At 43.6% G+C, this 72,089-nt stretch overlaps 1 protein-coding gene across 3 annotated transcripts; it reads left to right on the top strand.

Annotated features, from left to right (window-relative positions):
- Positions 1–12,740: 12,740 nt before the first annotated feature.
- LOC147466082 (zinc finger protein ZOP1-like) lies at positions 12,741–69,954 on the top strand. Of its 3 annotated transcripts, none has more exons than XM_086523769.1 (4): positions 12,741–12,868; positions 67,681–67,881; positions 69,099–69,189; positions 69,287–69,954. In XM_086523769.1, exons 1-4 carry the CDS (start codon positions 12,860–12,862, stop codon positions 69,526–69,528), a joined length of 543 nt encoding a protein of 180 aa, XP_086379895.1. In that variant the 5' UTR covers positions 12,741–12,859; the 3' UTR covers positions 69,529–69,954. The 3 variants fall into 3 exon arrangements, with proteins under 3 accessions (XP_086379895.1, XP_086379891.1, XP_086379889.1); XM_086523765.1 differs by lacking the exon at positions 12,741–12,868 and adding an exon at positions 46,346–46,426; XM_086523763.1 differs by lacking the exon at positions 12,741–12,868 and having other exon boundaries at positions 67,609–67,881.
- Positions 69,955–72,089: the final 2,135 nt, after the last annotated feature.

Raw genomic sequence — 72,089 nt, 5'->3', positions numbered from 1 at the left:
AAATTTCATCATTTTTGTACCAAAGCCTATTGTCACAATGTATATCAAGCCCATGAGGTCCAAATCAAGAAAAAGTTTCTATCCACTATAGCTAGGAGAAAATAATATTTTTTTCTTGATCTTGCATGAATGGAAATTTTTCAAGTTTTGTGCACTTTGCATGAATCATATAGTCACAAAAGTGCAAAGATAGCCAGAGAATTAGCAAGCTAAACGGATGCATAGAGGCACGGAAAAAGCAAGAATAGCTTTGAGAATTTGCTAAAAATGCTATTGTGATGTGATTGTTATACATGAGATATGCTAAACAACACAGAAGGAATGCCCAAGAAGTGGAGCCATGAGCAATAATGTGGAGCAATTGCCGACCTTCACTTTCCTCAAGGGGATAGAGAAAGCTTGGTAGAAGACTCCTTAATTCCAAACCTTGACTCATATTAGGGACGACATGAAGTAGGAGGGGGGAAGTGTTGGAAGATTCCAACAACAGATGCGTGCTTTAGAAAAGAAGATGCTCAAGAGGTTTTTTGAGCCCTTGTAACAAAAAGTGAATGTAATTTTCCCACCAGAAAACCATTAGATCTTTGTTCACTTTTTATTTCTGTGGAATCTAGGGTTATGAGTTTCCAAGCTGTATCATAAGTTAGACAAGTTTCCCAAATAGGTCACTTATTTTTGAAGTAGCTTTAGCCTTTGTACATATAAGACCCTTAGCCAGGGTATAAAAGGCAACTTTGTAAGGTTTTGAAGACAATTCTATTATCGTAAATAAACAGATAAGGTTTGTTTGTACATCGTGAGCACTCTCTTGTGTCAAGACTTCATCTCTTTGCACCACACCGCATGGTTACCGTATTGACAAGCCGAGAGCACCAGCATGTTAGCCTCAAGGAGCTCTACATGTCAACATCTACATTGAAAGAGTTTTGCAAGATTCGAGCATCAACTTTCACAATCTTCCAGGTGACATATCTCATTATCCGAGTGTTATTTTCAGATTTCATTGATTGCATCAGATTCCCAACGGTTAGGAGCACACAGTAGGTGTGTCCGACATCAAATTCGGCGACCTACAATTTTTCCTACACCTAGTTTTAGCATGTAAATAATGTAAAGATAGGTCCCTTGGATGCAATCTTTCTACATTCTCCAATGTCAAATCATAAAGAATGGGCATAGCTACCTTACCTAGGCAAAATTGAGGAATGTGTTTTATATGTAGCCCAACCCCAAGAGTGTGCAAAACAAGCTGTCCATAGCAAAGTTGGATGAGATTGCACATGCAAATTGGGATGCCTTGTCCATTTGGTCTCTTAGGATTTTTAGAGGGAAAATTTACCAAAATCCCTTGAAATTTGTGGAAATTGCCAAAACACCTCCTTAATTTTCAAACATTTCCAAATACCCTTGTCCTAAATTTTGATGGGCTATGAGAGAAGACATCACTAATTCCCCTAGAGTTGGCATTTATTTTTTCTCAACTTCTACGTGTTGTTCTCACTGTGTAAGAAAATGCCAAAGATTTCTCCAAAGCGCCTTGTCCACACATAGCTAGATCTAGTGTCATGCCAGGGGCCAAGTTTGAAGTCGGCTTGGGGTTTGCCTCTTGCCTATATATTGGCAAGAGGCTGGGAGGAGAGATTGAGTTTAGTACCCCTTGCCTCATATTGGTATCAGAACATTGTCTCTCTAGACTTGCATGTCTTGCATGGTCATGCAAAGGGTGGGGAGACGAAGCAAAGTTGGGCTTATTCTACGCATGAGTCATCCCCTACACACACACGAGGTGGAAGGAGGACATGCACCAAATTGTGTGTTTTCTCTCTCTGTGGGCTTGCACTGGCTTGCTACTCATTTTTCATCACTAGACAAAGGCCCATTTCTCCACGAACTGTGAGATCTCTCTCTTGCTCAGTCGACGTTGCCTACTACTACTTGATGCCATGGCCATGCTTGGGAGTTTTTTCCACACAAGGGCGCCCAAAGCCACCACGTCTTGGCCCTAGGATTTAATTTAAAAAAGCATCAGAGGGTGCCCACGGGCCTTCCCCACCAACCTTTCTCCTACCTTCGGCTACAAAGTCGGAGAACAAATGGGTAGGAGTAGCTTAAGATGAGCATAGAAGAGAGAAATTTCAGCAACTTTTATCGTACAAGCTCTCTAAAATCTCCAAAAAAATTGGAATTTTTTAAGAATCTCAACACATATTTTTAATAATATTGATACGACGAGCATTGACGATATCTACAACGAGCTCAGTTATGAGCTGGCAGGAAAGCACAAAGGCGATGGCAACTCGCATCCAGGATTTTGTGAGCGGATTGGACATGGTCTTTTTCAACGACATCAACAATTATCTCCAATTTACCAAATAAATTAGCAAAGCTAATTAATTGCGACTACAGTGGTTCCTAGGAGGTTTCAAATTGTTATCAATCGGCGACACTTTCTCACATACTTCTTTTCTCTTGCTAGCACATCACAATGCAATAAAGATATGATGAATATATTCCTGAGTGAATGGGATGGGATTCACAATCTTAGACGCACTCCAGATACAATCAAGGCACTGCAAACAAGTTTGACACTAGAAAGCAAGTCCTACAAATGGTGGATGTCTCTTAAGGGAAAAAGGGCCTTGTACCACAATCATGGGTAGCCTTCCAGGATGTGTTCATAAAATATGTTTTGCCCACCAATGAAAAGGACAAAAATTGGTCTACATGGGATAAGTGCTCTATGCATCCACATAAGAAATTGTTGAAGTATATCTCGCACTATCGTGATGTCATTCTCAAACTGGAAGGTTTTGATGACTTCCAGCAAGTACGTGGGTTTATATGTGGGTTGACACCAAAGCTTATGAAGCATGTCAAAACCTAAGATCCCAAGACACTTGAGGAGGTTATAGTGCAAGCGCATATACATGACAATCCCGATGAGAACGCATTGCATAACTCTCACGTACCTGACACTGCACATGGAAATGCACGCATACAACATGGGCACAACAAAAGAGTTTCCCCAGACTCAGCTTCCATCATTACAAGGTAGCAATGATGAACGGACATGATGTCGAGGTGTGGGATACTCAAGTGAAAGATGTACCACTAGAGATTCAAGGATACCACAAATCCTTGAATTTTCAAGTCATGAATATGGATCGGGCATATGTGGTCCTTAGTCCGGAGTGGTTACATAGTCTAGGATCATCACTCAAACAAAGCTCAACACAATAGTTTGATGTTCAAATCCAATGGTGTGCACGTGCTGCTATTGGGAGATAAGGATGTGCCTTCCTCGTCACTCTTTTGTACAACCAAGCTTTTGAAGCTCTCTTCTCAAGATGAAATAGAAGAACTCTTTTTGTGTTACTCCATGTGTCATTTTCTTTCAAATGTTGATAATGTTTTGAATGAAAATTACTCAACGCCGTATGCTTCTCTCTCTTCTCTTCCAACTATGGCTACTACTCTCTGTCGTGAAGAAGAAAATGTTGCTAATAAGTTGAAAGATTTATTAATAGAATAAAAGGTGTATTCCTAGACAATCTATCACCAGGGTTACTGCCAACACGGGCTATGCAACATGGCATAGATGTGGTTGCAAGTAGTAAACTCGTAAGTAAACCACCCTACAAAATGAGCCATTTTGAGACTGCTTAGATGGAACGTCAGCTTGTTGACTATCTCAGTAGAGGGTATCCAGCCCAGTTCTTTGCCATGGGCCTCTCCCATCTTATTGGCAAAGAAAAAAGATAGTAGCATGTGCATGTGCATAGACTATCGGGGATTAAATGCGGTTACTACTAAGAACAAATACCCGTTACCGAGAGGGGATCAGTTATTTGATAAGCTCACCCATGCTCACATTTTTGGGAAGATTGATTTAAGATCAAGGTATCATCAAGTACACATTAGGCTTGCGGATATACCCAATATTGCATTCTGACATGGTTTGAACACTATGAGTTTTTGGTTATGCCCTTTGGGTTAACCAATGAGTTCGTAACTTTCATGACGCTTATGAACAATGTCTTGAAACCATATTTGGGCAAGTTTTTTAATTTTTTTCTCGATAACATTCTAGTGTATAGTGCCTTTGAGGAAGATTACTTGCAACATCTTAAGTAGGTGTTTGAATTGTTGGGAGAAAATGAGTTATATGCCAAGGAATCAAAGTGTGATCTTCTCAAGGAGGAAATTCATTACTTAGGACATGCTATTTCAGCTGATGGGCTACACATGGATCAATCCAAAGTGGATGCCATTTGGAGGTGGCCTTCTCCGAGAAACCTTGAAGAGTTAAATATTTTCTTGGAATATGCAGATTTTATCGAAGTTTTGTTAAAAACTATGCTCATATTGTTGTTCGAATGACGGACCGACTGAAGATCAAGGGGAAAACCTTTTAGTGGGGCGAGTCTCAACAACAAAGTTTTGACGCTCTCAAGGACGCATTAGCTACATCTCTTATTCTAGTTGTTGTGGATCCTTTGAAGCCATTTGTTTTAGAAATGGATGCCAGTAATCGTGCTATTGGAGCAGTCCTTCTGCAGAAGAAAAAGGCCAATTGCATTTGAAAGAAAAAATCTTGATTATGCTCTGTAGAATTATTTTGCTTACAAAAGGAAACTCTATGCAATAGTGTTGGCTTTGAAGACATGGCGGCATTATTTGTATGGGGCTTAGTTTGAGATTGTGTTTGACCATGAATCATAAACCGGTTTGCATAACAAATTGATTTGAACAGTTGAAAGGCCAGGTGGACTGAGATTCTTCAAGAGTATGATGGAAAGCTCCAGTATCGTGAAGGATGATACAATGTGGTAGCTAATGCTCTTAGTCGAATGCCTAAAGATCAACTCTCTTCTCTTTACCGAACTTCAAAGAAAATGTGAGCATGACGAGGTATACTTCAAAGTGTGGAGCCATGTTGAAATGAAGGATCCTTCTCTAAGTTGTATTTATACGTCCGTATAACAAAAATTGTATGTATAATTTGTTATTATACGTTGTATACCCGTATTATACACATATATTTGAATAAAATATATTTCGATCACAACATATTTCGATCGAAATATCTTTTGGTTTATAAAAAAAGGCGTCGCGACAGTGACATCCAGGATAGAGAGAGAGAGAGAGAGAGAGAGAGAGAGAGAGAGAGAGAGAGCAAGTAGTCAGGTAATCACTTCTGCTTCTTTTTTATGTTTTTTTCTCTGACGATGTATTTGCTAGCACTATAGTTGTGGAGCTTTGCTCGCACCTCAATGTTAGTTTGCAGGTTAGTGGCTCTCTTTGACTGTGTTGACCCCCGTGTCACACTGCAAAGAGAGAGAGTTTAGACACCCATCCTTGGCTGTGTTGATCCTCGTGACACACTGCAAGGGGGGTTTAGACTTAGGCTTTGTCCTTGACTGCTGTTGACCTTCGTGTTGCACTGCAGGGAGTAGCTTAGGATGTGATTAGATTTTCCATCTCTGGTTGTTGTTGACCACCGAGTCGCACTGCAGGGAGGGATTAGCTATCTTACATCCTTTCTTCCTAGTTGTTGCTGACCACTGTGTTGCACTGCAAGAAGATTGGGTTTAATAGATTCTTCGTCTCTGTCTGTTTGCTGACCACCGTGTCGCACTACAAGGAGGGGTTTAGGATTTTTAAATCCTTCGTTCTTGGTTGTTGTTGACCATCGCATCGCATTGAAAGAAGATTAGATTTAATAGATTCTTTGTCTCTGTCTGTTGCTGACTATCATGTCGCATTGCAGGGAGGGGGTTAGGGTTTTCAAATCCTTCGTTCTTGGCTGTTGCTGACCATCGCGTCGCACCACAAGAAGATTGGATTTAATAGATTCCTCGTCTCTTGTTTTTGTTGACCACCGTGTCGCATTGCAAGGAGGGGTTTAGGGTTTTTAAATTTTTCATTCTTGGCTGTTGCTGACCATCATGTCGCACTGCAGAAAGATTGGATTTAATAGATTCTTTGTCTCTGGTTGTTGCTGACCACCGTGTTGCACTGCAGGGAGGGGTAAGGTATCTTACATGCTTCGCTCCTGGCTGTTGCTGACCATCACGTCGCATTGCACGTTGATTGGATTTAATAAATTTCTCGTCTCTACCTATTGCTGACCACCGTGTTGCACTGTAGAGAGGGGCTAGGTATTTTTAATCCTTCTTCCCTGACTGTTGCTCCTGATTACCACGTTGCTTTGCATGCTTAATTTTATTTTCTTCATGTATTTTCAGGCTTCAATCATGGTAGAGACAAAGTTAACACGTCACCATCGCAAAATCATTCTTGATGCTCTAGTTTTATCTCTCTATGGAGCTTCAGATGATCGTTTGCGTCGGGCATTTGATCCACTACAGGCAAAGTTCGATGATTTCATGATTGAACTTGTGGAGTAGTGCTAGTTGAAACTGTGCAGTGCATTCCTTGTTTCATTTGACCCAGCTGTGCGCACTAATGGAGTAATGCACAACACAGTAAATCAATTATTGGGCCAAGTCACTAGAAGCTTTGAGAGTATAGTTCATCCAGAAATCAAAGCCAAACCTGGAATCAAAGAGCAAATGCAGCTTGTGGCACATCTACATTCAGAATTGAAGAGCAAGGATAAGGTTAAAGGCTCTTCTAAACGTCCTAGGACAGAAGAGGATGTGCCTCCTCCTTCAGGTACCGAGCCCTTAGCTATACACCTGGATGATACTACATGTCCTCCTGTCCTACACTTACTTGGGGATCATTCTATCTTTCACCTGCAAGCACCCCAATTAGGTGAAGGACGTTTTGCAAATGTGAAACAAGTTTCAGTGGCCCATCCTCTCTTCAAAGATCGTGTCTATGTAGCAAAGATCTACAAGGACTACATAGGGAGCAAGTTGACTTCACAAACAGTTCTAGATGAAGCAACTGTTACTACTGTTTAGCATCGTGGCATGATATTGCCGTGTGCTCTTGTTCGTTATAGCAAAAGGCCCATGTTGATCATCAAGCTTTGGAATGGAGGTCACCTTGAGCAGTGGATTGATGCATGCCATCGTGATTGAAGCAAGCCCGCAATCAGAGAGTTTCAACACACATCTGGAACTGTACAACAATTCATAGATAATATTTTTCCGATCTGCAACGCTCTTCTATAGACAATGAAATTTGTGCATAGTCGCGACTTCATTCACAACGATCTACACACTAGAAATATTCTACTACGTTTTGGCTCTTCTGTAGACAATGAAATTTGTGCATAGTCACGACTTCATTCACAACGATCTACACACTAGAAATATTCTACTACGTTTTGGCAAGCCAGGAGTGCATGTTGGGATCACGGACTGGGGACAAAGTACACCATCAAACACTTTGGCAACATTTTCCAAGCTGCCAAATTTCAACCCTCAAACTAGAGCTCAATTCGAGCGAGATTATCCATGGATTGCCCCTGAAAATATCAGCATGAATCCTCCTCCTTTCACCAAAGCATCTCATATATAGTCTCTCATATATTCTTAAACGCTTGATTGCGTGTATTCTAGAGCCCTCTGAGGTTCTCAAGGGCGAATTTTTACGAAATGTAAACAAACATCTTGCCAGTGGAAAATTCTCCAAACCCTTAGATAGGACTAAAATATGGGATTTAAGCCTTTGTTTGAATGGAGCCCATAATGTTGGCTATCATGTTGTAACCGAATTTGGCTTGAGGCCCGTTGATGATTAAATCAGTAACAATAAGCCATTAATGGTGTGCAATGTGTGGTGATATTTCAAACTAGATCTTTGATCATATTTTCAATTAAGTCTTTAAAGTTCTTCAAATTAGGGTTTTTAAGTATTTCGAGTTGGATCACCAAAATCCTTTGAACCATCTCTCTTTTCTAAGTGTTAAGGCTTCCCTCATTAAAGTTTATTGTTTTGAATTTCAGATATGGAAGATATCGCTCCCGACCAGAATGCACAGAAGCATAATGATCCTTTGCTTAATCACGCATTGGCACAACAAATTTACAAAGAGGAAGAGATTCGGGTGGCTCAAGGAGATCTTAGTGCTTTGGTTGCGTCCCAACAGGATGAATCAAAACTTCAAGGGGAGCCACTGAATTACAGGCAATGCAGACAACTAAGCCCAAATCATTTTGTACGCAATACATTATTTTGAGTTAGTGGAAATGCTAAGGCTTCCGCTCCCTTAAAAGTTTCAGATTTGCAACACACTGTCCTCGTGAGAAATATCCTTTCAAGATTTATCCAAGTGTACAGATCGCCACCAAATAATAATCAAGTGGCAATTTACTTTTGTGCAACAATGCTATTGTTATTATGTATTGTGGCTCAAAGTAGATTGGAATGACTTTCGAAGTGCAAGAGGTGTCGGCAAAGGACGCCCGATCGAGAAGATTTATGCACGGGAAGCCAATCAAGAAGACCCTCCTTGCAAAAGAGGTTACACATAATTGCCCGAAGAAACCGCAGTCAATGAGCAGCTTGCAGCCCAAGGCGTGGATTTGGCAAGTCAAGGAGATACCCCAGCTATGTTGCACGCTCGTATAGTAGAGATAGAAAGAAAGTTGGCATGGTACAAGGCAAGATGTGGGCCTGTAATCGAAGAAGAGATAGGCAATGCGAGTCCAAGCGATTCATTCGGCAATTCAAAACTTTGCGTATCTGATCTTTAGAGGATCCAGTCCATGATCTAAATTAAATCTCCCAAACAATAATGAGCTCTTTTTGTATCTTAAATCTCAAGATTTGTAACTAAAACCTCTTTTTGATATGTAAATCTCTATTTGTTGGAACAAATGAACATGTCAAATGTTGTTGCAATTGTGTAAATTTTATTCTCTCTCCCTCCTTCTTTCCGACAATGATAGAAAGAAGATGGAGAGAAAGAGAGACAATGAGAGAGAGAGAGAGAGAGAGAGAGAGAGAGAGAGAGAGAGAGAGAGAGAGAGAGAGAGAGAGAGATTGTGAAGCTAAACTCCACACAGATTTTGCATAACAAAATTAATTGAGAATATAGTACAAACTTTATAGCTCATGCGTCCCCTCAATCACAAGCACCATGTCATTAATTTCTGTGACATCTGAGCATTCCGGATCAATATCATCCGGGTTCCATTCCTTTTTATCATTGGAGTTGAGATCATTTGCAATTGCTTCGTGTGTTTGAAAGCATTTGAAACTTTCTTCAATGGCACGTGTGGCTAACTTTGTTGGCTTATGCATAAGTCGCATGTTACAAAATACATACACCAAGTCTGCAACTTGTTTATGACTTAATCGATTTTGTTTTTTAGTATGCACAAAAGCAAATGAAGACCAATTTCTTTCACAACTACCACTTGAGGTGACAACAGACAATACTCTCACAGCCACATGTTGAAGTTCTACTTTTTCTCCACCAAACTGGTGCGCTCATCGTCTTGATAGCATCTATATGCCAAGGATCCTCAAACATTCCTTCTCTGCTAGTATAGGCCATCTTCTGTGTGTTATGCCACATGTCCATCCACATTGCCTAATAGTTGGGCACACACTTTCTTGAAATCACTGATCACTTCATTGTTTGAAGATTGATTGTGCATTTGGAACTTGGGATCTAAGACAAAACATGCTCCATGTAAAGGAGTATATAGCTGCTCCCATCGTCTTTTGACAAACGATATCATCATGGCTTTCTCTTTTCCTGCGTAAGATGTATGCAAGAGGCTTCATGTATGTACCACTAAACCCGTCCAAAGATAGAGGCTTATTTGTCCACTAATCGTATCAAATGAGTGAAGGGTTCTGTGAGACAGTAAGAATTTTGTCTATATTTCTCCAAAAAATAGGAGAGTTTACAAGCTGATAGCATTTGGAAATAGCAGGTTCATACTTGGGATATTTATCAAGCCAAATGTCCCATCTTCTATCTACCACTGTTTTAACAAGGACTGCTTTAACCTATTGTAGTGTAGAGAGAACGTAATATGCTATCGCAAAACGGGTCACATAAAAAATCTGTAAATTTTTCGTTGGGGACTTTGTTCTAAATAAAGCGTAAGAAAATGAATGCTCTCTTATAAACTTCACCAACTGGTTTGCATCTAGAAGAGTTTGCTTAATAGAGGAACTTTTCCAAAGTCCTTTAAGAGCATATTCAAAGTGTGAGCAGCACATGGAACCCATGTAATCTCTGGATACTTTGCTTAAATATCTTTTCAGCTGCTTTGTAGTTAGATGCATTATCTGTGACAATGGCTGTCACATTTTTAGGTCCCCGTGCAATTCTGATCGAATGCTCATATACAACAACAATATATCCACTAGTTTTCTCTTTCAGGGACGTGTCGATCGCTTCAAGAAAGATGGATCCTCTTGGACAAATCAACATCACATTAACCAATGGTTTCTTCTGACAATTTGTCCAACCATCTAAAGCGATTGTGCATACATACTGTGGCACATAATTAAGAGTTGTGCACTTTAAAATAATCTATGATGTACTTTTCATTTTATCTAAATATTATGTACGCATCTTATTATAATCAAGTACCTCAAAACCCTTCTTTGCTGTGCTCATTAAAGCATCTTTGAAGATAGGATTTTGAATGATATTAAAAGGAATTCCACATGCAACAAATGCTTGCGTCTACTTAAGATGGAGTTCAAGCAGCCATTGTTTATCAAATGCCTGATGCAAAGTAGAACCACTTAGTGCAGGTTCTCCTTCAGTCCATGCTTTACTTCGGCTTATGTTAACAGAGCTTGCAATAGGATTAGAGCTACAAGCCCCAACAAAGGATGAATGATACCCTCCTTGATTATAAGTAGGACTTGAGGGAGGGTTTTGATCATTCTCGAGTGTCATCTCCATGTCCCTAGCCATAGATGAAGCCATCATTTTGGGACCACCCTTTTTTTTGCCCTCAAGATGTGCTCTCTTTGCCCTAAGCGCCCACTTATGAATTTTTTCTCGGGGGGTTTTTGCAAGTTGTCACGTTTCCAGGAATTTTGAACACACATTCTTTTATCATGTGAGCATTTTCGCTAAAATTATGGCCACAGATCTTACACCTCAACTTTGATGTAGTCTTTCCACTGACCAATTCACCTACGTAGTTCCACTCATATCCTTTCACCATCTTCTTGAGATCTGCAAACTCAAACAACACTACTTACTAAAAACACATCTAAAATTGAACTCTCATACCATTTACATTATTTATTCGCCATCGTTTTCAAAAAAGCATAAATTTTCAACCTCTTTAAATTTTAAATACCAAAAATATATATATTTTTAAACATGATCTTTCACTCTATACCGAATCATGATAAAAATCGCTTAATCTATCTCAATAACTGTCAAGTGTGAGTAAACTCTACACAAAGCAAGATATCTTTAAAAATCCTATCTAAATTACCTCCAAGTGTGAGTGTAACTCCACACATGGAAAGCAATCAAAATTCACTACTTATCTAAATCTCTTCTAGGTGTGAGAATACCTCTACACGAAGCAAGATATTATTATTTAATCTATGTAAATTGTCTGCAGTGTGAGTATTACTCTACACATGACAAACAATCATTAGATAAATTTAACCTAAGTCAGTTCCAGGTGTGAACATAGTTCAATACACAACAAGTAACTCCTAACTTTAACTATCTAACTTAAGTTACTTTTAAGTGTGAACATAGTTTAACACAAAGCAAATACCTGCCGACTTTTTAAGAGCATGCAACGATGCACACACAACAACTAGAGAAAGTTATGAATGGGGAGGAAGGGCATGTCTTGGCGTGAGAAAGGACGGGGCGGTGCAATAATGGTGAGCGGGGTAGCAACAACAAGCCTCAACTTTCGCTTGATTCTAATTTATTCTTTTTGACAATAGAGATTTTTTTAAAAAAAGTCTATTATACAAAAACTTTCACATATGAGCTCACAGTTAGAGAGAATCAACAAATAATGTACCACTCCATCTCAAGAGCCCACGATACCATCTATAATCCTAGTCCTATCATCTTCAATTAAGAGCGAACCAGTATGTGCCCACGATTTTTGAAAATACATATTTCAAGAAAATCTGTTGTAGATTCTTTAGGGAGGTTGTTTTTAGTGAAACGTTTAAAGCGGTTGTTTGTTGTATGTACTCTCGAGAAAGAAAAACGCATGCAAACGGCCAAGGGTCTCTGTGTGTGCGCGTGCGCGCGTACGCGTGAGGCCTCAAAAGGCTCTCTCTCTATGCGCGCGAGGCCTTAGAAGTCTCTCTCTCTCTCTCTCTTTGTGCGCGTGGCCTCAAAAGTCTCTCTCTCTCTCTCTCTCTCTCTCTCTCTCTCTCTCTCTCTCTGCGCGAGGCCTCAGAAGGCTGTCTCTCTGTGCGAGGTCTGACAAGGATGTGGGAAGGATAGGTCGCGGGCAATGTTGTGGAGAGGAGGGCGGGTAGGGGGGAAAGTGGGGAATCTCAACGCTAATGAATTTATTTTAAGAGCTACCAGTCCTCCTATGAAGATTTGCAAAAAGGAACTCATGAAGGGGTATTTTGGGAATTTACGAGAATTTAGGCATTTGGGAAGTTTTGACAGCTATTTGGGGAATATTTTGAATTATGAGGGAATTTCTACAAATATTTAATGTACTAGTGTGGCCGGTGGCCTTCGGGCCGCCTCTCTTTCTCGCTCTCCCCCCCTCACTCATATAAACTGTAACTCACCGAGATGCAACAAACTTTGACACGTGGCACTCGAAAAGCAGTCTCCTTAATATATATAGTATATTTTGGCAATTTCCCGTCTGTCTCGAGTTGGAAAAGTTCTTTGAGATTGTTCCTACGTTCTTCTCTTCTTCTTCTGCGTCCTTTCGGTCCTTGTGCGCTCGCAACCATGACGGAGGTAAGCTCATTACTCGCATCAGCTACTAAGAACGTAAAACCGAAGCAGAATTTTAATGTTGTCTCAGAGCACAGGGTAGGTGCATACATAAGTTTCTTGATAAATGTTGGTTAACGCAACGCAGTACACACAAGAGATTCTCGGTTGGGTCGTTTCAAACCTCGCCATGGAAACTTAACCTGTTCTAATTTTTCAAGGTTTTTTGTGACCACAAAGAGATGTTGCAAACCTCTGTCTGTAGAACCTGGCCATTCCGTAAGATTTCCTGTTTTATGCACACACAAACATATGAGATGAGGGCAACTTAAGAGTCGTCAGCTCACACACAAGGGGCGAGGGTTGGTCAATAGCATCACGTATGCTTCATTTATCGTAGGAAGAACTGGGTCATTGAAAATGATCTTTTAAAAGAAAATGTCAGGGAGTTGGTTGATGCTCATAGTATGGTATGCCCTTGGACAATATGATATGACTCATGAGTAGGGAAGTTGTGGCTATTTTTTGTGCTAAGCATGATGAAGTTTCTGATTTTTTACACTTTATCTGGACAAGTAGTACCTGTAAATGAGTTATTAAATATTCAAGGAGATCATGTTATAAACATTCTTGGTGTCCTGGTTGGTCTTTAGTGACGGATTCTTGTCTCATATCCTTGTTTCTGTGTGAGTGTAAAGCTCAACAATAAGCATATGTTTATTGCAATTTTTTCTCTTGTCCTTGTTCTCAAGAATTGAAAACTTCTTAGAAAATAAAAATGTTACCAATTTTGATAAATAAAGCAGTTTCTGATCCAAGTTTATTGGCTTTTCATATTATAAACGATTGTGTGCTCCAATTCTATTAGCTGTTTTGGTTCCACATAGCCCGTGCATTGCTGCTAGAAATGGTTGGACCCATTTCTCTTCTTAGTGTTGGATGCTTTGTTTCTGTCTCACTTGGTACATAACAACTTCTTCTCTTGATTGGTTTGGTGCTTTGGTGTTGGTTTTCACAAGAATTGCGGTTTCTTGTATGTGGTCGTGGCACTGAGTAGTTGGTGAGGCTTTGAGCTTCCTATACCTCATGTTCAATGGCTTCATTTCATCGTTTGGAATGTGTATTGCTAGAGTTTTCCCTCTTAGTTAAATTGTAGAGATTTCCCCCAAATGTCTTGTGATTTGCTTTTGGGAGTTTTGCCAGTATTATGAATGGGTGGAAATCACTTTTTTGAAGAGGAAAGGGTGCTAAGCAAGTTATAGGAAGGAGAGTAGGGTCACTACTTGCGACAGTGAGTTACAAGGCAAGGAGAGAGGGACACACAGTGTAATCGGCAAGCCATTGGCAAGGCGGTGAATCAACAACAAACACACGTCGGAACTTAAGAACCGATAACACTCGAACTTTAAAACAATTGAAGTCGAGACACTGTAGAGCGTATTTGTCACGAGGATGTGGCAGCTGTTAACTATGTCACGAGGACGTGGCAACTATTAACCTTAGTTGTTGGTTTCTTTCCAATGATTTTTGTTTTATTTTTGAGACCCTCTTTTTGAAGTAGCAAACGGTCAGACATTGTATGGCCAATGTGAACGGTAGTTTCCGGGAAGTGGTCGGCACTGGAATTCGTAAGAGGATGTCTAGGCTCAGAGCAAGATCATGTTGGTCCCCCCGTCGCACTTAGCAAGTTGGTGGATACTAGGAAGTGAACTCAATAAAGGCATAAAGTCAAGGTGGGATCACCAACACAAAGTATCCAACAGTTGGGTCACATTGCACTTTTGGATGCGGTCCCAATGAGAATAGATGGTCAGATGACTAGTGGGAGCCCAACGGAAGCATCTCCTAAAAATTAGGGAACTGCTATTTTGGGCCGTGAAATGTGTTCGCGTCATTACCTTCGGTATGACCAGGGGAACACTTTACAACTCTACCGCGAAGTCAACTGGGCAACCAGTCAGGAGATTTTTAGGCGGCAACCCCGAAACGGGCAAAAGCTTGTCATTGCGCCAAGTGGCAGATTTTCATGCACTTGGCCCATTCAGAAAAAAGGGCGCTGAATTTCTAGCTGGAGGTCTCATTTTGGTTTTTGTCACTGGTTAAGAGCTATGGAGTGCTTTCTTTCCCTCTCACGTACAATGTGGTGCTAGGAGTGATGCCGTGCATGCTATACACTACTCTCTCTCTCCCCCCTACGTGCAGTTATGTGATGCCCCACAAGAGGGCTCTTCATTTGACTGATGTATAGCTGTGTGGTTTCATGCTTTTGTGCTGAGGCAAGAGCCTCCTTGAGCAAGAACAGGGGTAGCTAGCTGCTACTCCAAAGCAAGCACAACTGAGGGTCATAACCTCATCGTATAGGTGCGAATTCAGCGCTGTGTATGTGCTGTAATTTGACTGTTTTTCAGCCATACGGATGCCAAAACCCTTGGGAATCGTGCCCCACTAGCAGAGGACAGCTAGGGGACTGTTTGGGGCTGAAAACAGGGCAAAACCCAGTAAATACAGCGTGCTGAATTTACTGTTTTTGGGCAGGAATCAAAGGGTATACGCCAGTAGAAGTGAGTTCTAGCAGGGAAATTGGTTTCGCGCAAGTTTTGGGGTTGTTATGCTACTGAAATTTGGCCAAAACAGATGGTATCTAGCTGGATACAGGTGAAGCATTCCCAGGACTCTTCTTTGTAATTTACCCTCCTAAAGAATAAAGAAATACCGAAAGGGGCGCCAATTTTGGGGCCTACAAGTTGTCGGCGTATGCTCGGAGCATTCTAGCTTATGAGCCGTGTGTGTGCGTAAGTGTTAATTCTCGTCGTAGGTTTTCTTTGCACGTTCTCTGTGTGTGTGTCTAAAGTAAAGAATTTCGGGTGAAAGCCAACGCCTATCGTCCCATGGGCCCGTTTCAAGGTTCCGTTGCCGGGACATCAATCACTTTTTCCTCAAAGAGTGAGCCTCGATTGTTTTGGGTAAAGACCTAGAGTATAGGAACGCGGGATTACACTATGGCCAACAAAGGGAAGGGCATTATGGAAGAGGGTTCCTCTTTAAAGGACATACAAGAAATCCCTATGGTCTTCGAGATTGGCGAGAGCTCACGGCTACGTCAGTCTGTACCTCTTGTCAATGTGAATGTCCCTTCAGTAGTACAGGGCTTTATGACTGGGCAACTTGAGGATGATGCGTTCAGGACCCAGTTAGTTGCCGCGGTGAATGTCTTTTCGCAACTGTTGCAGAATCCAAGGTTTATGGAGTTCTTGCTAGCGTCACCAGTGCAACAACAAAATAGGCAACCTACACCGCGTACAGAGCTTGTTGAGGCTCAAGCCCAGGTACTTCATGCGACTCAGTAGGACAGGGAACACTCGCATGTTGCGGAGTCAGGGGCTCCAAAACAGATTCCTCCCGTGCTTGAACAGGTGGCGAGAACGCCTATTCCACAGGTTATGCCAGTTCAGTCCGCCACCTTTCAGAGCCCGCATGCTGTCTTGAATGGACAGGAAACTGGATACCAAGCCATGCACCCAGTTTTTCCACCACCCACGGTACATCCTGGGTATTTTGGGGGTGGATCAATGTTCCAAAGTATGGCTGGGTATGTGCCTGGACAGGAACAGTGTTTGGGGGTATGCAAGGCATGATGCCAAACCCCATGTATGGTAGTATCTGTATGGTAGTATCGGCATGCAGCAAGGTTTTCAATGCAACCAGGGCTGGAGTTTGGGGTGTCACAGGGTCATTTTGGCATGGCTGGTTTTTCTGGACAGCAGCCAGATATCGCACCTCTGACGCAAAATGTGAATGTCCAAGATGTGCCGATCATACCTACTACAGTGCTCATGTTGCAGACCATTCCTTATGACAACTTGGGGGCACTGGAGAAGCCGAAAGCTTACAAAGAAGGTGGTGCAGCTGTAAAGTTCAGTACTTTTAGTGGCTTTGAGGATAAAGCAAAGGCTTTCACTTTCCTCCAGCAGTTTGATACAGCTTATGCAGGAGGGAATTTTACAAAGGCCTCTAACGTAAGGAAAGCTGCCACTTTCTTAAAGGATAATATGCTTACATGGTGGACGACATTGTTAATGCAAGGACAGGCACCCGCCACTTGGGTTTACTTCAAGTAAATGTTTGCATCTGCTTGGCTGTCAAATGAAGGTGAAGCCGACGTCTTGACAGATTGGCACCAGCTTACTTCGGCTACATGCAAGAGCTTGCTGGAGTATAATCGGAGGTTTTGTAAAGCGCTATTCTCAGTGATCTCCTACAGATTTGTGCCATTGACAGAGCAGATAGAGAAGTACTGTTGTGGGCTGCCTAAAGGGCTTCGTGGTTACTGTACCAAGAATAGAGTGGCTACCCTCACTCAGCTTATGGAAGTTGCGAACACTTGTCTTGCCTTGTTGAAAGGAGAGGACAGTGGGTTTCCGGAGCAACGAGAAAGGAGGGCAGCAAAAGAAAAATTTAGCGAAGAAGCCCTTTGTGAAAATGGCTCTTGAAGCGTCACAGCGGTCAGAAAAGGCCACCAAGGACAAGGATTCAGCCGAGACTTCTGGAGCGCAGGCAAAGAAACAAAAAAGGAAGCCTTTTGTGCGCAAGTCGCTCGAGGAAAAGAAGCTCCTAATGGCTGAAAATAAATGCTTTATATGCGAGCAGCCTGGTCACTTTGCTACCAATTGTCCACAAAGGAAAAGACCAACTAACTCAGAGGATAAAGAAGACCAGAAAGGCAAGAAGCCTAAACCCATGGCAGGTTTGGTGCCAGATATGGTGGGTGATAGGCCCAATACAGATGCCAGTGAGTTATGCAGGGCATGGGGTAAAGTTAGGGATCATACGACACTCATCTTCTTTGATCCAGGTGTCAAAGCCAACTTTATCTCACCAGAGTTAGCTATGAAGCTAGGCATCAGAGCTGAAGAGATGGGGTACACAGCACAAGCAGGGTTGGCATGTCCTTGCCACTCAGAGTGTGTTACTCCCATTATTGGAAAGCTTTGTCTGCATATTCAGTCATATGTGGACACAGTTCTATATCATGCCATTGGAAGGGTGCGATGCGCTACTTGGGATTCCGTGGATGTTGAGAGTGCATGGCGTGCTGGATGTCTTCGGCAAGACGATCACCCTTCAGCATAGGGGCAAAACTCATGTTTTGGATGTAAAGCTCAAAGGGGAGTCTGTCCCTATTGTATCTGCTTATGCTATCACTTCTATAATAAAGAATCATCTTTCTGTGTACTTGATTTTTGCACGTGATGTCTCAGATAGTGATCAGTCAAATGTATCTATGTTAGATAAAGAAAGGTCAGCATTTTTGCAAAAGTTTAGTGACTGTTTTTCTGATTCATTACCATCGCAATTGCCGCTTGAGAGACCTGAGGACCATCGGATAGATTTGGTGCCAGGGTGTAGCCCACCAAATAGACCTCCCTACAGGGTTAGTGCGGCGCAGCAGAAAGAGATTATGGGCCAGGTTGAGGAGTTATTAGAGAAGGAGCTGATTCAGCCTAGTTCTTCACCCTTTTGCTCCCCAGTGCTCCTAGTGCAGAAGAAGGATGGCTCATGGCTGTCACAAAAATACAGAAGCGAAAACTGATTGTTAAATGCAATTTATATACTCAAGAGACTTTGGAGAGAAAGAGAGAAAGCTTGACACATCATTGGGGACCAGAAGATGGGCTGGTCCCCCCCCATAAAGAGAGTATCTTTATTACTAAGGGAGAATTCTTTACAAGCACAGGAACGGGGCGAAAGTCCGTCCTCTATTCTTTCTTGTCTTTCTTCTTCTTCTGACTGAGAGAGTAGAAGAACTGCTCTCCTGACTACCAAGAGGATCTTTCCTCTTCTGTGAGATTTTGGGAAGCTCTCGTAGATGATATCTTCCACAAAACTCATTGGAAGCTCTCAAAAACGAGAGTCTATCTTCCGCTAACTATGTTTCTTCGGACATAATCATTCCTGCAGTCAACCCACGAAGGAAACATGCAAAACACACGCACACACGCTTGCTGTAATTTTTTGCACATAACCAGAAATTGTTACCTGAGCGCGTTCCAATGCCGAAACGGAGGTCCTTTTTGCGACGAAAACGCTCCAAACTGTGTGTGTGTGTATAGTAGGTAGAGGAATAGTTTCCTACTAAAGCTTTGCTGAAATTCACCCTAATACAGGTGATTAGGGGCTGAAAACAGAGAATTTGCAGCAGCTAGTAGAGAGAGAAAAAGAGTTTTCTACTACTTTACGCGATGAAACTTCTCCCACAGCTGCCTATGACCATGAGAGGCCTTGTTCTAGGTGATGGGTGCACAGAGGCTCCACATACACCACAAGGTGCTGCTCACAAGCTTCAATGGAGAGCTTCACTGCGTAGAGGACGTTCAACTTAGGGGAGGTAGTGCACTGCCAACCTGGCAAGAGGGGGAGGGGCTGCTCTCTTATAGCCTCCCAGAAGAGGGGGCGCTAGCATGAAGAGAGGGAGTGAGAGAGAGAGATAGAGATTGCATGGGAAAGTGTGCCAAGTGGCACACTTACTTTAAAATTTAAAAACCATTCAACTTTTGACTTTAAAAATCCTATGCTAGTTAATGAAATGTGCAATTAAGTGCACAACTGCACACATAGATGCAACCAATTAAATTGTTAGCTTCTCCCCAGCGCAATGCCGTATCGACACTGCTCTGGCATTACCTGTTCGCACTTGTCCGGCCATTTGGTCCTGCGCAAATCATTTAAGAATACTTTAACTAACTTATCCTAAGGCCGTAAAATAATCAGGCCTTAGGGTTATTATTCTAAGGACCCCATCTCATTCCTGTGCTTGCACTAGCGCGCATAATTTTCTGAGCCTGAAATCTGAGGCTACTATCTACCCCTTCATTGAAGACCCGATTTCCCAATCGCTACGGCTTCATGGTATTTTCTGCTAGGGTCTCCCTGAGGTGCACTGGCCCAAACTTGGACGCACATGAGGCCCCAGAACTGCTAAATCTATTCTGATGTGCACACAACTAATTAGATAATTCTTTTCTCGTAAATAAATTAATTATTTACAAAGTCTGACTTAGTTATATCCCTCTTGGTTCTAGACAATTGACCTCAACTGTAGAGTGTCAACATAAATGTGCAAGATGTCTGGGTAGTCCTTAAGATCGGACTCAGTCATCCACTTTGCATCTAAAGGAGTGTAATTCTTGAACTCGACTAAATACTTTCGATGTAGACTCCCCGACTTGAGTTGTCTCTCCGAGTGGTGTATTATCTGTTCAGGTTGAAGGATTTCCTCAGTCTCTTTGACTTCTGGAGGATCTTCTTGTACTGGCGCCACTGGAGGAGGTCCAACATATGGTCGGAGGAGATTGACATGAAAAGCATTATGGATGCGCCAATGAGAAGGCAAATCCAATCTGAAAGTCACGTCATTGACTTTATCTGTAATTTTGAAAGGGCCGTAAAATCTATGGGAAAGTTTGACAACTTTCCCTTTGCCGACCTGCTTTTTCAATCTAGCTTTCTCAAACTGAAGCAGGACATATTGTCCTTTTTCTAGATTGAGATTCCTTCTGTGCTTGTCTGCTTTTCTCTTCTGTTGCTCTTGAGTACGAAGAATCGCTTGCTTTACTTGTTGATGGGCAATATCAATATTGCGCACAAATTCATCTGCGGCGAAGATGTTTTCTTTGGTAACCATAATAGGAAGTAAGAGTGGCTTCCCATAAATAATTTCGAAGGGAGCTTTACCAGTTGAGGAATGTATGGTATTATTATACGCAAACTCAACGATTGGTAAGTACTGTTCCCATTCGGATTGTCGTTCCGAAACATAGCACTTGAGGAGATCTAAAACAGTGGCATTAGCGATTTCGCTTTGACCATCTATTTGAGGATGATAAGCTGATGAAAAGTCAAGCTTAGTTCCCAAGTTTTCAAACAATGCCTGCCAAAATAGACTAGTCATGCGGGGATCTCTATCGTTGACAATAGTCTTTGGCAATCCATGGTGTTTAAAAATCTGAGCTAGAAATATTCTAGCCATTTGATCAGCTTTGATCGTCTTCTTTACGGGAAGAAAATGTGCTTGCTTACTGAATCTGTCTACTATAGTCCAGATTGCATCATTTCCATTCTTGGATCGAGGAAGATCCGTAATAAAATCCATGGCAATACTTTCCCATGGCGTGTTAGGCACAGGGAGCGGCTGAAGCTTGCCATAAACTTTATGTCTGTCATATTTTACTTTTTGGCAGACTAAACACTCACATAGATGTTTTTCAATGTCCGCACGGAGTGTTGGCCAAAAGAAATACCTTTCGAGGGCACTAGTGGTGGAAGCAATTCCCCGATGCCCGACATAAGGAGAATTATGTGCTTCATCCATCACCTTTTGTCGTAAGGGCTGAGCTATGCATATTGCTTGTTGACGATAGAGTGTATTATCCCTGATGGAATAAGGTGGCTTTGAGTGACCAGCTTGAAGATCTGCCCAAATTGTGGCGAAGTCTGGATCTTGAGGATACATCTCGCTTAGAGATTCTAGTTCCTCATGATAAATTGTTGTTAGTGCATTGATCTTTGGACGCCTGGAGAGAGCATCTGCAACTGCATTCTTCGTTCCAGAAGTATGTAAAATCTGAAAATGGAACATTGAAAGAAAGTTGGCCCATCTCATCTGCTTTTCTGATAACTTTCTCTGTGTGAGAAAGTAGCGAAGACTTTGATGATCTGTCTTGATAATAAAATCAGCTCCTAATAGATAATGTTTCCAAATGGAAAGAGCATGAATTACTGCCATTAGCTCTTTATCGTATATGGAGACATGCAACTCTGCATCTTTAAGGCGCCGACTTTCATAGGCTATCGCGTGACCCTCTTGGTTCAAAACTGCTCCTACACAATCTCCAGATGCATCGCAGTATACCTCGAAAGGTTTGCGAAGATCAGGGACGGTGAGAAAAGGTCCGTGACTGAGTAGATACTTAAGCTTTTCGAAAGCTTGTTTTTGTCCAGACTCCCAATGGAATGGAATCCGCTTCTTTGTCAGGTCATGGAGGGGACCTGCTATCGCGGCAAAAGCTCGAATGAAACGCCGATAATAGGAACAGAAGCCAAGGAAACTTCGTACATCATGTACTGTAGTTGGCGTAGGCCATTCTACAACTGCTTGAATCTTATCAGGGTCCATTCTCACCTGATTGTGAGATACTATATGGCCCAAATAGTGGATTTCTTTTAGAAAGAACTCACTCTTCTTAGCATTCACAAATAATTTGTGTTTGCGTAATTCTTCAAACACTAAGGCGAGATGCTTATAGTGTTCGTCTTCCGTCTCTGAGAAGATTAAGACGTCATCAAAGAAAACGCCTGTGAAGCTTCTATATGAGTGGAAGATTCTATCCATCATTTTGTTGAATGTGGCTGGTGTATTAGTGAGTCCAAAAGGCATCACTAAGAATTCATACAACCCGAAGGTTGCTCTAAATGAAGTCTTATGCACATCCTGAGGAGCTATGCGGATTTGATGATAACCGCTCTTCAAGTCTATACGACTAAAAACACTTGCTCCTTGTAACTTGTCAAGAATGTCGTCAATCCGAGGGATTGGAAATCAATTCTTGATTGTGATCTTGTTTAGAGATCTATAATCTATGCACGTGCGGAATGTGCCATCCTTTTTCTGTACTAGCAAGACATGTGAACAATATGGAGAAGTACTAGGCCTTATTAAGCCCTTCTCCAAAAGTTCGTTAACCTGCTTGAGAATTTCGTCTTGCTGCATTAGACTAACTCTATAAGGGGGCTGATTTGGAGGAGAACTTCCTGGGATCAAATCAATTGTATGATCCTCGGGTCGCGAAGGTGGGAGTTCATTTGGAAGTTCATCTGCAAAACAATCTTTATAACTTTCTAATAACTTAAGTCTTTTTTGCTCTGAAGAGGAAGAAAGTTGTGAAACAGACACATCTCTCTCTCTTGCAAAAATCAAGTACGCTGAAACACACTTTTTCATTTCTTTCTTGATGGCAATGTGATTGGCGATAGGAATACGCCAATCACCTGCATCTGCAAGTACAAGATACTCCTTTCCTTTATGAGCAAAAGATAAGGTTTTCTGAACATAGTCCGGAATGGAATGCATCTTGTAGTGCCAAGGCATTCCCAAGATAACATCGCATCCTTCAAGTGAAGCTAGTAAGAAAGACTATTGATCTTTGTAGTCGTCGACCTTTAGATTCAACTTCCCTATGATTGGAGTAGAGTTTGAGTTCTGCCCTTTGAAAGCGGATTGTGCTTGAATAGAAACTCCAAAACGGTTGGGCTGCAAGTTCAGGTCATTAGCCAGCTTGGTAGAGATGAAGTTGTCTGTACTGCCAGGGTCAAACAAAATGAGAGCCCGTTGGTTGTTGATGCTACCCCATGCTTTAAGAAGAGCTCTTTCTTTTCCATCCTTGGTTGTATTTCCGTGTACATCTGGGACTACATTGGAAGAAGGTGGTTGTGGAGGTTTGGTAGGACTGTCACCAGCGTGTGACTACTATCTATCCTTTTTGTTGATTTCTTTCTTATTATCTATTTACTTTCACTTTTTGGAAACACCCCTCGGGAAATCTAACTGCCCTGCATTGCATAGCTAGTATGGAACTGTCGAGAGGGAGTCCAGGCCTGAGGGCAAGAGAGCACTAAGGTTGGACAAAGACTATGGTTAGCCAAAGTGGGGTCATTGACTAGCCAAAGTGGAATCCTTTGCTACAGAGGCTACATTTCAGTTCCGGATGTGGCCGCAGTGTACAAAGAGGGTCAGATGACCTACAAAGATACAATGGTAGCATCTCCTAAAATTTAGGGAATTGCTATTTTGGGACCTGAAAATGTGTTGGCATCATTACCTCCGGAATGACAAAGGGAACATTTTCTTACTCTGCCGTGAAGTCAACTGGGCAGCCGGTTGAGAGATTTTTAGGCAGCAACCCCGAAACGGGAAAATGCTTGTAAATGTGCCAAGTGGCACCTTCTGGTGCACTTGCCTCATGCAACAAGAGTTGGCGCTGAATTTAGGAGGGGGAGAGCCTCATTTTCAGTTTGGTCACAGGTTAAGAGCTATGGAGTGCTTGCTTTCCCTCTTATGCACAGTGCGGTGCCAGGAGTGATGCCCTGCACGCTACGCACTGCCCTCTCTCTCCCCTTTGGTAGTATGTTATGCCCCACTAGTGGGCTTTTCATTTGACCAATGTACAGTTGTGTGGGTTCATGCGCGATTGCCGAGGCAAGAGCCTCTTGCACAGGTACTGGATTAGCTAGCGGCTAATCCCCCGTAGGTACAGGTGATTCGGAGAGGTTTCACGCTCGAAATCTCGTCCGATTCAAAGGGCAAGTAGCCCTACAGGTGCGGGAGCTTGAGGACTTGCTACGGATGCGACCGGCACGCGAAACGGAGCCCGAAACAGTAAATTACAGCCTGCTGTGTATTTTTGCAGGTTTAGGGTTTTGACCCTAAACGGACCCTAATACCCCCAGGAGGTTCGGGGACGCAAGGGGACCGCTGTACAGGCGATCTGGCGCATTTTCCGGGCTGAAAACAGAGAATTCAGCGTGCTGCAGATTCTCGCCAGGTTTTGCAAAGTGTCCGTATGCGTCGGGAAAGTCATTCAATGCGTGGGAATACTGACTGTGAAGTGTCCTAGTACAATTATGTTGCCGAAATCAGGCCGGAACAGTGGAAATTCAGCCGAGTTTGTGCGGGGCAGCTTGTAGGGATCCACAACGTTTATTCCCTCTTTTGAACAATAAAGAAATACCGAAAGGGGCGCCTAAGTTAGGGGCCAATCTGGTGTCGGTCTACTCATACAGGTGCAATCTAGCAGCTTGTATCCCTCTCCCCTTTGTTGTGTCTTGAAAGTACAGGTAAAATAGACGACTAATAATGGGTGAAAGGTAAATCAAGGTTTAAAGTAAAATCTACCGCCCTTTTTGGATTGAACAGGCCGGTTTCATGGTTCCATCGACGGGATTAAATCACTTTTTCGCATAGAAGTGAGCCTTGGTCAGGTTGGGCTTGAAGACACAGGGGATCATAGACCAGACACACGAAATAGCAATTATGGTTGACAGACCAGATGATGTGACTGAAGAGGTTTCCTCTTCACAGGGTCAACAGACACATGAAGTGGGTGAGTCCTCAAGACCACCACAGACGGATGATGATATATTCAGGACCCAGTTGGCTACTGCTGTGGCTATGTTCACACAAGTAATGCAGAACACGAGGTTTTTAGCCTTTCTGCAACCTCCTGTTCCGTCTCAGCAAGTTGGGTCACTGGATCATATTCAAAAGCCTGTTAAGGCTCGAGCACAGGTGATTCATACTGCACAGTCAATGGAAACACCTGTACACTTGACGGAGAACATGCAATCTCCACAACCTGTGCCTAAGATGCAAGAACAGGTGGCTGAGATGCCAGTCTTTCAAGTTGTACCAGTTCAGCCCGCCACTTTTCAGCAGCCTATAGCTGGTTCTAATGGGCAGGGAAGCAACCTACAGGCTATGCAACAGGTCTTCCCACCACCTTCAGTACATCCTGGCTATTTTGGAGGTGGATCGGTATTCCAGAGCATGGCTGGTCATGCACCTGGAAATCAGTTTTACACGCCAGGAACAGTGTTTGGGGGTGCTCAAACGATGATGCCTAACCCCATGTATGGTGTCACGGGCATGCTACCAGGGTTTCAGAGCACTCAGGGCCAATTTGGGATGCCACAGGCAAATTTTGGTATGGCTGGAATTACAAATCAGCAGCCAAATATGGCATTTCCAGGTCAACTTAATTGCGGTCAGGGAACACAAATGAACCCTAACAGTGTTCCCATGTTTCATTCACTTCCATATGACAATTTAACACCGCTAGAGAGGCCAACTCCGTACAAAGAAGGTGGCAAAGGTGTGTCTTTCACGACCTTTACAGGGTTTGATGACAGGAAGAAGGCTCTCTCATTCCTCGAGCAGTTTGACAAGGCCTATGCAGGGGGAAACTTTACAGAGGCTTCCAAAGTCCGCAAGGCAGCCACTTTCTTGACAGGGAATGCGGGACAATGGTGGACAACTTTATTGCTTCAAGGGCAAGCTCCGTCCACATGGATTTACTTCAAGCAGATTGTTGCAGCAGCATGGTTATTTGATGATTTTGAAGCAGATGTCATGACAGAATGGCACCAGCTTAATGCTGCCACTTGCAGAAATCTGGATGATTACAATCGGAAGTTTTGGAAAGCTCTACTTCCAATAACATCTTATAGGTTTGTGCCATTGACAGAACAGATTGAAAAATACTGTTGTGGCCTACCTAAAGGATTGAGAAAGTACTGTACGAAGACAAAAGTCACTACTTTGACGCAGCTCATCGAGGTAGCAAACACTGGCAATGGTTTGCTCAAGGGAGAAGATTGTGAATTCAATACTGGCGTCAAGGAAGGATCAGCCAAGAAAAATTCATCGAAGAAGCACGTTCCCAATGAGGCTCCAAAAGGGACTCAGGAGCCAGCCAACGCAGGGAAAGGCAAAGCTTCGGCTGAATCAGAAAAGGGACCAGTAAAGAAATGGAAAAGATGTTTTCCTCGCAAGTCGGAAGAGCAAAAGAAGGTCCTGAGGTTAGAAAACAAATGCTTCATCTGTGAGCAGCCTGGCCACATTGCTTACATCTGTCCTACAAAGAAAAGGCCAACTGATTTTGAAGACAAGGAGGACAAGAAAGGAAAGAAGCCCATGGCTGGTCTAGTGCCAGATACGGTGGGCGATAAGCCAAATTCAGATGCAAGTGAGCTTTGCAGAGCATGGGGAAAGGTCAGGGATCAAACAATGCTCATCTTCTTTGATCCAGGTGCCAAAGCCAATTTCATTTCCCCAGAATTGACTTCAAAGTTGAGAATCAGACCTGAAGAGATGGGGTATACAGCAGAGGCAGGTTTGGCATGTCCTGGCCATACAGAGGCTGTGACACCCATCATTGGAAAGTTGCGCCTACATATCCAGTCCTATGTAGATGCTGAAGAATTTTACATCATGCCACTGGACGGATGTGATGTGTTGTTAGGTATTCCTTGGTTGTTTCGTGTACAGGGAATCATGGATGCCTACAACAAAAAGATCACTGTACAGAGCAGGGGAAAGACTCACATTCTGGATGTAAAGCTTAAAGGGGAGTCTATTCCCACTATATCAGCTTCTGCTATTACTTCTGTAATGAAAAAGCATCTTTCTGCATACTTGGTTTTTGCACGTGAAGTGTCAGATTGTGATGAATCAAATTTATCTGTGCTAGATAAAGAAAGGTCAATGTTTTTACAACAGTATAGTGACTGCTTTTCTGATTCATTACCGTCTCAATTACCGCCAGAGAGACCGGAGGACCATGCAATAGATTTGGTGCCAGGCAGTAGCCCACCAAATAAGCTTCCGTACAAGGTTAGTGCGGCTCAGCAGAAAGAGATAATGCGCCAGTACAGGAGCTGTTAGAAAAGGGGCTGATTCAGCCCAGTTCATCTCCATTCTGTTCTCCAGTGTTGTTGGTGCAAAAAAAGGATGGCTCATGGAGTATGTGCATCGACTACCGTGCACTGAATAAGAATACCATCAAGAATAGGTTCCCTATACCTAGAATTGATGATATTATGTACAAATTAGAAGGAGCAGCTATGTTTAGCAGGATAGATCTAAAAAGTGGGTACCATCAGATCCGCATTAGATCAGAGGATGTGCACAAGACTGCTTTTAGAACAACGTTTGGCCTTCACGAATTTTTAGTGATGCCCTTTGGTCTCACAAATGCTCCTGCTACGTTCAATAGGATGATGGACAGAATTTTCCGTCCACACGAGTAGTTTGTTGGTACATTCTTTAATGACATGATAGTCTACTCAAAGAATGAAGAGGAGCATAGGCATCACTTGGCCATTGTGTTCAAAGAGCTACGCAGTCATAGGTTGCTCATCAATGCAAAGAAAAGTGAGTTTTTTCTGGAAGAGATTCACTTTCTGGGACACATTGTCTCAAAGGATGGTGTCATAATGGATCCTGCAAAAGTTGAAGCGATCAAGTCATGGCCAGATTTGAAGACGGTGCATGATGTCCGAAGCTTCTTGGGACTATGCTCCTATTACAGAAGGTTTATCCGAAATTTCGCTGAGATTGCTTCACCTTTACATGCTCTTCAAAAGAAGGCAGTCACCTTTAGATGGACACAAAAAGAGATTTTAGCTTTTAATCTCTTAAAGGAAAAGATGTCTTCAGATCCAGTCATTGTGTTGCCAGATCTTAGGAAGTCATTTGTGGTCCAGTGTGACGCCTGCGGTAGTAGCATTGGTGCAGTGCTAATGCAAGATGGCAGGGTAGTAGCCTATGAGAGCAGAATTTTGCAAGGGCCAGAGATGACCATGCAGGTCTATGAGAAAGAGTTACTGGCTGTGATTCATGCGCTCTCAAGTTGGAAGCACTACCTGCTCGGTGCAGACTTTGTTGTCCAAACGGATCATCAGACCTTGCGATACTTCTTGACACAAACAAAGTTATCTGAGAAGCATATGTGATGGGCAAATATCTTGTCAATGTTCCCTTTTCAGATTGTGCATGTGGAAGGCAAGAAGAACGTTGTGGTTGATGCCTTGTCTAGGAAGCCACAAATTTCAGCTGTGTCGATTCCTTATCATGATGCACTTGATGATATGAGAGAACAGTATGAAAATGATGAAGATTTTGTGAGGGTCTTCTAGCAGCTAATGCAAGGACAACGTCATGAATACTATCTTCTTAAAGACGGGTTCATGATGATGCATGGCAGATTGTGTGTCACAAAGCCATTTCGACGCAAAGTTATGGAAGAGAGTCATGTCCCACCGTATGCAGGGCATCGTGGTATTGATGCTACAGTTAAAGCGGTTGAGACATTCTTCTACTGGCCTACATTGAGAAGAGATGTGGATGACTTTGTGGGAGAATGCCTAATATTCCAAAAGGTAAAGTTTGACAGGCAAAAGGCACCAGGGTTATTGCAACCACTACCTATTCCAGATAAACCATGGGAAAGTATTGCTATGGATTTTATCTTTGATCTTCCGAGAACACATACAGGAAACGATGGTATTTGGACCATTGTTTGCAGATTTAGCAAACAAGCTCATTTTATTCCTGTCAGGAAGAAGATAAAGCCAGATCAGATGGCACGCTTGTTTATGAGCAATATTTTCAAGTATCATGGCATGCCACAGTCGATTGTTAGCGACCGTTATCCACGCATGACAAGTTTGTTCTGGAGAGGCTTGTTTGAGAATATGGGCACAACGCTCAAATTCTCTTCGTCATTTCATCCTCAAACAGATGGGCAGTCAGAAGAGGCAAATTCTACTGTCCTGGATCTGCTGAAGTGTTATGTGTCAGAGCATAAAGGAAAGTGGGAGCAATATTTGCCATTGGTGGAGTATGCATACAATAATACAGTGCATTCATCAACGGGCAAGGCACCTTTTGAGATAGTTGAAGGTGGCAAGAAAGTTCCTCCCATACTGCATACAAAGCACAAGATATTTGAAGTAGATAAGTATGTTCAGGACATGGATGAAATGTACAAGAAGGTCAAAGTGGCCTTGGAAAAGACTCAGGCAAAGCAAAAGAAAGCAGTTGATCGTCACCGTTGTGAAGTGGTATATTCACTTGGTGATTGGGTGCTTTTACGCTTTGAAAAGGCAAGGTTAAAGAAGATGAAGGGCAAGGAAAGACTGTTTCCAAAGCTCAGCATGCGTTACTATGGGCCTTTTCAAGTGTGCGACATAATCAGTGATGTTGCATATAGGCTGAAATTGCCTGACAGTTGGAAGATTCACAATGCGTTTCATGCGAGTCTTCTCAGACCCTATGTGGGTGATGTGCCAGAAGATATGCCAGCTGAAGATCAGCCGGAAGTCGAGGAACTTGACGAGATCTTGGTCCCTGAACAGATTTTGGCACACAAAGAAAGAAAAGTGAAAGGCAAGGTTGCTAGGCGTTACTTGGTAAAGTTCAGAAACTATCCACCAATGGATGCTAAGTGGATGGAAGAAGGTGAACTTGCAGAGTCACCAACTGTGTTATCACTTTACCTGGAAGCCTTCGATTTGCAACCTACCTTGACCCCTTGAGTTTCAAAGCTACATGGATTGTCAGTGTGACAATGGCTTCTGAAACAAATGATGTACATGGTATTTAAAGTGAGCTCAAATGAAATACCTGTTACATGAATGTTAGAGCTGTACAGATTGTCAGTTTGGCAATTGCTCTTATGGAATGTCCAAAAGTTTGGTTAGTGCTATAGAAGTGAGTATTTCTTGTCAGTTTGTCAAGGATACAGTGATTGCTTCTATTAAAGAGTACATGTGTAACTGCATTCTTAAACTGTCGGTTTGGGTATGCTCGAAAGTGTTACGGGATCCAACGTGTACTATAAGACAGTGGCAAAATGTGCAGCTACCATTTTGTCATTGGAAAGTTAGTGACTCAAAGCAATGGCAGAGTGCGAAGCTACCACTATGTCATTGGGACAGGGTTCACACGCAGGCAATACATGAGTCGACGAGGTGTTGAATACACTAGGGTTGACAATGAGCATGTATGTGTCGTATATGTGTCGACAGGTGTTGAATACATCAGTGTTGACAGTAAGCATGTACGACATAGATGCAAACGAGGACGTTTGAGATTTCAAGAGGGGGGTATGTCACCAGCGTGTGACTACTATCTATCCTTTTTGTTGATTTCTTTCTTATTATCTATTTACTTTCACTTTTTGGAAACACCCCTCGGGAAATCTAACTGCCCTGCATTGCATAGCTAGTATGGAACTGTCCAGAGGGAGTCCAGGCCTGAGGGCAAGAGAGAACTAAGGTTGGACAAAGACTATGGTTAGCCAAAGTGGAATCCTTTGCTACAGAGGCTACATTTCAGTTCTGGATGTGGCCGCAGTGTACAAAGAGGGTCAGATGACCTAGAAAGATACAATGGTAGCATCTCCTAAAATTTAGGGAACTGCTATTTTGGGACCTGAAAATGTGTTGGCATCATTACCTCCGGAATGACAAAGGGAACATTTTCTTACTCTGCCGTGAAGTCAACTGGGCAGCCGGTTGAGAGATTTTTAGGCGGCAACCCCGAAACGGGAAAATGCTTGTAAATGTGCCAAGTGGCACCTTCTGGTGCACTTGCCTCATGCAACAAGAGTTGGCGCTGAATTTAGGAGGGGGAGAGCCTCATTTTCAGTTTGGTCACAGGTTAAGAGCTATGGAGTGCTTGCTTTCCCTCTTATGCACAGTGCGGTGCCAGGAGTGATGCCCTGCACGCTACGCACTGCCCTCTCTCTCCCCTTTGGTAGTATGTTATGTCCCACTAGTGGGCTTTTCATTTGACCAATGTACAGTTGTGTGGGTTCATGCGCGATTGCCGAGGCAAGAGCCTCTTGCACAGGTACTGGATTAGCTAGCGGCTAATCCCCCGCAGGTACAGGTGATTCGGAGAGGTTTCACGCTCGAAATCTCGTCCGATTCAAAGGGCAAGTAGCCCTACAGGTGCGGGAGCTTGAGGACTTGCTACGGATGCGACCGGCACGCGAAACGGAGCCCGAAACAGTAAATTACAGCCTGCTGTGTATTTTTGCAGGTTTAGGGTTTTGACCCTAAACGGACCCTAATACCCCCAGGAGGTTCGGGGACGCAAGGGGACCGCTGTACAGGCGATCTGGCGCATTTTCAGGGCTGAAAACAGAGAACTCAGCGTGCTGCAGATTCTCGCCAGGTTTTGCAAAGTGCGCGTATGCGTCGGGAAAGTCATTCAATGCGTGGGAATACTGACTGTGAAGTGTCCTAGTACAGTTATGCTGCCGAAATCAGGCCGGAACAATGGAAATTCAGCCGAGTTTGTGCGGGGCAGCTTGTAGGGATCCACAACGTTTATTCCCTCTTTTGAACAATAAAGAAATACCGAAAGGGGCGTCTAAGTTAGGGGCCAATCTAGTGTCGGTCTACTCATACAGGTGCAATCTAGCAGCCTGTATCCCTCTCCCCTTTGTTGTGTCTTGAAAGTACAGGTAAAATAGACGACTAATAATGGGTGAAAGGTAAATCAAGGTTTAAAGTAAAGTCTACCGTCCTTTTTGGATTGAACAGGCCGGTTTCAAGGACAATCACCCTTCATATGACCAACTTCCACACTTGAAGCATCTTCCTTCACTAATGTAAGTTCGCAACTCAGCAGGAGAGAGATATCTCCCTTTCTTGGGCTGATTTGGCTTTGCTTCTGCTTCGGAGGCGGTTCTTTTCTTCTTTTGCGAAGAAGAAGTAGAGGTAGGCTGCTCATGGAGAGCCTTCTGCTTGGCATGGTAAGTGCTTTGCTCCATCTTCCTGGGAGTACCCTTGTCATGTATTCCATCAGCTATGCGGGCTGATTCCATAAGTATCTGCAAGTTACCTCGAGGGTAAAGGTTCATAGCCTTTTGCAAGGCTTCATGCAATCCTGCTTCAAACTTGCGCATCTTTTCCGAATCGTCAATCTTCTTGAATGGAGTGACTTTCAAGAGAACGTCCCAAAACCTATCCACATAGCGTGGAATAGTTCCGTTCTCCAACTGTGAAAGTCGATCCCATTCTTTCTTTACCTCTTCCTCATAGTCTGGAGGAAGGGACTGTGCGTAGAACTCCTCCTTGAAAGCAGTCCAATCTTGGGGTTTACGATCTTCCAGGATAAGGGTTAACCACCAACTGCTGGCGGTGCCTTTCGGGTACATACTAACATGGCGAAGCTTGGATCTTTCTTTAAAATTCCCTTGAGTAAATGCAACTTCGAATTGGCGGATGAAAGCCAACGCTTTGTCATTATCACGCCGCCCATTGTAAGTGTCGAATTTCACATCTTTGTCTCCCGACTTGAATGTTTTCTGCCTGTGGTGCTTCTTCTTATGGTGCTCCTTCTTTCTATGCTTAGACTTCTTGTGGACAGGAGTCCTTTCCCTTGAATGCACTTCTTGCTGCGACGGATCTTCCAGGAACATGTCTTTCGGAGCAACTATGTCATCCAGATCCTTCATGAAAGAGAACTGAGGGGAATCAGGGGGATCTTGCTCTTGAACCTTTGGGTTAAACCGCACATGACGTTCTGGAGGTTTCCTCTACCTCTCGTGCATACGGGAGGTTCCAATCAAGGGATCTTTCCTTGGTTCTGGCGCCTTTGGGTTCTGCGGGATTTCTCCCGACCCCATCTGCATTTTTTCCTTCCCTTTCTCAAGAGTATGGATAATCTTTTGGACTTTTGGATGGGGGAGAGCTTTTTGCAACTCTTCCACCTGCTGTTGAAGGAGAGAGAACTCTATCTCGTGTCCTCCCATTTCTACAGTCTGCCAAGAGTCGTCAATCTCTTAAGGAAGAGAGAGATGACCTTGCTCTGATACCACTGTCACAAAAATACGGAAGCGAAAACTGACTGTTAAATGCAATTTATATACTCAAGAGACTTTGGAGAGAAAGAGAGAAAGCTTGACACATCATTGGGGACAGAAGATGGGCTGGTCCCCCCCCATAAAGAGAATATCTTTATGACTAAGGGAGAATTCTTTACAAGCACAGGAACGGGGCGAAAGCCCGTCCTCTATTCTTTCTTGTCTTTCTTCTTCTTCTGACTGAGAGAGTAGAAGAACTGCTCTCCTGACTACTAAGAGGATCTTTCCTCTTCTGTGAGATTTTGGGAAGCTCTCGTAGATGAGAGTCTATCTTCCACAAAACTCATCGGAAGCTCTGAAAAACGAGAGTCTATCTTCCGCTAACTATGTTTCTTCGGACATAATCATTCCTGCAATCAACCCACGAAGGAAACATGCAAAACACACGCGCACCCGCTTGCTGTAATTTTCTGCACATAACCAGAAATTGTTACCTGAGCGCGTTCCAATGCCGAAACGGAGGTGCTTTTCGCGACGGAAATGCTCCAAACTTTGTGTGTGTATAGTAGGTAGAGAGAAATAGTTTCCTACTAAAGCTTTGCTGAAATTCACCCTAATACAGGTGATTAGGGGCTGAAAACAGAGAATTTGCAGCAGCTAGTAGAGAGAGAAAAAGAGTTTTCTACTACTTTACGCGATGAAACTTCTCCCACAGTTACCTATGACCATGAGAGGCCTTGTTCTAGGTGATGGGTGAAACCGGCCTGTTAACTTCAAAAAGGGCGGTAGACTTTAGACTTAAACCTTATTTGCTTTCACCCATTTAATTTGTCGTCCACTTTACCTGTACTTTCAAAACATAACAAAGGGGAAAGGGATACAGGCTGCTATATTGCACCTGTATGAGTAGACCGACACCAGATTGGCCCCTAACTTAGGCGCCCCTTTCGGTATTTCTTTATTGATTAAAAGAGGGAATAAACGCTGTGGTTCCCTACAAGCTGCCCCACACAAGCTCGACTGAATTTCAACTGTTCCAGCCCGATTTCGGCAGCATAACTGTACTAGGACACTTCACAGTCAGTATTCCCACGCATTGACTGACTTTACCGACGCATACGGGCACTTTGCAAAACCTGGCGAGAATCTGCAGCACGCTGAATTCTCTGTTTTCAGCCCCGAAAATGTGCCAGATCACCTGTACAGCGGTCCCCTCGCGTCCCCGAACCTCCTGGGGGTACTAGGGACTGTTTAGGGCCAAAACCCTAAACCTGCAAAAATACACAGCAGGCTGTAATTTACTGTTTCGGGCTCCGTTTCGCGTGCCGGTCGCATCCGTAGCAAGTCCTCGAGCTCGCGCACTTGTAGGGCTACTTGCCCTTTGAATCGGACGAGATTTCTAGCGTTAAACCTTTCCGAATTCACCTGTACCTACGGGGGATTAGCCGCTAGCTAATCCAGTACCTGTGCAAGAGGCTCTTGCCTCGGCAATTGCGCATGAACCCACACAACTGTACATTGGTCAATTGAAAAGCCCACTAGAGGGGCATAACATACTGCCATAGGGGAGAGAGAGGGCAGTGCGTAGCGTGCAGGGAATCACTCCTGGCACCGCACTGTACATAGGAGGGAAAGGAAGCACTCCATAGCTCTTAACCTGTGACAAAATCTGAAAATGAGCCTCTCCCAGCTTAAAATTCAGAGCCACCTTCTCTTGCATGAGGAAAGTGCACCAGAATGTGCCACTTGGCGCATTTACAAGCATTTTCCCGTTTCGGGGTTGCCGCCTAAAAATCTCCCAACCGGTTGCCCAGTTGACTTCACGGCAGAGTAAGAAAATGTTGTCCTTGTCATTCCGGAGGTAATGAAGCAAACACATTTTCAGGTCCCAAAATAGCAGTTCCCTAAATTTTAGGGGATGCTGCCATTGTATCTTTCTAGGTCATCTGACCCCCTTTGTACACTGCAGCCACACCCAGAACTGAAATGTAGGCTCTGTAGCAAAGGATCCACTTTGGCTAGTCAATGACCCCACTTTGGCTAACCATAGTCTTTGTCCAACCTTAGTGCTCTCTCTTGCCCTTAGGCTTGGACTCCCTCTGGACAGCTCCACACTAGCTATGCAATGCAGGGCAGTTAGATTTCCCGAGGGGTGTTTCCAAAAAGTGAAAGTAAATAGATAATAAGAAAGAAATCAACAAAAAGGATAGATAGTAGTCACACGCTGGTGACATACCCCCCTCTTGAAATCTCAAACGTCCTCGTTTGCATCTATGTCGTACCTGCTCATTGTCAACCCTGGTGTATTCAACACCTCGTCGACACATGTATTGCCTGCGTGTGAATTCTGTCCCAATGACATAGTGGTAGCTTCGCACTCTGCCATTGCTTTGAGTCACTAACTTTCCAATGACAAAATGGTAGCTACACATTTTGCCACTGTCTTATAGTACACGTTGGATCCCGTAACACTTTCAAGCATACCGAAACCGACAGTTTAAGAATGCAGTTACACATGTATTCTTTAATAGAAGTAATTACTGTATTCTTGACAAACTGACAAGAAATACTCACTTCTATAGCACCAAGCACACTTTTGGACATTCCATAAGAGCAATTGCCAAACTGACAATCTGTACAGCTCTAACATTCATGTAACGGGTATTTCATTTGAGCTCACTTTAAATACCATGTACATCATTTGTTTCAGAAGCCATTGTCACACTAACAATCCATGTAGCTTTGAAACTCAAGGGGTCAAGGTAGGTTGCAGATCGAAGGCTTCAAGGTAAAGTGATAACACAGTTGGTGACTGCAAGTTCACCTTCTTCCATCCGCTTAGCATCCATTGGTGGATAGTTTCTGAACTTTACCAAGTAATGCCTAGCAACCTTGCCTTTCACTTTTCTTTCCTTATGTGCCAAAATCTGTTCGGGGACCAAGATCTCGTCAAGTTCCTCGACTTCCGGCTGATCTTCAACTGGCATATCTTCTGGCACATCACCCACATAGGGTCTGAGAAGACTCACATGAAACGCATTGTGAATCTTTCAACTGTCAGGCAATTTCAGCCTATATGCAACATCACTGATTATGTCGCACACTTGAAAAGGCCCATAGTAACGCATGCTGAGCTTTGGAAACAGTCTTTCCTTGCCCTTCATCTTCCTTAACCTTGCCTTTTCAAAACCCAATCACCAAGTGAAAATACCACTTCACGACGGTAACGATCAGCTGCTTTCTTTTGCTTTGCCTAAGTCTTTTCTAAGGCCACTTTGACCTTCTTGTACATTTCATCCATGTCCTGAACATACTTATCTGCTTCAAATATCTTGTCCTTTGTATGCTGTATGGGAGGAACTTTCTTGCCACCTTCAACTATCTCAAAAGGTGCCTTACCAGTTGATGAATGCACTGTATTATTGTATGCATACTCTACCAATGGCAAATACTGCTCCCACTTTCCTTTATGCTCTGACACATAACACTTCAGCAGATCTAGGACAGTAGAATTTGCCTCTTCTGACTGCCCATCTGTTTGAGGATGAAATGACGAAGAGAATTTGAGCGTTGTGTCCATATTCTCAAACAAGCCTCTCCAGAACAAACTTGTCATGCGTGGATCACGGTCGCTAACAATCGACTGTGGCATGCCATGATACTTGAAAATATTGCTCATAAACAAGCGTTCCATCTGATCTGGCTTTATCTTTTTCCTGACAGGAATAAAATGAGCCTGCTTGCTGAATCTGCAAATGATGGTCCAAATACCATCGTTTCTTGTCTGCGTTCTCTGAAGATCAAAGATAAAATCCATAGCAATACTTTCCCATGGTTTGTCTGGAATAGGTAGTGGTTGCAATAACCTTGGTGCCTTTTGCCTGTCAAACTTGACCTTCTGGCAAATTAGGCATTCTCCCACAAAGGCATCCACATCTCTTCTCAATGTAGGCCAATAGAAGAATGTCTCAACCGCTTTAACTGTAGCATCGATACCACGATGGCCAAATCAAGTAGTATCTAGAGGGATACAGGTAAAGGATTCCCAAGACTCTACTTTGTAATTTACCCTCTCAAAGAATAAAGAAATACCGAAAGGGGCGCCAATTAATTTTAGGGCCTACATGTTGTCGGCGTCTGCTCGAGGCATTCTAGCTTCCGAGCTGTGTGTGTATTCAAGTGTTAATTCCCGTCGCAGGTTCTCTTTGCAAAGTGCTCTGTGTGTGTGTTTAAAGTAAAGAATTTCCGGTGAAAGCGAAAGCCTACTGCCCCACAGGCCGGTTTCAAGGTTCCGTTGTCGGGACATCAATCACTTTTTCCTCAAGAAGTGAGCCTCGGTTGTTTTGGGTAAAGACACAGAGTGCAGGAACGCGGGATTACGCTATGGCCGACAAAGGGAAGGGCATTATGGAAGAAGAGGGTTCCTCTTCAAGGGACAGACAAGAAATCCCTATGGTTTTCGAGATTGGCGAGAGCTCACGGCCACGTCAGTCTGTACCTTCTGTCAATATGAATGTCCCTCCAGTAGTACAGGGCTTTATGATTGGGCAACTTGAGGATGATGCGTTCAGGACTCAGTTAGTTGCCGCGGTGAATGTCTTTTCGTAGCTGGTGCAGAATCCAAGGTTTATGGAGTTCTTGCAAGCGCCACCAGTGCAACAGCAAAATAGGCAACCTACCCCGCGTACAGAGCTTGTTGAGGCTCAAGCCCAAGTACTTCATGCGACTCAGCAAGAAAGGGAACACTCGTATGTTGCGGAGTCAGGGGCTCCAAAACAGGTTTCTCCCGTGCTTGAACAGGTGGCTAGAACGCCTATTCCACAGGTTATGCCAGTTCAGCCCGCCACCTTTCAAAGTCCGCATGCTGTCTTGAATGGACAGGGAACTGATTACCAGGCTATGCACCCGGTTTTTCCACCACCCACGGTACATCCTGGGTATTTCGGGGGTGGATCAGTGTTCCAAAGTATGGCTGGTTATGCGCCTGGAAGTCAGCCATACGTGCCAGGAACAGTATTTGGGGGTATGCAAGGCATGATGCCAAACCCCATGTATGGTAGTATTGGCATGCAGCAAGGTTTTCAGTGCAACCAGGGCCAGTTTGGGGTGCCACATGGTAATTTTGGCATGGCTGGTTTTTCTGAACAGCAACCAGATATCGCACCTGTGACGCAAAATGTGAATGGCCAAGATGTGCCGATCATGCCTACTGTAGTGCCCATGTTGCAGACCATTCCTTATGACAACTTGGGGGCACTGGAGAAGCCGAAAGCTTACAAAGAAGGTGGTGCAGCGGTAAAGTTCAGTACTTTCAGTGGCTTTGAGGATAAAGCAAAGGCTCTCACTTTCCTCCAGCAGTTTGATACAGCTTATGCAAGAGGGAATTTTACAGAGGCCTCGAAAGTCAAGAAAGCTGCCACTTTCTTAAAGGACAATGTGCTTGCTTGGTGGACGACATTGTTAATGCAAGGACAGGCACCCGCCACTTGGGTTTACTTCAAGAAAATGTTTGCATCTGCTTGGCTGTCAAATGAATTTGAAGCCGACGTCATGACAGATTGGCACCAGCTTCCTTCGGCTACATGCAAAAGCTTGCTGGAGTACAATCGGAGGTTTTGTAAAGTGTTACTCTCAGTGACCTCCTATATATTTGTGCCATTGACAGAGCAGATAGAGAAGTACTGTTGTGGGCTGCCTAAAGGGCTTCGCGATTACTGTACAAAGAACAGAGTGGCTACCCTTACTCAGCTTATGGAAGTTGCGAACACTGGTCTTGCCTTGCTGAAAGGAGAGGATAGTGGGTTTCGGAGCAACGAGAAAGAGGGCAGCAAAAGAAAAATTCAGCGAAGAAGCCTTTGCGAAAACGGCTCCTGAAGCGTCACAGGGGTCGGAAAAGGCCACCAAAGACAAGGATTCAGCCGGGACTTCTGGAGCGCAAGCAAAGAAACAGAAAAGGAAGCCTTTTGTGTGCAAGTCGCTCGAGGAAAAGAAGGTCCTAATGGTTGAAAACAAATGCTTTATATGCGAGCAGCCTGGTCACTTTGCTACCAATTGTCCACAAAGGAAAAGACAAGCTGACTCAGATGATAAAGAAGACCTGAAAGGCAAGAAGCCTAAACACACGGCAGGTTTGGTGCCAAACATGGTGGGTGACAGGCCCAGTACAGATGCCAGTGAGTTATGCAAGACATGAGGTAAAGTTAGGAATCAGACGGCACTCACCTTCTTTGATCCAGGTGCCAAATCCAACTTTATCTCACCAGAGTTAGCTATGAAGTTGGGCATCAGAGCTGAAGAGATGGGTACACAGCACAGGCAGGGTTAGCATGTCCTGGTCACTCTGAGTGTGTTACTCCCATTATTGGAAAGCTGCGTCTGCATATTCAGTCGTATGTGGACACAAAAGAGTTCTACATCATGCCGCTGGTAGGATGTGATGCCTTGTTGGGGATCACGTGGATGTTCCGAGTGCATGGAGTCTTGGATGCCTACAACAAAAAGATCACTGTACAGCATAGGGGCAAAACTCACATCTTGGATGTAAAGCTAAAAGGAGAGTGAGTCCCTATTGTATCTGCTTCTGCTATCACTTCTGTAATAAAGAATCAACTTTCTTTATACTTGATTTTTGCACGTGATGTCTCAGATAGTGATCAATCAAATTTATCTGTGTTAGATAAAGAAAGGTCAGCATTTTTGCAAAAGTTTAGTGACTGTTTTTCTGATTCATTACCGTCGCAATTGCCGCCAGAGAGACCTGAGGACCATCGGATAGATTTGGTGCCAGGGTGTAGCCCACCAATTACACCTCCCTACAGGGTTAGTACGGCGCAGCAGAAAGAGATTATGGGCCAGGTTGAGGAGTTATTAGAGAAGGGGCTGATTCAGCCTAGTTCTTCACCCTTTTGCTCCCTAGTGCTCCTAGTGCAGAAGAAGGATGGCTCATGGTGCATGTGTATTGATTACCGTGCGTTGAATAAGAATAACATCAAAAATAGGTTCCCTATTCCTCGAATTGATGATATTCTCGATCGTTTAGAGGGTGCTGCAATTTTAAGCACGATAAACCTTAAGAGTGGGTACCATTAGATTCGTATAAGGCCAGAGGATGTGCACAAGACTGCATTTAGAACGACATTTGGTCTTTATGAGTTTCTAGTGATGCCGTTTGGTCTAACAAATGCTCTTGCCACGTTCAACAGAATGATGGACCAGATTTTCCGCTCGCATCAGCAGTTTGTTGGAACATTCTTTGATGACATGATAGTCTATTCGAAGAATGAAGAGGAGCATAGGCGTCACTTGACCATTGTGTTCGAAGAGCTGCGCAGTCACAGGCTACTTGTCAATCCTAAGAAAAGTGAATTCTTCTTGGAAGAGATCCACTTTCTTAGCCACATAGTCTCAAAGGATGGTGTCAGAACGGATCCCACAAAGGTTGAAGCTATTAAGACATGGCCAGACTTGAAGACTGTGCACGATGTCAGAAGCTTCTTGGGATTGTGTTCCTATTATAGAAGCTTTATCATGAATTTTGCAGAGATAACATCGCCTCTTCACGCTTTGCAAAAGAAAGAAGTCACTTTCAGATGGACTCTAAAAGAGATTTCAGCTTTTAGTCTCTTAAAGGAAAAGTTGACTTCAGATCCAGTAATTGTTTTGCCAGATCTCAGGAAGTCATTTGTGGTCCATTGTGACGCATGTGGCAGTAGCATCGGAGCAGTGCTAATGCAAGACGGACGGATAGTAGCTTATGAAAGCCGAATTTTGCAAGGGCCAGAGAAGACTATGCAAGTCTGAGAAAGAGCTCTTGGCCGTGATTCATGCGCTTTCTAGCTAGAAGCACTACCTCTTAGGTGCTGATTTTGTTGTCCAAACAGATCGTCAGACCTTGCGATACTTCTTGACACAGTCAAAGTTATCCGAAAAGCATATGCGATGGGTAAACATTCTTTCTATGTTCCACTTCCAGATTATGCATGTGGAAGGCAAGAAGAATGTTGTGGCTGATGCGTTATCAAGAAAGCCATAAATTTCAGCTGTGTCAATTCCTTATCATCATGAGCTAGATGACATGAAGGAACAGTAAACTGCTGATGAAGATTTTGCAAGGATCTTTGAACAGTTACAAGAGGGGCAACATCATGAGCACTACCTCCTCAGAGATGGTTTTATGATGATGCATGACAGACTTTGTGTCACAAGGCCACTGCAACATAAGGTCATGGAAGAGAGTCATGTCCCACCGTATGCAGGGCATCGTGGTATTGATGCGACAGTCAAAGCGGTAGAGACATTCTTCTATTGGCCTACCTTGAGGAGAGATGTGGATGCCTTTGTGCGAGCATGCACAGTTTACCAAAAGGTCAAGTTTGACAGGCAAAAGGCACCAGAGCTGTTACAACCACTGCCGATTCCGGATAAGCCATGGGAAAGCATTGCTATGGACTTTATTTTTGATCTTCCAAGAACGCCAACAGGGAATGATGGTATATGGACCATTATCTGCAGGTTCAGCAAGCAGGCCCATTTTATCCCTGTCAGGAAGAAGATAAAATCTGACCAGATGGCACGCTTGTTCATGTACAATGTGTTTATAAGTACCATGGTATGCCACAATCGATTGTCAGTGATCGTGATCCTCATATGACCAGTTTGTTCTGGAGAGGATTGTTTGAAAACATGGGTACTACGCTCAAGTTCTCGTCTTTGTTTCATCCACAAACTGATGGACAGTCAGAAGAGGCTAATTCTACTGTCTTGGATCTATTGAAATGTTATGTGTCAGATAATAAGGGCAAGTGGGAACAGTATCTGCCTATGCTTGAGTATGGGTACAATAATACGGTGCATTCGTCAACTGGCAAAGCCCTTTCCGAGATTGTTGAAGGTGGTAAAAAGGTTCCTCCCATTTTGCATACAAAGGACAAGATCTTTGAGGCAGATCGATATGTTGAGAACATGGATGAAATGTATAAGAAAATTAAAGTTGCCTTGGAGAAGACTCAAGCAAAACAGAAAAAGCCGTTGATCGTCACCGTCGTGAATTGCTATTATCACCTGGTGATTGGGTTCTGTTAAGGTTCGAAAAGGCAAGGTTATAGAAGATGAAGGGCAAGGAACGAGTCTTTCCTGAGCTCAGCATGCGTTACTATGGGCCTTTTCAAGTGCTTGACAAGATCAGTGATGTGGCTTATAGGTTGAAATTGCCTGATGCGTGGAAGATTCATAATGCGTTTCACGTGAGTCTTCTAAGACCCTTCGTGGGTGATGTGCCAGAAGATATGTCAGATAAGGATCAGCCAGAAGTTGAGGAACTTGATGAGATCCTGGTACCTAAGCAAGTTTTGGCACATAAGGACAGGAAAGTTAAAGGACAAGTTGCAAGACGTTATTTGGTGAAGTTCAAGAACTAGCCGCCTATGGATGCAAAGTGGATGGAAGAGCATGAACTATCAGAGACACCAAATGTATTGCAGCTTTACCTTGAAGCCTTTGGGTTATAGCCTACTTATGCCCCAACCCAAAGTGTGCAAAGGAGGGGTAATGATAGAGCTAGTACATCAAATGTACATATGAATTTAGTGTAATAGATGGAAATGATAAAAATATGAAGGTCTCATTAAGTCATTTGTATCTATGTATTACGACCTTTCTTGCGGATACATGCGATGATAAAAGAGTGTTGAAAGCACAAGATCATCAGTGGCGTGTATTTATGGTATGCAATTGAGGACGTTTGCAATTTCAAGAGGCGGGTATGTCACGAGGACGTGGCAGCTGTTAACTATGTCACGAGGACGTGGCAACTGCTAACCTTAGTTGTTGGTTTCTTTCCAATGATTTTTGTTTTGTTTTTGAGACCCTCTTTTTGAAGTAGCAAATGGTCGGACATTGTATGGCCAATTTGAACGGTAGTTTCACCCGTAGACGGGAAGTGGTCGGCACTGGGATTCGTATAGTAAGAGGATGTCTAGGCTCAGAGCAAGATCATGTAGGTCCCCCCGTCGCACTTAGCAAGTTGGTGGATACTAGGAAGTGAACTCAATAAAGGCATAAAGTCAAGGTGGAACTACCAACAGAAAGTATCCGACAGTTGGCCCACATTGCACTTTTGGATGCAATCCCAATGAGGATAGATGGTCAGATGACCAGTGGGAGCCCAACGGAATCATTTCCTAAAATTTAGAAAACTGCTATTTTGGGCCGTGAAATGTGCTCGCGTCATTACCTCCGGTATGACTAGGGGAACATTTTACAACTCTGCCGCGAAGTCAACTGGGCAACCAGTCGGGATATTTTTAAGCGGCAAACCCAAAACGGAAAATGCTTGTAAATGCGCCAAGTGGCAGATTTTCATGGACTTGCCTCTTACAGAAAAATGGGCGCTGAATTTTATGATGGGAGAGGCCTCGTTTTGTTTTTTGTCATCACAGGTTAAGAGCTATGGAGTGCTTTCTTTCCCTCCCATGTACAGTGTGGTGCTAGGAGTGATGCCCTGCACGCTACACACTGCTCTCTCTCTCCCCTACGTGCAGTTATGTGATGCCCCACAAGAGGGCTCTTCATTTGACTGATGTACAGCTGTGTGGGTTCATGCTTTTGTGCTGAGGCAAGAGCTTCCTTGAGCAGGAACAGGGGTAGCTAGCTGCTACTCCAAAGTAGGCACCGGTGAGGGTCATAACCTCACCGTATAGGTGCAAATTCAGCACTGTGTATGCGCAGAAAATTGACTGTTTTTCAGCCATACGGACGCCAGAACCCTTGGGAATCGTGCCCCATTGGCAGAGGACAGCTAGGGGACTGTTTGGGGCTGAAAATAGGGCAAAAACCAGTAAATACAGCGAGCTGAATTTACTGTTTTTGGCCTGGAATCAGAGGGTATACACCAGTGGAAGTGAGTTCTAGCAGGGGAATTGGTTTCGCGCAAGTTTTGGAGTTGTTATGCTGCCGAAATTTGGCCAAACCAGGTAGTATCTAGAGGGATACAGGTAAAGGATTCCCAGGACTCTACTTTGTAATTTACCCTCTCAAAGAATAAAGAAATATCGAAAGGGGCGCCAATTTTGGGGCCTACAGGTTGTCGGCATCTGCTCGGAGCATTCTAGCTTCCGAGCCGTGTGCGTCGAAAGTTCTCTTTGCAAAGTGCTCTCTGTGTGTGTCTAAAGTAAAGAATTTCGGGTGAAAGCCAAAGCCTACCGCCCCACGGGCCGGTTTCAGCTAGCCTCAACTTTAACCCCTCAGGCCTCCCCTGGCTTTCTCTGCGTTAAATTTTTACTGCAAAGTTTGACTCTCTCTCCCTAATTTCTCTAGTATTGCCTACCTTTTAAAGTGGTCCTCCAATTCTACTGTAATAAAGGGTGAGAATTCTGCAGATTTTAGAGAGATTCGGCAGAAGCTAGAGAGAGAAGAATCTGCCGGGAGAAATTCTGAATTTCAGGTTCAAAGAGCCAATTAGCATTCTAGAGAGAGGAGAGAGAGTCTAGAGAGCTTAAGTCAATGTGCTGCATAAGAGAATTCTCTCTTTGACTAAGACATTGGCACAGAATTGGACTCGGAGCTCAAAACATTTCACGAGTCCAAACCCACTGAAACGAGTTTTATGGTGACCTTCAAAAGTAGATGACTATGACGATACACAACTTCATGCTTCAATTTATGAAAGAGCTCCCATGGATGTAATACATGCCCTCTCTGTATGGCAGCACTACCTTCTCAGAACAAACTTTATGATTAAGACAAATCGTGAGAGTTTTAGACACTCTCTCTCACTAAATTTTGTCTGAGAAGCAGATGGGCCAACTTTCTCTCTATGTTTCATTTCCATAAATTACTACTTTCGAAAATAGAAACGTAGTAACAAATGCTCTCTCTCGACAACCAAAAGTGAATGCACCAAAACTTGGAATCCCTCCCCGCCATGTATCTAAAGATACAAATTTTGGTACCATATGGCAAGAGCTACATCGTGGCAATAACATTTTTCCCTTCTCTATTAAGGATGGTTATCTCTTTCTATTTCCATCAGGCAATCTGTGTGGCTAGACCACTGAAATAATGGATGAAGTTTATGCTTCTGCTTATTCAAGCCATAGAGGCATCACCCCAATGCCACAAGCATAAAAAAGATAATTCTACTGGTCTTCTCTCCCAGCTGACATTGAGAAATATGTCAAAGAGTGTATGACTTGCCAGAAAAGTGAAATATGTTTCGTCAAAAGACTTGAGGCTTGCTTCCGGCACCAAGAGTACCTTGGACAAGCTCTCTCAACACCCACACGGAGGCAATCAGGCAGAACACGTGTTTGTGCACTCTCTCTATTGCGGGAGAGGCGCTAGAACATCACTTCCTCAAAGAGTTCGATGATGTAGAAAAATTCACACAAGAATCAAGAAATGGAAAAATACATTGCTGCCCAGAGAATTTCAAGCCCACTGTAGTTAAGGTGATCAAATTCAGTGATAAACACACAAGATGAACTTCTGGGAGTACAAGTTTTCAACGGTTTACAAACAAGACTCTGTTCCAACGCCACAAATTAGCCTAGGGTAATCAATTTCAGCAAGGGAACATTTTTACAATAAAGACAAATGGATTTGATTCATTTAGTTGTATAATTATAAGGGAACGGCTTCCTCATACGACTTGCATCAGTCAAGGTGCATCAAGAGTTCTGGACGGGATGTGGTGGCTAGACTGAATGATTGAAACACCGTGTTCAGTGTGAACTAAGTGTGTGATTTTCTGAATTGCATGCTATGTGGATGTACTGTCTTGTAGGATGGTCATGGGCATGGTTTGCTTGATTGAAATATGAAAAGGAAAAATGTGAATTTGATACGAACAAGATTTAATAGATCAAGACATCCGTGAAAAGATCCACAGTCTGGATGTGATTGCTAAATAGGTTACAATGATCATGATTTGTATCTAAGAATCTCGACAGAATTGTGATTGATCAGGGACTGCTGTCTTTGTGGAAGTGAATGAGTCCATAGAGTCTGGTGAATGGGTACATAGAGTCAATGTCTACTGAAGAAAGTTTCTGTCCTTTGGTTGTTTTGTAGGCTCAATAGAGGGCGATTACAATTCTTTCAAGAGATGCAGAGTCTTGGAGAAAGTTCAACCCTCGAGAGTTGTACTTTGCAAAGAGTAATAATAAGGAAATACCGAAAGGGGCACCAATCTTTGGGGCCAGTGCGTCTTTGCTTGGAATGTCGTGTCGACTCTCCTCTTCTCTCTCTCTCGCTCTTCAAGTTCAGTGATTTTGCAGTTTTTGTTCGTGTGTTGCTGTTGATTTCTCGCTCGGAATGTCCAAGCCTGTAAGAGAGCCACTCCACTCCTTTGCTGCAAATTGCCTTGAACAAGATAAAATCAACCAATTTGTCCTCGATATTTTGGGGGTGTTGATTGGCTGACAATCCTGTGCCGAGTGACTATATATTATTTGTAGATACATTGTTTTCCATGATATGTGAATGTTATGGTTGGGATTTCTTAAAACTGACTGATTCATGTACTCTTGCAAATGTCTACACCATCTTGTCGCAATTCACCGGTGGGGTGATATCAATCTTGAAATGATGATATGTCATGTGCGCATTGCACTTGACTCTGATTGAGCCACGTGGACAAGCTACTGCTACTTGTCATCATAATTCATTAGTCTTAGTTTGTATATAGCTTAGGACCTAGCCTGGCAATTTTGTGAGCCTCTAGAAGGACATGAATGATCACGTACGTCAATAGTTGCATACCCTCACCGTAACAGACTTGGATACTCCAAGTCAAGAATCAATCACAATAGCACCAAATAACCACTTCAAAACAGTTCACAGTTCACAATAGATTTGCACTGGCCCGGCGGAGTTCCGTGCCTACAGATATTGGCCCCAAAGACTGGCGCCCCTTTCGGTATTTCTTTATGTATTAATCAGTTCAAAGTACAAGAGAGCGGTTAGGGTTTCGCGCTCAGACTCTGCGTCCAGATGCTCTGCATAGTGTGAGCCCTCACCACTTATTTATTGTTTACAAGGGTTGCCAAAAGCAGAGCCCCAAAAGCTTAAAAATAAAGCATAACTCTTTTCTCTCACAAGCTCCTCTCTGTAGGCTTTTAATAAAATAAAAGTAGTGGAACTCTCTCTCTCAATTTGCGTAGAGAAAACTTGACGCAAAAGCTGAAAATCAGCGCCGCAAAATCCGGGATTCTGCAACGTCATCATGCCAGCGCATTTCACGGAAATCAGTTCCTGCTGCCCTAGGGTTAGGTTTATGACAGTTTTTAGGGTTAGGGTTAGCGCTTTTGGCAGAAATTAGGGTTTGCAGGTTTTAGGGTTAGGGTTTCCAGAGTTAGGGTTTTCAGCAGTTCGGCTCTCGGGTAGACACGTCATCAATTTGTGACATACCCCCCTCTTGAAAGCATTGTAATCGACCTCGATTACGCCTGCAAAACAGACAGAGGCCATATACCGTCTTAGCAGACATTGATTGTTAGTATCTACGTACTAAGAACACAGATCTAGCACATGTACCAATCGACAGTCACATCACACGACATCACATGACATTCAACATTCATTCGGATCTTAGACCATGATTTATCGGCAATGTAGCTAGCAATTGCGTCTAGATCCAATTGGGACCTCATCGATGTCCGATTGACTAACCCCTATTGCAACCATGTCTATTCGAGATCAATCGGACCAAAATGCTGCAGTCATTTCGTCTATCAGTTCCTGCACTTAAAAGAAGTCAAGAACAAATCGGTATCATAATCAGAAATTCCATTTCATAAAGTCATACGGCAGAATACTGTCAGCTTTCAGTATCCCGGAAGCTCAAAGAGACATCAGTGACTCTAGTATCTAAATCAAGGCATCTGTTGACAAAGGAGCGGATTGACTCCCCTCTTGTGCATCCCACTGCACCAGATCTCCGGCCAAGCTGAATTCTGGGTTCCATTTGGAGTAGACTATGCTAAACCAAAAGCATCGAGGTAAAGTTTCACAATCTGAGGAGTATCTGCCAGGTCCTCCTCCTCCATCCACTTCGCATCCAATGCAGGATAGTTCTTGAACTTAACCAAGAACCGCCTTCGGACTTTACCTTTATTCTGCGTATCCTTATATGCCAAAATCTGTTCAGGAACAAGGATCTCCTCGTTTTCTTCCACTTCGGGTTACTCATCAGGCTCCCCATCATCAGGCACATCACCTTTAAAAGGTGTCAAGAGACTCACATGAAATGCATTGTGAATCCTCCAAGTATCAGGCAGTTTCAGTCGGAAGGAGACATCATTTATCTTTTCAGTGATCTGGAAAGGTCCGTAGTATCGCATACTAAGCTTTGGAAAAAGCCTCTCCTTTCCCTTTTTCTTTCTCAGGCGTGCCTTCTCAAAACACCCAATCATCCTCCTTCAACTCCAAGTCGCGACGATGGCGATCCGTTGCCTTTTTTTGTCGTTCTTGAGATTTCTGCAAAGTCTCGCGAACCTTGGCAAAAGCCGTATCTAAGTCTCGCGTATATTCATCCGCTTCAAAAATCTTATCTTTCGTGCTTAGGAAGGGTGGAACCTTCGCAGCACCTTCAACAATCTCAAATGGCGCCTTCCCCGTCGAAGAGTGTATCGTGTTATTGTAGGCAAATTCCACCAAAGGTAAGTACTTTTCCCATTGAGTCTTCTGATCCGAGATATAAGACTTCAATAAATCTAAAACCACTGAATTGGCAATCTCAGATTGCCCGTCAGTCTGTGGGTGGAACGATGACGAGAACTGCAACCGCGTGCCAATGTTCTCCCAAATTGCCTTCCAAAAACAAACTCGTAAATCTGGGGTCTCTGTCGGAGACAATCATCTCAGGCATGCCATGTAATCTGAAGATCTGGGCCACAAACAGTCTCGCTAAGTGATCCGGCTTGACTGTTTTCTTTACTGCAATGAAATGAGCCTGTTTGCTAAATTTGTCAATAATAGTCCAGATACCATCGTGACCACTCGGTGTTCTCGGGAGATCAAAAATGAAATCCATTGCAATACTTTCCCAGGGGCGGGTGGATATGGGTAAAGGCTGTAACAATCCCTGTGCTTTATGCCTGTCAAACTTGACCTTCTGGCATCCTAAGCAACTGCGCACAAATTCTTCCACATCCTTTTTGAGTCTCGGCCAAAAGAAGTATCTCTACCCCTTTCCTGGTGGTAGCAATGCCGCGGTGACCCGTAAATGGTGGACAATGGCATTCAGTCATAACCTTTTCCCTCAACGGCAATGTAACGCACAACATGGTTTTTCTCATCAAGTAGCCATCCCGAATGGAATATCCCGCTATTGTCTCCCCATCCCATATCCGTGTGAAAACGTCTGCAAAATCTGTATCTGTGGCATACTGGTCGGCCATATCCTCGAAGCTCATATGATGTATCGCGGAAATAGCCAGAACCAACCGCTTCTGAGACAAAGCATCTGCCACCACATTCTTCTGTCCCTGAACATGGACAATCTGGAAGTGAAACTGTGACAAGATGTTCGCCCACCGCATCTGCTTTTCCGAAAGCGGCTTCTGTGACAAGAAGTAGCGCAAACTCTGATGGTCTGTAAAGACAATAAAATCCGCTCCGAGTAGGTAATGCTGCCGCTGAATAAGAGCATGGATAACCGCCAAAAGCTCTCTCATAATTCTGTGCTGTCATCTCCGGCCTTGAGAACAATCGGCTCTCGTAAGCAATGACATGGTCTTCTTGCATCAAGACCGCACCCAGACTACGACCACAAGCATCACAATATACTTCAAATGACTTCTGCAAGTCCGGCAAAGTCAAAACTGGTCCCGTAGTCAATTTCTCTTTCAATGTCTGAAAGGCAGTCACCTCTGTGGATCCTCACGAGAAAGGGACTCCTTTCTGTGTCAAGATATGCAAAGAGGAAGCAACCTCTGCAAACTTTCGAATGAACCACCTGTAGTACGAACACAGTCCCAAGAAGATTCTAACTTCATGGACATTCTTCAAATCGGGCCAATCACGGATAGTCTCTATCTTGGCCGGATCCATTTGCACTCCTGCTGCTGAGACAATGTGTCCCAAAAAGTGTATCTTTGGTAGGAAAAATTCACTTTTCTTTGCATTAATCACTAACTTGTGATCTCGTAATGCCTGAAAGACCTGAAGCAGATCATCTCTGTGTTCTGCCTCATTCTTGGAGAAAACAATGATATCGTCAAAGAAAGTGCCAACAAATAGCCTGTACTCTCGAAAAATCTGTCCATCATCTGGTTAAATGTCGCAGGAGCATTGGTTAAGCCAAAAGGCATCACCAAAAACTCAAATAACCCAAAAGTCGTCCAAAAAGCTGTCTTGTAGACGTCTCCCTGCGCAATTCTGATGATCTGATATCCACTCTACAGATCAATCCTGCTAAAGCACGAGGATCCATGTAATCTGTCGAGTATATCATCGATCCTAGGAATAGGAAATCTGTTCTTGATGATGATTTTGTTGAGAGCTCTATAGTCAATGCACATTCTCCAAGATCCGTCTTTCTTCAAAACCAACAACATTGGAGAGCAATACGGTGAAGTACTAGGCTGGACAAGACCCTTTTCCAAGAGGTCTTTCACTTGGTTCATAATCTCTTCATTCTGTGCTCGGCTAACACGGTAAGGTGGCCGGTTCGGTGGTGTGCTTCCAGGTATCAGATCAATGGTATGATCTTCAGGACGAGCAAGTGGTAACTCGCCTGGTAGGCCCTCTGAGAAGCAATCGGCATGAGAGTGGAGAAAATCTTGGCGTTCTTTATCAAGTTTAGACATATCTGTCCTATCCTTATCGCTCAATTCTTTCATAAAGATCGAGTAAACAATCAGACTGGATGTCAATTTAGAAATGGCCGAAGCCGATACAATAGGAACAGACTCGCCCTTCAGTTTAATATCAAGTACAATGGTTCTGCCCTTCTCTGTAGTCAATGTCGCTTTCCTCACCCAATAATTGACCACGGCGTTGTTCTTGTGGTACCAGGGAATCCCTAAGAGAACATCACAACCTTCCAAAAGCATTATGAAAAATTCCTCATGCCCCAAATACCCCTGACAATGCAACCGAAGTTTGCCAATGACAGGTGTAATGGCCACGTCCCTGTCGGGTGCCGCTAGAACTGCCTCCGCAAGTGGTCCCATACGATCGGGAGTGATCTCGAGCCGCGCCGCCAATTCCGGTGAAATGAAGTTGGCCTTGGCTCCTCCATCAAAGAAGATCAGGGCCTCTTGATCTTTCACTTTGTCCCAAGCTCGACAAAGTTCTGTACTCTCGTCCATGGTGTTGGGATCGGTATCCACACAATCTGGAACCAGTCCTGTTTTCATCTTGCCTTTTTTGCCACGTTCCTCAGCTGCTCTCGAACACTCAGGCCTGTCGTCGTCCTTATCATTATGTTCTTTCTATGCCTTTTTAGGGCACTTCGCGGAGATATGTCCATGTTCCCCGCATCCAAAGCACTTCCCCTCCCTAATGGTTGCTCTTTCTCTTTCTACTTTCATTCCCACAAGTCTGTTCGGCTCGTTGTGTCATGACCTGAAAGGTGGGGTGGGTCAGACTGCCAGAGTGAATGGCAAAATGGCAAAGCCCCGCTTCGCATGACTCATCAACTCCTAAATAGAAGCTGACTTCTGTTCCAAGCAATGATCTCGGACCTCTGTAGGTAGACCCAAGGTAAACCGCTCAATCTGTTCTCTGAACAAGTTCTTCTTGAATGAAGAGGCGGGTAGAAAAGAGCTCCAAAATCTCACACAGTAAGCATCCACCGTATCTCTCTTCGTCATCCGAAGATGGTTCCAAGCAGCTCGTATATCGCGTTCATACTCTTGCGTCAACCAAGAAGAAATAAAAAGCTTCTTAAATTTCAGCAATTTAACTGGTGCAGTCTTGTTTAAAAGAAGCGTGGACCACCAAGTTCGAGCATTCCCCTTAAAGTAAGAGGCAGCTCTCCGAATCTTGGAGTGCTCTGAGTAGCGTCCTCTCGCGAAAGCGATGTCAAATTGCTGTATAAAAGACAAAGCCTTCGAAGCATCTTTGTATCCTGAAAAAGTGTCAAATTTGATCGACTGTCCACCTTCCTTAAATTCTCGGACTTTCTTGCTTTTATCTTCCAGAAAGTCATACTGGTTGGCTTTAAAAAAATTCTTCTTGTTCGCATAAAATTTGTCGTCACCAGAGTCTGAACCATCCGTAGACGAGTCCTCTGTAGAACTGTCACTCACTGGGCGAGATTTAGACTCCTTTGCCTTTTTGAAGCGTTGTTTCTTGCTTTGCTTTTTGCCTTTTCTGTCTTCTTCGCTCGAATCTGAAGAGCTAGAAGAACTTTCAGAAGAAGAAGAAGGACTGGGTACTTCTTCAAATCGAACACACTTCTTCTGTTTCTTTGCTTTGTCAAATGTCGACTGACGACCCAAATAACCCGGGAAGTCAATGCCTTTCTTTTGCTTTTTGCCATGCTTTTGGGCTTTCTTTTGCGCGTCAAAACGCTGAGCAATCCGTGCATCAACCACCTCTTCTAATTCCTTCTCCAAATATTGCTTGTGATCAGAAGGTTTCTTGAGAGCGGGTTTCGGGGGTGGTATTGTGGTTTTCTGCCACTGCGCGCGCACTTCTTGAAAAGAAGTCTCACTCATATATTTTGCCAATTTTGGGTCCTTCGCAAAACTGAGCATCATCTTTGTCGCATCGCCAATCAATTGACGACGCTTCATCTCTCGTTGCTCCGCCTGAGTAGGCCGAGGCGGGCCATACTCTCTGCCAGAATCTTCATTGTGATCCCTGCCCGCATCTCCGGATGTAGAGGGAGTCGACTGATCCTTGCGTGAAGCCATAGGTGCCGCGGAAAAAAAAAATTGGGGATTGATTTCCCGTAGAAGAGAAATCGGCCGTGCTTTGATACCACTGTAACAGACTTGGACACTCCAAGTCAAGAATCAATCACAACAGCACCAAATAACCACTTCAAAACAATCCACAGTTCACAATAGATTTGCACTGACCCGACGGAGTTCCGTGCCTACAGATATTGGCCCCAAAGCCAACGTCCCTTTCGGTATTTCTTTATGTATTAATCAGTTCAAAGTACAAGAGAGCGGTTAGGGTTTCACTCTCAGACTCTGCGTCCAAATGCTCTGCAGAGTGTGAGCCCTCACCGCTTATTTATTGTTTACAAGGATTGCCAAAAGCAAAGCCCCAAAAGCTTAAAAATAAAGCAGAACTCTTTTCTCTCACAAGCTCCTCTCTGTAGGCTTTTAATAAAATAAAAGCAGTGGAACTCTCTCTCTCTCAATTTGCGTAGAGAAAACTTGACGCAAAAGCTGAAAATCAGCGCCGCAAAATCCGAGATTCTGCCATGTCATCATGCCAGCGCATTTCACGGAAATCAGTTCCTGTTGTCCTAGGGTTAGGGTTAGGGTTTATGGCAGTTTTTAGGATTAGGGTTAGGATTTCTGGCAGAAATTACGGTTTGCAGGTTTTAGGGTTAGGGTTTCCAGAGTTAGGGTTTTCAGAAGTTCGGCTCTCAGGTAGACACGTCATCACTTTGTGACACTCACTTGCATAGTACAGTTATAAAGTCGCTTGAGCATATAGGCATATGAACATCACTAAAGTCATTTACTAGTGAAAATAGCCTCTTTTAATGAAGTCGTGGGGTTCTAGAGCACTGCACGACCTACCTCCTTTTCCCTACAGAAGCGAGCCTAGGGGCTCTCCTTTGGGCATCATCAAATCAAAACCAATACCCCTTACATGGGCAGTCAGTACCCCAGCACCCAGTGCCATCAAGCAAGCATTTCCAGCCATGAAGTCCAGGCGTTTTCAGCCATGAAGCACCAGCATTTTCATTCATGAAGTACCAATGATTTCAACAAATCAGCATCAGGTCAGCCCTAGCGGTTTGCAAATCCTCAACGTAGCAACAAATCCAGCCTAGCATTTCTGCATCAATACCGCCGAGGGCCTTTAAAAGTATTAGTGCCTCTATAAATGAGCCTTGGGAGCCCACTCTGGCAAATCAATGCATGGCTGCACAATTGTAGAGTGGACTCCCCAACAATTGTACTATGTGACTTATTAATTAAGAGGTACCGAAAGGTTAGGCCGGTGCACCTGGGTAGAGAAATACTAAAACCGGCCCGTGGGGCGGTAGGCGTTGGCTTTCACCCGAAATTCTTTACTTTGGACACACACAGAGAGAACGTGCAAAGGAAACCTGCGACGGGAATTAACACTTAAGCACACACACGGCTCGGAAGCTAGAATGCTCCGAGCAGACGCCGACAACTTGTAGGCCCCAAAATTGGCGCCCCTTTCGGTATTTCTTTATTCTTTAGGAGGGTAAATTACAAAGAAGAGTCCTGGGAATCCTTCACCTGATACCATTTGTTTTGGCCAAATTTCAGTAGCATAATAGCCCCAAAACTTGCGCGAAACCGATTCCCCTGCTAGAACTCACTTCTACTGGCGTATACCCTCTGATTCCTGCCCAAAAACAGTAAATTCAGCACGCTGTATTTACTGGTTTTTGCCCTGTTTTCAGCCCCAAGCAGTCCCCTAGCTGTCCTCTGCCAGTGGGGCACGATTCCCAAGGGTTCTGGCGTCCGTATGGCTGAAAAACAGTCAAACTACAGTGCATACATAGCGCTGAATTCGCACCTATACGGTGAGGTTATGACCCTCACCTATGTCTGTGTTGGAGTAGCAGCTAGCTACCCCTATTCTTGCTCAAGGAGGCTCTTGCCTCAGCACAAAAGCATGATACCACACAACTGTACATCAGTCAAATGAAGAGCCCTCTTGTGGGGCATCACATAACTGCACGTAGGGGGGAGAGAGAGAGCAGTGTGTAGCGTGCAGGGCATCACTCCTAGCACCACATTATACATGAGAGGGAAAGAAAGCACTCCATAGCTCTTAACCTGTGACAAAAACCAAAATGAAGCCTCCCTCAGCTAGAAATCCGGCGCCCTTTTTTCTGAATGGGGCAAGTGCATGAAAATCTGCCACTTGGTGCAATTACAAGCTTTTGCCCGTTGCGGGGTTGCCGCCTAAAAATCTCCCGACTGGTTGCCCAGTTGACTTCGCGGCAAAGTTGTAAAGCGTTCCCCTGGTCATACCGAAGGTAATGACGCGAACACATTTCACAGGCCGAAATAGTAGTTTCCTAATTTTTAGGAGATGCTTCCGTTGGGCTCCCACTGGTCATCTGACCATCTATCCTCATTGGGACCGCATCCAAAAGTGCAATGTGGCCCAACTGTCAGATACTTTCTGTTGGTGATCCGACCTTGACTTTATGCCTTTATTGAGTTCACTTCCTAGTATCCACCAACTTGCTAAGTGCGACAGGGGGACCTACATGATCTTGCTCTGAGCCTAGACATCCTCTTACTATACAAATTCTAGTGCCGACCACTTCCCGTATGCGGGTGAGACTACCGTTCACATTGGCCATACAATGTCCGACCGTTTGCTACTTGAAAAAGAGGGTCTTAAAAATAAAACAAAAATCATTGGAAAGAAACCAACAACTAAGGTTAGCAATTGCCACGTCCTTGTGACATAGTTAACAGCTGCCATGTCCTCGTGACATACCCTCCTCTTGAAATCGCAAATGTCCTCGATTGCATACTATAAATACATGCCACTGATGATCTTGTGCTATCAACACTCTTTTACCATCGCATGTATCCGCAAGAAAGGTCGTACACATAGATACAAATGACTTAATGAGACCTTCATACTCTTGTCTATCATTATCCCTCCTTCGCACACGTTGGGTTGGGGCATAAGTAGGTTGTTACCCAAAGGCTTCAAGGTAAAGCTGCAATACATTTGGTGACTCTGACAGTTCATGCTCTTCCATCCACTTCGCATCCATAGGCGGATAGTTCTTGAACTTCACCAAATAGCGTCTTGCAACTTGTCCTTTAACTTTTCTGTCCTGATGTGCCAAAACTTGCTCAGGTACCAGGATCTCATCAAGTTCCTCAACTTTGGTTGATCCTCATATGGCATATCTTCTGGCACATTACCCACGAAGGGTCTTAGAAGACTCATGTGAAACGCATTATGAATCTTCCACGCATTAGGCAATTTCAGCCTGTAAGCCACATCGCTGATCTTGTCAAGCACTTGAAAAGGCCCATAGTAACGCATATTCAGCTTAGGAAACAACCATTCCCTGCCCTTCATTTTCTTCAACCTTGCCTTTTCGAACCTTAAGAGAATCCAATCAGCATGTGATAGCAGCAATTCACGACGGTGACGATTAGCAACCTTTTTCTGCTTTGCCTGAGTCTTCTCCAAGGCAACTCTAATTTTCTTATACATTTCATCCATGTTCTCAACGTATCGATCTGCCTCAAAGATCTTGTCCTTTGTATGTAAAATGGGAGGAACTTTTTTGCCGCCCTCAACAATCTCAAAAGGTGCTTTGTCAGTCGACGAATGCACCGTATTATTGTACACATACTCAAGCATAGGCAAATATTGTTCCCACTTGTCCTTATTATGTGACACATAACATTTCAGCAGATCTAAGACAGTAGAATTAGCCTCTTTTGATTGTCCATCAGTTTGTGGATGAAACGAAGACGAGAACTTGAGCGTAGTGCCCATGTTCTCAAACAATCCTCTCCAGAACAAATTGGTCATGCAAGGATCACGATCACTGACAATCGATTGTGGTATACCATGGTACTTAAACACATTGTACATAAACAAGCGTGCCATTTGATCAAATTTTATCTTCTTCCTGACTGGGATAAAATGGGCCTGCTTGCTGAACCTACAGATAATGGTCCATATACCATCATTCCCTATTGGTGTTCTTGGAAGATCAAAGATAAAGTCCATAGCAAGGCTTTCCCATGGCTTATCCGGAATCGGCAGTGGCTGTAACAGCCCTGGTGCCTTTTGCCTGTCAAATTTGACCTTTTGGCAAATTATGCATGCTCGCACAAAGGCATCCACATCTCTCCTCAAGGGTGGCCAATAGAAGAATGTCTCTACCGCTTTAACTGTCGCATCAATACCACGATGCCCTGCATACGGTGGGGCATGACTCTCTTCCTTGACCTTATGTCGCAACGGCCTAGTGACACAAAGTCTGCCATGCATCATCATAAAACCATCTCTGAGGAGGTAGTGCTATAACCGGCATGTACAAACGTAGAGGGCGGTACTATTTCAATTACCTGTTAACTTTACAGAGAGCACTGAGAAGGAAAGAGAACACAGTGGTGTCCAGCGACTAGAATGTCACTGTGCACACGAGACCGACACCCTGTAGGCCCCAAAGACTGGCGCCCCTTTCGGTATTTTTTTATTCAATTAAAGATAGACGATCCGACCACTTAGTACAAGCTTTCACAAATCTGTCCAAACCTGGCAAGGGCTCAAAACGCAGGTTTCCGACCTGATTTCGGCAACATAACGGCGCAAAAATCCCTGTAGGTCAAAAGTACCTGTCTAGGGCAGATTCCCTCGCTATCTAGAAGCTTTCTGGTGAGCTGTCATAGAAATTCAGCCGGCTGTAATTCTCTATTTTTCACTGTCGGGTGCCCAAAAGCCTGTACACGCATCCCAAGGCTCTCACGAGGCTCCCCTGGTGTTCCCTTGCAGTTTAGGTGCGAAACCCTAAACCTGCAGAAAAACACAGCAGGCTGTAATTCCCTGTTTCGGATCGTTTTTAGCGGAGCGAACTCGCCTACGCATGTCCCAAGGGCTCCCGCAGACAATGGGACAGTTCCCTTGTGAATTGGATGAGTTTTCACGCGAGAAAACTCTTCAAAGTCACAATCTTTCGCGATGGAACTGTGCGTACCTGTGGGGGATTAGCAATTAGCTAATCCGATTCCTGTTCAGAAGGCTCTTGCCTTGGCAAACGCACATAAAACCCCAGAACTGTACATATTCATCTGAGTAGCCCAACTAGTGGGGCATTGCCATATGTGCCAAAGGGGGGGGAGAGATGCATGAGAGCAAGTCATCGCGCTACATGAGACAGAGGAGAAGGCAAGCTTTCCATTAAAGCTGTAAACCTACACCCACTACTCACACACACACATTGTAGGTCACTTATCAGTCAAATCAGCCTCCTCTCTCAAATTGGGTGCCCCCCTCTTGCTGACGGAAGTGGAAAATTTCACTAGGAGCCGCCATGTGTCCAGTTGCCCCTTTTGAGTTGATTCTCTAGTTCCCACTGACTTATCAAGTTATAAGTGACTTTCCGAGTTGCCCAGACTTCATTTGGCGCACACAGGCTTCCATACTCATCAGAATTCAGTGCTAATTGGCCCGACCAGTCCCAAACTGACCAACCCAAACTCCCGATGTGAGAAACCTATTCGGCCGTAGCCGTTTCACACTGGCCATGCAATGTCCACTTGCACCTTTTCAAGGGTTCCAAGGAAAACAAGTAAAAATAAAAATAAATAAAAATATATGGTACTTATTTACAGAAGGCAACAAGAAAAATACACCTCCTGGTGATAAGTGCTCATCATGTTGCCCCTCTTGCAACTGTTCAAAGATCCTTGCAAAATCTTCGTCAGTAGCATATTGTTCCTTCATGTCATCTAACTAATGATAAGGAATTGACACAGCTGAAATTTGTGGCTTCCTTGATAACGCATCAGCCACAACATTCTTCTTGCCTTCCACATGCATAATCTGGAAGTGGAACATAGAAAGAATGCTTGCCCATCGCATATGCTTTTCGGATAACTTTGACTGTGTCAAGAAGTATCGCAAGGTCTGATGATCTGTTTGGAGCTAGAAAGCGCATGAATCACGGCCAAGAGCTCTTTCTCATAGACTTGCATAGTTCTCTCTGACCCTTGCAAAATTCGGCTTTCACAAGCTACTACCCATCCATCTTGCATTAGCACTGCTCCGATGCTACTGCCACACGCGTCACACTAGACCACAAATGACTTCCTGACATCTGGCAAAACAATTACTGGATCCGAAGTCAACTTTTCCTTTAAGAGACTAAAAGCTGAAATCTCTTTTTGGGTCCATCTGAAAGTGACCTCTTTCTTTTGCAAAGCGTGAAGAGGCGATGCTATATCTGCAAAATTTCTGATAAACCTTCTATAGTAGGAACACAATCCCAAGAAGCTTCTGACATCATGCACAGTCTTCAAGTCTGGCAATGTCTTAATAGCTTCAACCTTTGCGGGATCCCATCCTTTGAGACTATGTGGCCAAGAAAGTGGATCTCTTCCAGGAAGAATTCACTTTTCTTAGGATTGACAAGTAACCTGTGACTGCGCAGCTCTTCAAACACAATGGTCAAGTGACGCCTATGCTCCTCTTCATTCTTTGAATAGACTATCATGTCATCGAAGAATGTCCCAACAAAATTGTTGATGCGAGTGGAAAATCCGATCCATCATTTGTTGAACGTGGCAGGAGCATTTGTTAGCCCAAACGGCATCACTAGAAACTCATAAAGACCAAATGTCGTTCTGAGCGCAGTCTTGTGCACATCCTCTGGCCTTATACGAATCTCATGGTACGTACTCTTAAGGTCTATCCTGCTGAAAATTGCAGCACCCTCTAAACGATGGAGAATATCATCAATTCTAGGAATCAGAAACCTATTCTTGATGGTATTCTTATTGAACGCATGGTAATCAATACACACGTGCCATTGTAACTAAGTCAGACTTTGTAAATAATTAATTTATTTACGAGAAAAGAATTATCTAATTAGTTGTGTGCACATCAGAATAGATTTAGCAGTTCTGGGGCCTCAGGTGCGCCCAAGTTTGGGCCAGTGCACCTCAGGGAGACCCTAGCAGAAAATACCATGAAGCCCTAGCGATTGGAAAATCGGGTCTTCAATGAAGGGGTAGATAGTAGCCTCAGATTTCAGGCTGAGAAAATTACGCGCGCTAGTGCAAGCACAGGAATGAGATGGGGTCCTTAGAATAATAACCCTAAGGCCTGATTATTTTACGGCCCTAGGATAAGTTCGTTAAAGTATTCTTAAATGATTTGCGCTGGACCAAATGGCCGAACAAGTGCGAACAGGTAATGCCAGAGCAGTGTCGGTACGGCATTACGCTGGGGAGCAGCTACCAATTTAATTGGTTGCATCTATGTGTGCAGTTGTGCACTTAATTGCACATTTCATTAACTAGCATAGGATTTTTAAAGTCAAAAGTTGAATGGTTTTTAAATTTTAAAGTAAGTGTGCCACTTGGCACACTTTCCCATGCAATCTCTATCTCTCTCTCTCACTCCCTCTCTTCATGCTAGCGCCCCCTCTTATGGGAGGCTATAAGAGAGCAGCCCCTCCCCCTCTTGCCAGGTTGGCAGTGCACTACCTCCCCTAAGTTGAACGTCTTTTACGCAGTGAAGCTCTCCATTGAAGCTTGAGAGCCGCACCTTGTGGTGTATGTGGAGCCTCTTTGCACCCAATGTCACCAGCGTGTGACTACTATCTATCCTTTTTGTTGATTTCTTTCTTATTATCTATTTACTTTCACTTTTTGGAAACACCCCTCGGGAAATCTAACTGCCCTGCATTGCATAGCTAGTGTGGAACTGTCCAGAGGGAGTCCAGGCCTGAGGGCAAGAGAGAGCACTAAGGTTGGACAAAGACTATGGTTAGCCAAAGTGGGGTCATTGACTAGCCAAAGTGGAATCCTTTGCTACAGAGCTTACATTTTAGTTCTGGGTGTGGTTGCAGTGTACAAAGGGGGTCAGATGACCTAGAAAGATACAATGGCAGCATCCCCTAAAATTTAGGGAACTGCTATTTTGGGACCTGAAAATGTGTTTGCGTCATTACCTCCGGAATGACAAGGAGAACATTTTCTTACTCTGCTGTGAAGTCAATTGGGCAACCGGTTGGGAGATTTTTAGGCGGCAACCCCGAAACGGGAAAATGCTTGTAAATGTGCCAAGTGGCACATTCTGGTGCACTTTCCTCATGCAAGAGAAGGTGGCGCTGAATTTTAAGCTGGGAGAGGCTCATTTTCAGATTTTGTCACAGGTTAAGAGCTATGGAGTGCTTCCTTTCCCTCCTATGTACAGTGCGGTGCCAGGAGTGATGCCCTGCATGCTACGCACTGCCCTCTCTCTCCCCTATGGCAGTATGTTATGCCCCTCTAGTAGGCTTTTCAATTGACCAATGTACAGTTGTGTGGGTTTATGCGCGATTGCCGAGGCAAGAGCCTCTTGCACAGGTACTGGATTAGCTAGCGGCTAATCCCCCGCAGGTACAGGTGAATTCGGAGAGGTTTCACACCAGAAATCTCGTCCGATTCAAAGGGCAAGTAGCCCTACAGGTGCGGGAGCTCGAGGACTTGCTACGGATGCGACCGGCACGCGAAACGGAGCCCGAAATAGTAAATTACAGCATGCTGTGTATTTTTGCAGGTTTAGGGTTTTGGCCCTAAACGGTCCCTAATACCCCCAGGAGGTTCGGGGACGCGAGGGGACCGCTGTACAGGTGATCTGACGCATTTTCGGGGCTGAAAACAGAGAATTCAGCGTGCTGCAGATTCTCGCCAGGTTTTGCAAAGTGCCCGTATGCGTCGGGAAAGTCAGTCAATGCGTGGGAATACTGACTGTGAAGTGTCCTAGTACAGTTATGCTGTCGAAATCGGGCTGGAACAGTTGAAATTCAGCTTAGCTTGTGTGGGGCAGCTTGTAGGGAACCACAGCGTTTACTCCCTCTTTTAATCAATAAAGAAATACCGAAAGGGGCGCCTAAGTTAGGGGCCAATCTGGTGTCGGTCTACTCATACAGGTGCAATCTAGCAGCCTGTATCCCTTTCCCCTTTGTTATGTTTTGAAAGTACAGGTAAAGTGGGCGACAAATTAAATGGGTGAAAGCAAATAAGGTTTAAGTCTAAAGTCTACCGCCCTTTTTGAAGTTAATAGACCGGTTTCATGGTTCCATCGACGGGATTAAATCACTTTTTCCGATAGAAGTGAGCCTTGGTCAGTTTGGGCTTGAAGACACCGGGGATCATAGACCAGACACAGGGAATTGCAATTATGGCTGACAGACAAGATAATGTGATTGAAGAGGTTTCTTCTTCATAGGGTCAACAGACACATGAAGTGGGTGAGTCTTCAAGACCACCACAGACAGATGATGATATATTCAGGACCCAGTTGGCTACTGCTGTGGCTATGTTCACACAAGTAATGCAGAACCCGAGGTTTTTAGCCTTTCTGCAACCTCCTGTTCCGTCTCAGCAAGTTGGGTCACTGGATCATATTCAAAAGCCTGTTAAGGCTCGAGCACAGGTGATTCATATTGCAGAGTCAATGGAAACACCTGTACACTTGACGAAGAATATGCAGTCTCCACAACCTGTGCCTAAGGTGCAAGAACAGGTGGTTGATATGCCAGTCTTTCAAGCTGTACCAGTTCAGCCAGCCACTTTTCAACAGCCTATAGCTGGTTCTAATGGGCAAGGAAGCAACCTACAGGCTATGCAACAAGTCTTGCCACCACCTTCACTACACCCTGGCTATTTTGGAGGTGGATCGGTATTCCAGAGCATGGCTGGTCATGCACCTGGAAATCGGTTTTACACGCCAGGAACAGTGTTTGGGGGTGCTCAAACGATGATGCCTAACCCATGTATGGTATCACAGGCATGCTACCAAGGTTTCAAAGCACTCATGGCCAATTTGGGATGCCACATGCAAATTTTGGTATGGCTGGAATTACAAATCAGCAGCCAAATATGGCATTTTCAGGTCAACTTAATTGCGGTCAGGGAACACAAATGAACCCTAACAATGTTCCCATGTTTCAGTCACTTCCATATGACAATTTGATGCCACTGGAGAGGCCAACTCCGTACAAAGAAGGTAGCAAAGGTGTGACTTTCACGACCTTTACAGGGTTTGATGACAGGAAGAAGGCTCTCTCATTCCTCCAGCAGTTTGACAAGGCCTATGCAGGGGGAAACTTTACAGAGGCTTCGAAGGTCCGCAAGGCAGCCACTTTCTTGACAAGGAATGCGGGACAATGGTGGACAACTTTATTGCTACAAGGGCAAGCTCCGTCCACATGGATTTACGTGAAGCAGATTTTTGCAGCAGCATGGTTATCTGATGACTTTGAAGCAGATGTCATGACAGAATGGCACCAGCTTAATGCTGCTACTTGCAAGAATCTGGATGACTACAATCGGAAGTTTTGGAAAGCTCTACTTCCAGTAACTTCCTATAGGTTTGTGCCATTGACAGAATAGATTGAAAAATACTGTTGTGGCCTATCCAAAGGATTGAGAAAGTACTGCACGAAGACCAAAGTCACTACTTTGACGCAGCTCATCGAGGTAGCAAACACTGGCAATGGTTTGCTCAAGGGAGAAGATTGTGAATTCAATACTGGCGTCAAGGAAGGATCAGCCAAGAAAAATTCAGCGAAGAAGCACGTTCCCAATGAGGCTCCAAAAGGGACTCAGGAGCCAGCCAACGCAGGGAAAGGCAAAGCTTCGGCTGAATCAGAAAAGGGACCAGTAAAGAAATGGAAAAGACGTTTTCCTCGCAAGTCAGAAGAGCAAAAGAAGGTCCTGAGGTTAGAAAACAAATGCTTCATCTGTGAGCAGCCTGGCCACATTGCTTACAACTGTCCTACAAAGAAAAGGCCAACTGATTTTGAAGACAAGGAGGACAAGAAAGGAAAGAAGCCCATGGCTGGTCTAGTGCCAGATACGGTGGGCGATAAGCCAAATTCAGATGCAAGTGAGCTTTGCAGAGCATGGGGAAAGGTCATGGATCAAACAGTGCTTATCTTCTTTGATCCAGGTGCCAAAGCCAATTTCATTTCCCCAGAATTGACTTCAAAGTTGGGAATCAGACCTGAAGAGATGGGGTATACAGTAGAGGTAGGTTTGGCATGTCCTGGCCATACAGAGGCTGTGACACCCATCATTGGAAAGTTGCGCCTACATATCCAGTCCTATGTAGATGCTGAAGAATTTTACATCATGCCACTGGACGGATGTGATGTGTTGTTAGGTATTCCTTGGTTGTTTCGTGTACAGGGAATCATGGATGCCTACAACAAAAAGATCACTGTACAGAGCAGGGGAAAGACTCACATTCTGGATGTAAAGCTTAAAGGGGAGTCTATTCCCACTATATCAGCTTCTGCTATTACTTCTGTAATGAAAAAGCATCTTTCTGCGTACTTGGTTTTTGCACGTGAAGTGTTAGATTGTGATGAATCAAATTTATCTGTGCTAGATAAAGAAAGGTCAATGTTTTTACAACAGTATAGTGACTGCTTTTCCGATTCATTACCGTCTCAATTACCGCCAGAGAGACCGGAGGACCATGCGATAGATTTGGTGCCAGGCAGTAGCCCACCAAATAAGCCTTTGTACAGGGTTAGTGCGGCTCAACAGAAAGATATAATGGGCCAAGTATAGGAGCTGTTAGAAAAGGGGCTGATTCAGCCCAGTTCATCTCCATTCTGTTCTCCAGTGTTGTTGGTGCAGAAAAAGGATGGCTCATGGCGTATGTGCATCGACTACCGTGCACTGAACAAGAATACCATCAAGAATAGGTTCCCTATACCTAGAATTGATGATATTCTGGACAAATTAGAAGGAGCAGCTATGTTTAGCAGGATAGATCTAAAGAGTGGGTACCATCAGATCCGCATTAGATCAGAGGATGTGCACAAGATTGCTTTTAGAGCAACGTTTGGCCTTTACGAATTTTTAGTGACGCCCTTTGGTCTCACAAATGCTCCTGCTACGTTCAATAGGATGATGGACAGAATTTTCCGTCCACACCAGCAGTTTGTTGGTACATTCTTTGATGACATGATAGTCTACTCAAAGAATGAAGAGGAGCATAGGCATCACTTGGCCATTGTGTTCGAAGAGCTACGTAGTCATAGGTTGCTCATCAATGCAAAGAAAAGTGAATTTTTTCTGGAAGAGATCCACTTTCTGGGACACATTGTCTTAAAGGGGTGTCAGAATGGATCCTGCAAAAGTTGAAGCGATCAAGTCATGTCCAGATTTGAAGACGGTGCACGATGTCCAAAGTTTCTTGGGACTATGCTCCTATTACAGAAGGTTTATCCGAAATTTCGCTGAGATTGCTTCACCTTTACATGCTCTTCAAAAGAAGGCAATCACCTTTAGATGGACACAGAAAGAGATTTCAGCTTTTAATCTCTTAAAGGAAAAGATGACTTCAGATCCAGTCATTGTGTTGCTAGATCTTAGGAAGTCATTTGTGGTCCAGTGTGACGCCTGTGGTAGTAGCATTGGTGCAGTGCTAATGCAAGATGGCAGGGTAGTAGCCTATGAGAGCAGAATTTTGCAAGGGCCAAAGATGACCATGTAGGTCTATGAGAAAGAGTTACTGGCTGTGATTCATGCGCTCTTAAGTTGGAAACACTATCTGCTAGGTGCAGACTTTGTTGTCCAAACGGACCATCAGACCTTGCGATACTTCTTGACACAGACAAAGTTATTTGAGAAGCATATGCTATGGGCAAATATCTTGACCATGTTCGATTTTCAGATTGTGCACGTGGAAGGCAAGAAGAACGTTGTGGCTGATGCCTTGTCAAGGAAGCCACAAATTTCACCTGTGTCAATTCCTTATCATCATGAACTTGATGATATGAGAGAACAGTATGCAAATGATGAAGATTTTGCAAGGGTCTTCGAGCAGCTAATGGATGGACAACGTCATGAACACTATCTTCTCAAAGATGGGTTCATGATGATGCATGGTAGATTGTGTGTCACAAAGCCATTGCGACGCAAAGTTATGGAAGAGAGTCATGTCCCACCGTATGCAGGGCATAATAGCTCCAAAACTTGCGCGAAACCAATTCCCCTGCTAGAACTCACTTCCACTGGCGTATACCCTCTGATTCCAGCCCAAAAACAGTAAATTCAGCTTTTTGCCCTGTTTTCAGTCCCAAACAGTCCCCTAGCTGTCTTTTGCCAGTGGGGCACGGTTCCCAAAGGTTCTGGCGTCCGTATGACTGAAAAACAGTCAATTTTCTGCGCATACACAACGCTGAATTTGCACCTGTACGGTGAGGTTATGACCCTCACCGGTGCCTGCTTTGGAGTAGCAGCTAGCTACCTCTGTTCTTGCTCAAGGAGGCTCTTGCCTCAGCACAAAAGCATGAACCCACACAGTTGCACATCAGTCAAATGAAGAGCCCTCTTGTGGGGCATCACATAATTGCACGTAGGGGGGAGAGAGAGAGCAGTGTGTAGCGTGCAGGGCATCACTCCTAGCACCACACTGTACATGGGAGGGAAAGAAAGCACTCCATAGCTCTTAACCTGTGACGAAAACCAAAATGAGGCCTCTCCTAGCATAAAATTGAGCGCCCATTTTTCTGTAAGAGGCAAGTCCATGAAAATCTGCCACATGGCACATTTACAAGCATTTTCCCGTTTCGGGTTTGCCGCTTGAAAATCTCCCGACTGGTTGCCCAGTTGACTTCGCGGCAGAGTTGTAACACGTTCCCCTAGTCATACCGGAGGTAATGACGCGAACACATTTCACGGCCCAAAATAGCAGTTCCCTAAATTTTAGGAAATGATTCCGGTGGGCTCCCACTGGTCATCTAACTATCTATCCTCATTGGGACCGCATCCAAAAGTGCAATGTGGCCCAACTGTCGGATACTTTCTGTTGGTAGTCCCACCTTGACTTTATGCCTTTATTGAGTTCACTTCCTAGTATCCACCAACTTGCTAAGTGCGACGGGGGGACCTACATGATCTTGCTCTGAGCCTAGACATCCTCTTACTATACAAATCCCAGTGCCGACCACTTCCCGTCTGCGGGTGAAACTACCGTTCACATTGGCCATATAATGTCCGACCGTTTGCTACTTCAAAAGAGGGTCTCAAAAATAAAACAAAAATCATTGGAAAGAAACCAACAACTAAGGTTAGCAGCTGCCACGTCCTCGTGACATAGTTAACAGTTGCCACGTCCTTGTGACGCTAGCTTTTGCAAACTCTAAGTATTGGTTTGTAGCCCAGGTTGCACTCAAGAATCAATCAGGATTTGTAAGGTGTGCAGGGCAGTTTCAATGTGCTTTTCATGAAGACATTGTTACTACTTACATTCAATTGAAAGAGTAATCCCAATAAAGCAATGTCTTGACTGACAGTTGTCTTGTTTAACTGGTCATGCTTAGTACGCCGATGCCCTTCTTTAGGCTTTAGTGGAATTATTGAAACATAGATTATGAGTTCAAATTTATGTGACATTGTTTAATTCTGGTTGGAATTGTGTCTGCAAGAACATCGCTGAATTTCCTTGACAAGTTACTGAATGTTTTTACATGGATTTGGATTGATAATTTTTTGCTTCTTTTTGTGCATTGTGCAGTATTGGGTAAGCCAGGGAAACAAATGGTGCGATTTCTGTAAAATTTATATAGCCAATAACTCTGCAAGTATACGCACCCATGAAGCTGGCCAACGGCACAAGGATAATGTGGCAAAAAGGTTGAATGACATTCGTAAGGAGAATGCTTCTAAAGAGAAGGAGAGACAACAAGCGTTGAAGGATATGGAACGGATAGAAGCGGTAAGGTTTTTTGCTGTTCTTGCTTCACTCCCTTGTCATGGCTATTTTAAGGGCACATATATGTCAAGTACTGGTTTTATTGTTCCTTATTAAATACGGTTGCAACTTCTTTACACCCTTAGAGCATACTATCTAGCAAGTTTGCTGCAACAGCGCAGATGTTTTGTGTACTTTTTCTATCTATATTACTTTTTACTCTGCCTGAAAGCAATTACCTTGTGAACGAATGGATTGCCCTGGAAAGTTTGTACTTAAATCTACTGAGAGAACAATGGGATTCTCTGCTCGCTGAAGTTTTTGTGGAGAGGCTAGATGAAGTTTCGTTAAAATATCTACTATTGTTTCCAATCCAATGGAAGGTTGGTTGAGTCTTAACTATTGTGCATCACACATGTAGTTTGGTACCCATTGTAGGGCCTTCTTTTTGAGGGGTGGTCATCAATGCTGTTCATGTAGTCATTACTTGAAATGGAAATGGATAGAAAATCTGGCAGTTCAGAGTTTTGACCATGTTTAAATGAAACAATGCTTTTTGCATCCAAAAACAAATGTTTGTTTGTACGTGTAGTAATTGAAGGCACCAAGCCAAATACATGTTATCCTGGATTCATCTAGGTATATACATGTTAACTGCAAAGTTGCATCATGCAATCTTTAAACCTCTGACCCTGCAATGTACATATTTGGGAGTGTACAACGTGTTTGCAAACAGTAGATCTTGTTTTAAGGATTTATTTTTGCAAAATGAAGATAAGGGGAACCAGGGAAAGCTTATTAAAGGTAAGTGTAGGAATGTTGAGTGTGCATCAATATGTGCTTACAGTGTAAACAATGTGACCTCCGAGAAAAAACACCCCCTAAAACTGAGAGGCTTATCTGTACTGAAATGAGGTTTTGGGAACAGAGGGCCAAATCAACGTTTTTTTTCTCTAAAATTCTGTTATTGACTTTCATGAGGTTATGAGATGGTATTAAAGTACCAAATCAACATGTACATGACCGTCTTCGAGGGCCAGCTCAGCAAGGAAGCTGCGCTGGCCTAAATTATCCATCTTATTTCAAAGGTGTGCTTCAATCTTTTCGAAAGAACAGGTCTAAGATGAAGGATCATATTCTTGACTCGAGTTGAAAAATGTAGGATGAGTTTTCAGCCATTTCTGTCTATTTCTTTGACTCGGTTCTCCAAAGCTCAGAATGTCAGATGAATGTATTGCCAGCAAGCACGGCGAAGTTACCAGAAAGATTTAGCAGCGCAGGAAAGGACTACAGTTTCCACTGCAATGACAACGGCCTCAGATGCAAAATCTGGTATGCTCAAATGGTTTGTATTCATGCTTTCCGTTGTAGCAGATTTGGTTTTGAGGTTCGTTTATGCAGTGTGGTACTTTGGTACTTTGTGAAACAGAGGGATCGATGGTTACGAGTGCAAAAGGAGGCAGACCTCATGGTCCTTTGCTGAAGGAAACAAAACTGCTCATGCCAATCAAAGGAAAAGCATCCTCTTTGCAAGTAGGGAAGCGGAAAAGGCACGAGAAGCAAGAGTTAATTTCAAAAGAAGAGGCAGATGCGCTGAAGGCCAGAGAAGCTGCGAAGAAAAGAGTACAAGAAAGGGAGAAAGGCTTATTGGGCTTGTATCAATCTTACTGATGTATGAAGGTGGCGTTAACCTGGTCGCTAATGCGAGGCATTTTCAGATATACTTGTTAAAGGCTTGGCTTTGCTTTCATTAGAATGGGCTGGTACTGCAGCCACCTTGTCAAGGATGAACAAAGATGATTTTCAGGACTGCTTGCCTGCTGATTTGCAGCTGAGTCCTGTAATTTGGAAATTCTTCAGGTTGAGGGAAACATAAAAGGATGGACGAATCTTGCTCACGTTCGAGTTGTGGTCAAGTCAAAGGTCAGCCTTTTCTGATGTAACTTATACTTACAATTTAGTTATATAAATGAAACTGATGTGCCAAGTTGTTCATGCAAGCACTTGCAAATGCGCAAGAATGTGCACATTGACAGTAAATTGTATCTTCCATCTTGTCTTTGATGCTTTCGAGAAGGATTTGAAGCACTGTGCTAATGATTGTAATTCTATTTAAACTCGTTCCCCCTCTGCCCCCCCCCCCCCCCCCCCCCCCCCCCCCGGCAAAAAAAGAAAACCATAGTATCAGAGTAGCACACTGCGGAAGCGTAGATGCACGACACTTGTGGCAGCAGACAATACGAGTCAGAGAGAAAATAGGGAGAGATTGACAAGCCAAGCTTGAGATTGCTCTAATTAACTTTGGCAGATGGATCCAAAGTGATAGCCTCAAGGGCCCTTCTATACTCTTTCCATAGAAATTTGCATGACCCAGTCCAAATAAATCATGTCAAATACATAAAATTAATAGGCTAAAAATGGGCACATTCACATCAGATGCAAAACTTGAAACAATTATTTAGTTTGACTTGCTCTATCAGGCGCTTGTACCATCTGCATGTATTTACTTCAAAAACAGAAAAATATTCAATTTTCTCGCTTTGGGATGTGTGGAGAAGCATACTCTTGTCGTTCTTAACCAATGCTTCCTGCACTAGCATAGTTAAGTGACTTTGGTCTATCCAAAAGATATGTTGGCTTGCTAATTGTGGTTGCTTGCATCCAAGATCCCAATTACCCCTACATAGGAAACTCTACTATTGGATCTCATGAAACACTGCCATCTAGGATTTGGGTTCCTAGATCAAGTCAATTACACCCATGTAAGTCTATTGTATCTCATGAAATAGATGAAGTCAACTTTATCTATGAAATAAGTAGTTGAACCTTAAAACTACATTATACTTCAAAACCAAATATTTATAATTGTAATCTACACAATTAATCACTGTACTCCATGTAGCAACACAACTTTTTTGATTGTGTTGCTTCTAGAATTCCATTGCTTTGAAGCATTGCACTAATGAATATAATTCTATTTAAACTCGTTGTTACGCCCTCTGCCCCTCTCTTATGTATTAGTGAGTGCTTTTAGTGCGACTCTCAGTAGTAGTGTGGGGTTCTAGTCAAGTGTAGCCAAGAGAGCTGTGAAGAGTTGTTGATTATGTGTTACTCGGTTTGTAAGCCAACAACAAGAAGGTGGTAGTTCTAACTAGATTGTACCATACTGCGACCTCAATAAATATGTTGTCTTGCATCTAGAATTCCATGTACATGGTTGTGTGGTGAAAATTCTAAATTTTGAGGAACGATGCATGACCAACTTTCATACTTTGCAGTAGATTTATAAGATTTGTACCGGATCCCCCCTCCCCTCCCCTCCCCCAGAGCTTAGTGCCCCTTCGTCAAGAGGACCCAGTGAGCTAGAAAATCCACCAAGTAGAGAAAATACACTTAAACCCCTCTCTCTAGTAGATGATGATGTGGAAATTTGAAGGAAAACGCCCTAAATGTAATGAGCAAATGCTAGCAGTCAAGTTATTGTTTAACAACCCACCACTATCATAGGTACTAACATGAACTTGGATTTGAGTTGCAAATGGCAAGAAAGGTGGATGATTTTCCTTTGATTGGTAAAGACCAATTTTATTATGTATCTTATAGAATTTGAGTGTATTGAGTTTGTGGTGTCATAATTTGAATCTAGTCTCCCAATAATTTTTGGTCCATGGATCGATTGTTTGACTAGCAAGGCAACTTTTGATCCCCAAGGCACATAGATGTTTTTGTCAACTATAGTCATGTGGTATTGCGAAAGGCTTGCCTCTTGGGCTGAGTAGATTGTTGTTGAAGACAAGAATCCTGAAGAATAGCAACCAAAAATTTGAGCTTTCTTCAATATGCACACATGCATGCTAAAGGACATTAGTCATTCATTTTCCTAATCCTTTCTTAATCCTAATCTACTTCCACCCCTAATTACTCCTACTCCTTGGGCAAAATATACATCCACTATTAAGAGACTAAAAATGTGAATTTTGTGAAGAAAAAGTAGTGTGTGCACCCGTGTGGTTGTGAGTGTTTGTGTTGGGGGGAAAGCCTTGTACATTCGCTACGTTGTTCCTAGCAGATTCTGCATAAAGTACAATTTATAGTCTTTCCAATTCGTGTTGACACTGCCATTAGTAATTCTACATTTGGCGATAAGCTTGCTTTTAGTAATGTTACCAGTGCTTTGCTCACGGAAGAGATTAGACATTAGTCTCTTGACACTATTGGGCATGGTGATGCAT

This window comes from Adiantum capillus-veneris, chromosome 1 (genome assembly GCF_014529385.1).
Source record: "Adiantum capillus-veneris isolate H3 chromosome 1, ASM1452938v2, whole genome shotgun sequence".
Taxonomy (NCBI): domain Eukaryota; kingdom Viridiplantae; phylum Streptophyta; class Polypodiopsida; order Polypodiales; family Pteridaceae; genus Adiantum; species Adiantum capillus-veneris.
The sequence above is the reverse complement of the archived record's forward strand: the minus strand, read 5'-3'. Positions and strand labels throughout refer to the sequence as shown.

Excerpts from the sequence above, each read along its gene's own strand:
- LOC147466082 (XM_086523763.1), top strand. The coding sequence starts at position 67,624 with ATGTTTTTACATGGATTTGGATTGATAATTTTTTGCTTCTTTTTGTGC. Across the intron at positions 67,882-69,098 it reads ATATGGAACGGATAGAAGCG|CAAGCACGGCGAAGTTACCA; the intron begins GTAAGGTTTTTT and ends ATGTATTGCCAG. Across the intron at positions 69,190-69,286 it reads GGCCTCAGATGCAAAATCTG|AGGGATCGATGGTTACGAGT; the intron begins GTATGCTCAAAT and ends TTTGTGAAACAG.